Here is a 72,089-nt window from a genome sequence, read left to right on the forward strand (position 1 = left end):
AGGGATGGCGGTCCTCAGAAATTTTTTTCAGAATTTTTTGAAACATCTAAATATTGTATATATGGAACCCTAGGTGTGGGGGTCCTTTTATAGCCAAAAGACCCCCCCACGCCTCACACTTAATTTAACCAATTAATTTGGCGGATAAAATCTCTAAAAAATTATGGTAATTCAACAGCTAAGAGGAGATAAATATATATTAATTTCGTACATTTTGGATTTCTAAAAGATAGGAATTTATGTGTCCAAAATTCAGCTGTAGACCACCCTATTTCATGTGCTATGCAATCCCTACAAATTAGGAATTTCATCTTAATCTTTTTAGGAAGATTTGAGGTGCCATTTTTATAGAAAGTATAGCCCCAAGCCTCCTCTCTTCTCACGCCAATTTTTGGCCAAAAATAAAGAGGATAGGCATAAAAAAATTTTGGGGATAAATCAAGGTGTCATTCTTCTCCAAGAAAGATAGGGATGGGTTCCTAAAATTTAGGGATTCTTCTTCTTATCCAATTCTGATTATTTGGACTCATAATTCTCATCAAATAAGGTCTTCAAATTGATTGGGTCAAGCTCAAAATAATTGGGTCAAGTTCCGTCAATTGGGTCAAGCTCAATCCACTTGGGTTGAACCTAATCCGATTAGGTCAAAACCAGATGTAGCTCAAATCGACTCCAATTCAATTTTGCTCAACCTAAGCCCAATTACTCAATCAAATTGAGTTCATTAGCAATCTAATTGCTAATTAATCCTCCAATAATTCAATAATTATTTTACTACAACTTTTGCTTAGGATAACTTGTCAATTGAATTGACCAAATTACTCCTAAATGATTCTTAATCATTAATCAGCCATTTGATCAACCTAGAAATTTCTATGCATGTGACCCCATAGGTTCGAACCTAAGCCGGTAGCACAAGAACAACTTCTTTTACTCATCGAAATGACCATCTAGTAATGGTACCCGACGTCCGAATAGGCCGAATGATTACAAAGCAACATTCAAGAACCCTTAGACTATGGCTACCGTTTAATTCATCCCTATGACTCCAAATGCTCAGGACGACTTCAGAGTTCACTGTCAACTCTTTAATCTGTTCATCCATAATGTGTTTCAACTTTACAAATCCTGTGACTCCTCACAAGGATTATCTTGGCCAAGATTTTGCTAAATTGAACACAAAAACATTATCTCCTGTCACCAGGAGGGGTCAATTCCATCTTGACTCACACACCGACTTCGCAAGTACTTGACTGCACCCAGTAACCTTCCGTCACTGAATTAGAAACTCAGATAGTTCGGTACCAAAGTACAGTGAGTTGTTTGTTAGTCACCATGGTGATCTCAGGTCGAAGGGGCACATATACCCATATCCACTCGGAACATCTCTTGACAGTAGAGCGTTCCAAAACAGGTCACGTTCAGTGAAATGTACTCCTACACTTCATCTGTGTGGCATATCAGTGTCTCTACACTCCTTGGTTAAGAGGACAACCGACAATATGGCAAACAACGATCTATTCTTGATAATGCTATTGTCCTAGTAATAGCATGTCGTTTGGTCGCGAACTAGTTTAAAGACTCATAGCTAAATCCTCCTTTATCTCTTAAAAGAATCCTAAGGACCTAATCACATCATAAGAGTTCAAAAAGATATACAGAATATATGCGATGAATAATGCCAAATAATCTTTTATTAATTCATTAATTCATATGCAATTCAATCATCAACAGGCCGACGATAGACTTTTAGGATATAATTCCCAACAACTCCCACTTGAACTAAAGCCAATCGTATCGTATACCCATCTTCGACTTATGATCATTGAACTCCTTGATACCGAGAACTTTAGTAAATGGGTTGGCCAAATTTTTCTTTCCGTCGATCTTCTGAAGATCTTTAGCATGGTATCTATGTACGTCGATTGGGATAACCCAAGCAACCTTTTAGATCTATCTCTATAGATCTTCATCCCTAGGATGTAGGATGCTTCTCCCAAATCTTTCATAGAGAATTGTAATGAAAGCCAAACTTTTATTCGTTGTAATGCAGGGATGTCATTCACGATTAAGAGAATGTCATCTACATACAAAACAAGAAATACAATTACTGAACCGTTAACCCATTTATATATGCAAGCTTACTCTTTATTCTTAATGAAGCCATACGTTCTAATCACATTATCAAAACATATGTTCCAACTCCGTGAAGCTTGCTTTAATCCATATATGGATCTCTGAAGCTTACATACTTTAGATTCATCCGCAGATGTAAAACCTTCAAGTTGTATTATATACACCTTTTCTTCTAAATCTCTATTTAGGAAGGTAATTTTCACATCCATTTGCTAGATTTCATAATCTAAATATATTGCTATAGCAAGCATAATCCGAATGGATTTGAGTATTGCCACGGAAGAAAACATTTCATCATAGTCAATACCATAATGTTGATGGTATCCCTTGGCAACCAAACAGGTTTTGTAGGTCTCCACCTTTCTGTCTGCGCCCCTTTTTCTTTTGAAAATCCATTTACACCCTATGGGTTTTATTCCTTCGGGTGGGTCAACCAATGTCCACACATCGTTGACTTTCATGGACTCCATTTTGGAATTCATGGCTTCCAGCCATTTATCGGAGTCGTACCTCTGCATTGCATCCATATAGGTGATCGGATCCTCATCACTTTCATCAAGCTCAACAGGATCTCCGTGTTGGACCAAAAAATTGTAGTATTTGTCCGACTGACGTGGTACTCTACCAGATCGCCTCAAGGACGGCTCTATAACGGGTTTTGGATTTGATCTAATCACTTCAGACTCTAAAGGTTCAGTGGGTGGTGTCGGTTCTTCTATATGTTGAATTTCTTCAAGTTCAACATTAGAGCCATTAGTTCCTTCTCCAAGAAGATAGCTCTATTGCTGACGAACAACTTTTGTTCTTTAATAAGGTGGAAGTAATACCCCTTAGTCTCTTTAGGATAACTGACAAAGAAACATTTGTCAGACCTAGGTTCGAGTTTGTCCGCTTTCAAACATTTGACGTAGGCCGAATACCCCCAAACCCTAAGATGAGAGAGCATTGGTTTACGCTCTGTTCACATCTCATGTGATGTTTTCTTCATAGACTTTCTCAAAACCTTATTAAGAATATAACATGCTGTTTCGAGTGCATATCCCTAGAAGGATATCGGCAGACTAGCATTGCCCATCATGGATCGAACCATGTCTAACAAAGTTTGATTCCTCCTGACACACCATTATACTGTGGTGTTCCATAAGGAGTCCACTAAGAGAGAATCTCATTCTCTCCCAGATATATCATGAACTCATTGGTGAGGTATTCACCTCCTCGGTCTGACCGAAGAGTTTTAATACTCTTTTCAGTTTGTTTCTCTACTTCATTACGAAATAGTTTTAACATTTCAAATGATTCAGACTTATATCTCATAAGATAGACATACCCATACCTAGATAGGTCGTCTGTAAACGTAATGAAATACGAATATCCATCTCTGGTTTTTGTGCTCATTGGTCCACATATATCAGAATGTACAGGTCTCAATATATCATTAGTTTGTTCACCTTTTCTAGTAAAAGGTGACTTGGTCATATTTCCAAGAAGACAGGATGTGCAGATAATCAATGATTCACAATCATCAACTTTGAGGATACCCTCTTGAGCTAACCTATATCCTTTTTTTGTTAATGTGACCTAGCCTACAGTGTCAAAGGTAAACATCGGAGACTCTATCTATTCTAGGGTGCTTACTTGACGTGTACATTACATTAACAGGTTGTGATAACAAGTAGATGTCATTGCTCAATCGTCCATTCATTACATTAACATCATTCATAATGATATCACAAGAACATTTTTTTATTGAAATTTCATAACCGTTCATGGCCAAAAGGCCTACGGAAATTACATTCAATAAGAACGTAGGACAATAGTGACAATCACTCAAGACAACTACATGAGAATTGAAAACAAGTTTGAGATTTTCTAAATCTAGAACTAGAACAGATCTTCTATCTCCAACATTCAGAAATCTCTCGCTGTTTCCAAATCTCTCATTGACCTTAAGTCCTTGCAACGAATTACATATATTAAACGGATTTTCAGTATCTAATACCCAGGTCGAATTATCACATATAGAGAAATTACAAGGTGTTATCATATAAATATCTTGATCAGCAACTGATTTTCTTTTTCTCTTTCTTGGCTTGTTCGGGTCAAGTGAGGCAAGGTACTGAGGACAATTCCTCCTCTAGTGCCCCTGCTTCTTGCAATAGAAGCATTCTGCCTGACTCTGGTCAGCCTTAATCTTTTTTGGTCTGACTATGCTGAGTTTTCAACTTTCTAAGCTAGCTATTAAAGTTGGGTCCTCTCAGCTTATCACTATCCAATAGCGATTGGAGCGACAAGTTTGTGGCCATTTCTGCATAAAGAAAAATTATGAACCTAATTAGTATATGAATTAATTAGACCCAAAGACTTAGACTTTGGTCTAAAGATTCTTCCACTATTTTTATACAAATTGGTAGCATTTATCTCCAATTCGAAGAAATACTATTAATCCTTTAGTGGGCACTAGAATTCATTTGATCACATATAGGCTCGAGTGTGGCTCGGCTAACCCATATGCATCAATTGTTTCATCCAAATAATTTCTAGTGTTAATTTTGCTCTAGGCACCTCTTCGGTTGCCGTGTGGCGCCTCCACCGAAAGCTTGGTTAGGTCCAACCATTAACATGATAGGATTCAGTGTAATCTACTAATAGATGACAAGATTTGAGTGTGGCTCGGCTAACCTGATTACCTATCAAGAGTACTATTGAATCATCATATTATGGATGATAATTTCAATGGCCGATAAGCATCAGGCATGCGGCGCCTCCAATGATTATCAAACCATTGGACCCATTATCATTCAACTTAATGGGAGGCTTTGAGCTAGTTATCTTTATAACTATTTCATTTTAGAGACCTAATAATTTTAGAGGATTTGATTTAATTGAGAAAAGATGAGAAGAACCGGTTAATCTAGATCCTTCCACTGACTTCATCAAGTCAGATTAATAAGAACTAGATTCAATTCAGTTAAGGAGGCACCTAAATCAGTCAGATTGATTTTTCTTAAAGTGATGGGTCAACTCAAATCATTAAGTGATCTAATAAAAAATGATTGACCAAGTCGGCCAGATAAGTGAGATCAATGGAAGGGATATGTTATTAACTCGACAAAAACAAATCAGTGCAATTAGCTTCCAATTAAAAACCACCGGTTAAGACTGCCAAACTTACCTTAGACACGGACTGGTTAATCAATTTTGATTTGATTACTCAAATGACTCGAGCTCAACCTCTGAGCCTCAATCAAGTTCCATCTTGGTCTAATCAAAGATATGGAATTTGATCAGCTACAACTATTGTATTTAATCTAGAGTTTTCTTGGCCTAATCTAATTACTACTTAATTAGATTTGATCAATTAACTCTAATTAGACCATATTTGATTCTAAACTTAAGTCTAACCCAATTATAGAACTTGACTTGAGCTAACCCAAAATCCCAAGAATTATGCAATGTGAATTATGCAATGTCATTGAATTTAGTTCACAATTCTAGATCTAGGTTTTCATATTACTTAATTCTTAATTAAGTGTAAGCTTATGAAAATTTCAGATCATTGCATATTCTTATAATTACATATTAATTACAAAGTTTCAGTTCTTAAAACTTATTTTCATATCTGAGATTTGCAATTAATTATGTTTAATTCAAATTTAATTCATGTTTAAATCTTAGATGATTTATGTTCATATATCACATATACAAACTAATATGAATTAACTTAAACAACATACATCATATGCATTTGTTTTCAGATTTGATTTGTTATACAAAATCAAAAAACAATGAAACATAAATTTTATTTAGATCTAATCTAAATAAATTTATGATTTCAGATTTGTTCGTGTTCTTTATATTATATATACATCAACATGAATTTATCTAGATCTCATGCATCATATGCAATTGATTTTCAGATCTGATTAATCATGCAAAATTAGTAACTAAATTATTCATAAATACTCTTTAGATCTGATCTAAACACATTTATAAATCTCAGATTTAATTACAAAGATTAAAATCTACCTTTCGTTGTTCATCTTCAAGGATCAATCACAGTGGCACCCCTATACGCCATAGAAGATCCCATTGAATGAAAAAAGAGGGTAACGAATCCTTCTTTCTTCTATGACCGGACGGCCTGGTAATTAATCCAATTAGATTACTAAACTATTCATATTAACACAATTGTTTTAAGCATAAACAGTTTAAACATTCAATGAACCTTGGCTCTGATACTATTGAAAGGAACCCATGCGGGCTGCATGCATTTATTTTCAAAAATTACAGCAGAAGCATTTAAAAATTAAACTATTTAATTTTCATGAATGCTAGAGATCAAATCTCTACAATAAAAATAAAAACCATGATTTAAATGTTTATGTAAAGCATGAAACAATGATTGTATGTCTAACATATAATTCTAAAATTTCAATAACAATGTTTAAAATCTAATCTTAACTTTAATGAGATCAAATCTCATACATGATTTTTTTGGAGGTTTTGGATGACTCCTTCATCATGCTTTGCAGCCGCACACGCATCCGGCCTCTATAAATTATCCACGCGAAGCCCTAGGTAGATCGTCTTCCGCGAAAGTGCTAGCTCGCGTAGGATCGCTACAATGGCTGAAGCTTTCTCCTTCTAAACACTCAACCTTTGATTGTTCTTCAAGGAGATGGAGTTTGGACATGAGAAAGAAGGAGAAGAAGGGATAGCGGTTCTTAAAAAAAGAATTCAGAATTTTTTGAAACCTCTAAATATTGTATATATGGAGCCCTAGGTGTGGGGGTCCTTTTATAGCCAAAAGACCCCCCCACGCCTCACACCTAATTTAGCCAATTAATTTGCTGATAAAATTTTCAAAAAAAATTGGTAATTCGGCAGCTAAGAGGAGATAAACATATCTTAATTTTGTGCATTTTGAATCCCTAAAAGATAGGAATTCATGCGTCCAAAATTCAGTTGCAAACCACCCTATTTCATGTGCCATGCAATCCCTACAAATTAGGAATTTCATCTTAATCTTTTTAGGAAGATTTGAGATGCCATTTTTATAGAAAATATAGCCCCACGCCTCCTCTATTCTCGGACCAATTTTTGGCCAAAAATAAAGAGGATAGGCTTAGAGAATTTTGGGGATAAATCAAGGTATCATTCTTCTCCAAGAAAGATAAGGATGGGCTCCTAAAATTTAGGGATTCTTCTCCTTATCCAATTCTGATTATTTGGACTCGTAATCCTTATCACATAAGGTCTTCTAATTGATTTGGGTCAAACCCAATCTAATTGGATCAAGTCCGATCAATTGGGTCAAGCTCAATCCACTTGGGTTGAACCTAATCCGATTAGGTCAAACCTTGATGTAGCTCAAATCGAATCTAATTCAATTTTGCTCAACTTAAGCCCAATTACTCAATCAAATTGAGTTCATTAGCAATCTAATTTCTAATTAATCCTTCAATAATTCAATAATTATTTTACTGTAACTTTTGCTTAGGATAATTTGTCAATCGAATTGACCAAATTATCCCTGAATGATTCTTAATCATCAATCAACCATTTGATCAACCTAGAAACTTCTATGCGTGTGACCCCATAGGTTCGAACCTAAATCGGTAGCACAAGAACAACTTTTTGTACTAATCGAAATGACCATCTAGCAATGGTACCCGATGTCCGGATAGGTTGAATGATTGCAAAGCAACATTCAAGAACCCTTGGACTATGGTTACCGTATAATTCATCCCTATGACTTCAAATGCTCAGGACGACTTCAGAGTTCACTGTCAACTCTTTAATCAGTTCATCCATAATGTGTTTCAACTTTACAAATTCTGTGACTCCTCACAAGAATTACCCTAGCCAAGGTTTTGCTAAATTGAACACAAGGGCATTATCTCCTATCACCAGAAGAGGTCAATTCCATCTTGACTCACATACCAACTTCGCAAGTAGTTGACTGCACCCAGTAACCTTTCATCACTGAATTAGAAATTTAGATAGTCCGGTACCAAAGTATAGTGAGTTGCTTGCTAGTCACCATGATGATCTCAGGTCGGAGGAGCACATATACCCATATCCACTCGGAACATCTCTTGACAACAGAGCGTTCTGAAACTGGTCACGTTCAATGAAATGTACTCCTACACTTCACCGGTGTGGCATATCAGTATCTCTACACTTCTTGGTTAAGAGGACAACCAACGATATGGCACACAACGATCTATTCTTGATAATGCTAATGTCCTAGTAATAGCATATCGTTTGGTCACGAACTGGTTTAAGGACTCATTGACAAATCCTCCTTTATCTCTTAAAAGAGTCCTAAAGACTTCATCATATCACAAGAGTTCAAAAAGATGTACAGAATATATGCGATGAATAATGCCAAATAACCTTTTATTAATTCATTAATTCATATACAATTCAATCATCAACAGACCGATGATTGACTTTTATGATACAATTCCCAACAATTTTTTGCCAAAAAAAAAGTAGGATGAATATGGGATGGTGACCACAAATAACTTTGGTTTTCACTTTTGTCACCCTAATGTCGAATTAATCAACTTTCAACCAATGGTACAGGCCCTGCTCAAAGTGGTTGGATGCACATTTAATCTAACTCGAACCATTTTACGCAAACTAAAAGAGAAAAGCCCCTTATCTCCTTTCAATTAGTAAAAGATGAACTTACTATCGTTGCTCAATGTTAATAACTTGACTCGGATAAAACTTTACCTCCAATCCAAGATGAGTCAAAGGATTGATCCATATCCAATTTGTTTAAAATCTAGATTAAAAGAAATGTGCCCAATCCAAGTTGAAACCTACAATGATCTAAACCAAGTTATTCAAGATCAAGATCTCCTTTGGCATTGCTATTGGAGAGCCAAAGAGGACTTCTTGGAGGATCAAAAACTCTTTTAGATAATTTTAAAGTATTAATTAAAAAATTTAGAAACAACGTCTTCTTTAAAAGCTAAAAAAAGTCTACTAAGCCAGTTTGGTTTTTCAAGGCCTGGTTAGTTCTATGTGACCGTACGACAAAGGGTGCTCAAACATCTAGCTATGACTATTTAAATCCCTATTTGGATGCTTGGATTATATATCCTGTAGCATTCAGATTTTTGTCCCATCGAATGACTCTTACAGGCAAGAGTATCTATCCTATATCTAGATGCAAAAAGGATAAATACACCAAATCTTACAAAGAAAATGTGACTAATTAAGACTATTTATATATTAAAAACTAACTTTCTCAATCAATCACAAAAACTCATGGTTATATTCAAACTATTTAGAAATACACCATCATAATTCTCTTGTATGAGTCAAAAACAAGCCTTTCTTAATTTTTTGAAAGAAAAGTTAACAATTGTATAGACAATCCAGTATAGAGTAGCCCTTGGATAGGCAATAGTACAAGATATCCCTTGGATATATAATCAAGTCCAAACTAGCTAGTAGATAGCTGCCTAGTAGCTAGATAGTCTAAAACAAACAAGCCCTGGTACAGATAGATTAGTATAAAGTAGCTCTCATGGATCTATGAAGGTCTAATCCACTTTCAGTCAATCAAAAGGTCAAATTTAGCTTAATAAGGTAAGGTAACTTAAAGCTTAAGTGAGCCACTTTGAGTGCTCCCAAAATCAGTAAAGAAATTGACCTAATATTAAGACTTCCAACAACCTCTCTTTATGCTATAAAAAAGGTCGTTAGGATGTTCAGATTAAGCTGAGATTTTGTAATTTGGAGGCGTGTAGGAAAGTGAGATATCAAAATTTAAATAAATCAAAGTCAGTTTAACTATTGTTTAACTAGGATCAAATGGGCTGGTCAATAAAGCTAAACTTGGGCTATTTCATAATTCCATAAATGAATTAGTCATTTTGTCATCCAATTTGGAAGTTGCCTGGCTTAGAATAACTAATCAAGGTTAAGAATGTCTATACTCAAGTTAGAAAAAAAAATAATACATATAACTACATGCACCATTTTTTTTCATCTCAATTAAGATATCAAGATATTGAATTTTCTAGATTATCTTGGTGGAGATATCAGTAAAAAGAATTTTGGAACTATTTATAAAAATTACTTTATCAGTTGATTTAACAAAATCCAATGACAATATCACTATTTCGATTTAATTAGTTGGACAATTTAATTTTCTTGTAAGAAAATGTTAAAATTTTTAAATGGAACTTTTAATTATTTTCTTTTTGAAAAGATTCAAAATATTAAAATCACATTCTTAATACTCCCATATTAGATAATTAAATGCAAGTATATTTGTATTTAGTGATGTCTAGTTCTTCCAAGCCCAGCTAAGCTTTAGAGATATTGGGCTAGTGATCACACATATGCGCTTGCTTGGCTTTGCTTGGCTGACCATACCATGCATGTGTATGTGTACATGGTATGGCATGGTGTGCTTGCACAACGCACATGCATGCGTCTAGCACATTTTTCCCTATGCTCAACCAAATTTAAATTTGAATTGATTTCTCATATGTAATATAAGCATTTACAAATCAAGTTTGAATTCATTTTTTGGCTTGATAACCGTAATGTAAGCATTATGCATAGATGTAATTTGAAGGTATATATGAATTTTGAAAACACTATCTGTTGTGGTTGATATTTGGCCCGAGGGTGACCACGCCGGAGGAGTCGAAGGAGCCGATGGTTGTTGAAAGAAGAAGATGGGGCCCAACTCCTGCACGACGACGGCGAACCTGCACAAAGCCTCACCGGTGTTTCCGATGAGGGCCCTCCGACGATCAAGTTAAAGTGGGATAAATTTGGTCCAGCCAAAAAGTCCCTTAGAAGTTACCTGATCGGGCTATTTATAGTCCCGGTGAAGAGGCCTAGATGGCAGAGGCACTGTCAGCCCTCATCATGAGGGGGCGTGGCTCTGAGCCGAATGGCGCACAGCTTAGGCTGGTTGGTAGCGTGTGATGCTGTCCGTTTTCGAGAACTGTAAGATATTGATAGACACAACAGGGTATGGCCTGAGTAGTCTTGGTGTCGTCCTTTGACTGTTGAGGGCCATCTATCGAAGCGTGGCATGGTGGTGTTGTAATGTACGGCCATGTAGGAGGGTGTAAGCGCGCACATAGGTGCGGTTATTGGCGAGGCCGAGCTGGTTGAGTGGTCGCGTCATGCGTTCGGCAAGGTCAGCTAGACGGGTGCTGAGGATAGCTCGACTCTTCGGGTTCCGAGGTGTGCTCAATGAAGCACCTCGAGCTTGAGGGTTGGGGCGTACTACTGTAGTGGGCGCTCCGAACTTGGTCGGGGCGGATTGGCAAATATCCGAAACTGATGAAGCTTTTGCCGAAGTCTGAGGTCGAGCTGATTCTGGGTTGGACCGAGGGTTCAATCGGTCGGTGTTGGCGTTTATTGGGCCAACGCTAGGCGGCCTTTTAGCTGTGGGCTGGACGATTCATTTCGCCCCCCATCACTATCTCTCAACTAATCTATATACTGTAGCATTTACATTACATCAAGTGCTATTGGCCTATTATAAAACGCGAGCCATTGAGGCCTTTATAAGCCACTTTGGTGGTTATTAGATTGAGCCCAAGTCATGAGTCTTGAGTGCAAAAACACAAATATGAGATAGGCCTTGCTGAGAGTAAAATAGCCCCACTTATTTTCCACCTAATTCTTTTTTCCTCTTCCAATTTTATTAAGGCACTATTGTTTTCTCTTCCTTCTTGAATAATTGAAGGAGTCTATCAGGTCAAACTTCCACGTGATTATGCTTCTGATAGGAGGCTTAGGTGGAGCCAAATTTATTGTACCTTAGAAACTACACAAGAGGGCAAAATTCATTTTAGAGTAGTGTAATCACACATCTCATTCTAGGCACACCTTTAGATTAATTTTTTTAATATTTATCTTATTAATATTTGAAATCATTAGTTTATACATCTATTAGCAATTTCTATAAACCACACCTCCAACAATCTATGAACAAATTCCATTTTACTCAGAAATTACTAATATTTGTATACTTGAATATTATAGTAAGTATTATCTTTTTTTATAAATATGTTTAAATATTTTACAAAATCTGTTTCAAAGAAAAACATGTTGCTTCAAAATTTATATAGAGAACTAGTTTAAATTCTTAAGCAAAATTCTATTACTTTCTACTTTGAAGTTTGTGTATAAAATTAGACTAGTTTTTCAAGATAAAATACAAATAATTACTGCTCTAAAATCTATACAGAAAAAATTAGATTAGATTTTCAAAACAAAATCTAAATAGTGCTCTGAAATATATGTAGAATATCTTAATAAAAATCCTCAAAACCTGCTTGTCTGAATTTGTACGAAAATTATTAAATCAATTCGAGACAAAAGTCAATCTTTCCACTACTTTGAAAATAGTGCAGAAATTTCTAAATATCTATTTAAATCTAAAACAAATCATTTCAATTGCTTTGATAGCCATGCCAAAGTTTTTAAAAGTTTGTTTACTTCAATATTTGGGGAAAAAATCGGAAATCTCTTTAATTTTCAGCTTTAAATCCAAATTTTGAAAAATAATTTCAAATCTAAATTCAAAATTTGGAAAAAACCTACAAACACACTTTATGGTGTTTTAATTAAATCTCAAGTTTTTCAAAACTATGCATTAGAGTCATTGTCTCATTATTTAGTGCAAAATGATTTAATATTGCTGCTATTATTTGCTTTTTAGGTAGTACATTTATCACATTTAAATTTTGAATTTCAAAATCCGGTAAAATATTATTGAAAGCTATTAGTTAAATAGTTAAATATATAGGACTAAACCTTAAAAACCTCTTTGTGTATAGAACTAATTAATCAACCAAAACTCTATAAATGACTTCTTTGACAATCATACTACCATCAAATTTAAAAAAGTTTGATGATTCTTTCTTTAAAAGATGACAGAGCAAAGTGAGATACTGGCTCACCACTCTAGGTTTAATCTTAATCATAGAGTTATCTAATCCTACACCATCTTTTGAATCAACCTCCTAACTAGCCTCAGCTTCCAATTTCCAAGCCACAGATCCTCTAATTCCCAAATTAAGAGCCTAAGACCTCTAAAGAAATAGACTTCCACTATCGCCATACGATCCTCAATGCCCTATCCATTCTCTTTATGATTTGTACTTTACCACCATAACAGATAAGGAATTGTGGGATGCTCTAGAGGCTAAAGTATAATATGAATGCTGCCAGTCTCAATTTATTCACCATATTCAAGTTCCACAAGTATGCCATGGTGGAATCTAAATCTATTAGCATCCAGATCCATGAATTCCAAGATCTTCTTATAAAACTGAGTTGATTGGATGCAAATTTTCTAAGGGTTATAGGGTTCAAGCCCTAACCGACTTTGTCCCTCTATCCCGATCAAATTTCTCACAAGAACTAAATCACAATCAAAGTGACTTAACCCTAATGGAGGTCTTTAACACAGTTAGAATTGAAGAAAAGCACCAACTTGAGCTCAAGAACAAATTAGACTATGTATTCCAGATCAACATGACTGAATCAAATCAGAATAAATTTAAAGATCGGAGAAAGAACTTCAAAAAGAAGAACCCTCTAATGGATCAAACCAACCCGCTTCCTCCAAACCTTCTAAGGAGTCAAAACCAACCTAACCAAACCTAAGAACCTATGGTGGGAAGCCTTATTAGCAGCCTATTATATCCTAAATATAGTACTTTTGAGGATGGCAATAATAACCCTATTTGAACATTTGAAAGGTAGAACTTCAAGGTTAGATTAAATCAAAGTATAGGGATGCCTAGTTAAGATATGTATACCTGAATCTAAAAAAAGAAAAATTATCCTAAAATAGTATATACAATCTTTATATAGAACTCTTAGATAGTAACACCAATAGATTTTTAGTATAAAATTCAGATATGAGTGATATCTCTAACAATTATCTTATAGAGGCTAGACATCCTAATTAATCTGACAATATTTTTTTTCCTTTACAAACCAAATTCTTAATCCAATTTCATCCAAACTATTCTATCCTTTGGTTTCATTATAAATGATCGTGATAAATAAGTCTATTCCGAAGTCATTGATGGTGATTGTGTAATTCTTTGGTTGTACATCAATAATATTTTAATCTTTAGAATGCCCTTTAAGATCATATCCGATATCAAGTCATTTTTATGAAAAAAATTTAATATAAAAGATCTAAGTAAAGCTAATGCAATCCTAAGGATGAAGCTAAGTAAATATCCCGAAGAGACAGCTCTTTTTCTTGCTCATTTTATTAAAAAAATATTAAAAAATTTGGTTACTCTGATCGAAAACCTGTATCCATTCCCTATGATTCTAGTGTCCATCTTAAAAAAAGAAGAAGATGAACATGTTAATCAAAGAGTATTTCAATATTATAAAAGAACATTTGATTTTTCTCTATTATGTATCAGATATCTTGAGGCAGTGATGGTTACAATGATACAAACTAGATTACCGATTCTCTAAATCTCAATCACCACTTATCTGTTTCTTCTTGACAGTGTTGCTATAGCTTAAGAATCTTTCAAGCAAACTATTATATCTCGAGGCACCATGGAGGTCTAGTTGATTACTCTAGATACCATCTTACAGAGGCGAAGTGGATTAAAACTTTTATATTAGAACAATAATTGGTACCAAAGCCAAATTTGACCATATCATTCTACTGTGATAATAAGATCACAATTGAATAGATAGATCAGAAAAGTGCCAATAGAAAGATGAGCTGTTACATTTGGTTTCATTATAAATATATAAAACAGCACAAAAGGAATAAATAGGTTTTTTTGGAGCAATATGAGAGGAAACAAAGACCTTTACCTACCGATATGTGTAAATACTCTCTCCACCAACCTTTTGGTACCTTAACCATAACTCATCTAACAAATGGCAAACCAGCCACCAATATGGGTCCCACATAAATATATTAAGTTTCTAAACATCCACCCACATAATTACTATGCCAAACAGCACTACGAAGGATTTTCCAAATATCATATATATATATATATATATATATATATGTCATCTACCCAAAAAATATCAAGTGTATATCTAAACTGATTCATTGGTTAAGTCATTACATCATCAATCCACCACATTCTAAGACAATCATGATTAGAATCGATGATTTCAATTTAACAATAAGATATGTCGTCTGTATTTATGTATTCAATATAATCATATCATTAAATTTATCTAATCATTGCTTAATTAGCAGAAACACCTAAATCTATCGTTTCCGCCCCCGCCTCTCATCAGTTGGTAATCAGCGTTCCAACTACCAAAATTAATTTACGCTCGATCAGATCTATCCCCTCTCCAAAGCCGAATTGCTGTCCCCATCTCTCGCCCGCAACCCTCCAAATCGTTCCGATACCCCGCCAGCCAGCCACGGCGCCGTTTAAACTTTATCTTACCACGTCCGCAAACACAGCACACGGTTGACTTTAATGTCCGTGCACGCAGACACGAATTCTGAATTCATACGTGTATCAGATGAGAGTGGAAGGAGAAGCTAAATTTCCGCGGGATACTGGAGACGACCCGCGTCCTCCGCGAGCACTAAACCCGTCTCGAGATCCACTCGATTTCCACCTCGGTCCTCTCCACTTCCCACGCCGCCTCCACCATTTCTTCCCCTTCTTTTAACCTCGTCCCTCGATACCTTTTCCGTCCGATCCCCAGCCGACGGCCATCCTTCTGCCCCAAGCCCCGCTCACCCGGAGAGACGACGGCTCATCTCAGCCGGCGCCTATAAATAACGGAGAAGAGGATGGATCGGAGGAGGGCGGGGAGCCCGGTGTACGGGCGGCAGAGGAGCGGGGGGTCGAGCAGCACGGGCTCGTCGTCGCCGGGGATGTCGCCGGCGCACCACCGGTCGGCGTCGGTGTCCGGGCTGTCCAGCGTCAGGAGGACGCAGAACGTGGCGGCCAAGGCCGCCGCTGCGCGCCTCGCGCAGGTGATGGCGTCGCAGAGCGCCGCCGGCGATGATGACGAGGACGAGGATGACATCCCCTCAGCGGCCAGTGGCGTCGGGTTCCGGTACGGCGCGTCGCGGCCGGCGGCTAGCAGTAATGGCAGCAGCGGCGGTAGTGGCGCTTCTTTGCTCGGGAGGTCGACTAGATCTCCCTCGCCTGCGGTAAGTTCGGAACTTTTGAGTGTTTCTTTTGAGTAAAATTTAGTGAAATATTTTTTTGTAAATTTTTATTTATAGTTTTGTCTTAAACTTAGCGAGCAAACTTATTTGGAGTAGGTACCATGCGACTGTATTTTTCTTAGAATTAAGTTTGCCTGTTAACAAGATTTGTTTTTTAATTTTAAAATTTGCAGTTATTACAGCTCTTCTGGAAATGGGAATTGCAAGATTTCTGGCAGTGGTTGTGATATTATGATGTATTTTTTGATGATTTGATATTTTGCCTCTATGGACGTGAAAATGGCCGATTTTTAAGGGCAAATATTGTCTTTGAAATTGTTGATTGTTTAAGTTCTGCTGCTTAAACGTTACATATTGGACTTCAATTTAAGATGAAGGGAATCCGATCTAATTAAATAACTAGTTGCATTGAAATCGTCTGCAAATTATTGCAATAGTCTAAATATTGGATGTAGTGAAGATAATATTAGAACCAGGTAATAGTTTTATTGCTAATATCTATTAACTGCTAGCCTTGACAAAAAGTTCCTCCTTTCCAATAAGAGAATAACTGCTCTTGGATTTACTGTAATGCTTGTTAAAGTTTGTTATTTAGAATGGTTGTAGGAGAATTTTATTTAACCTTAATAATTATGTTTTAAAGTTGTTCTTTCTTGCCAATGGATCAAACAATTGCTGTAGATGGTAGAAGTCAGTCTGTTGCAAGTATATTTTGTAAATTGGTTGCTTGCTAATTTGATTTTGTGACCTTTTGATTAGTTAGGTCGGAACTTTGTGGAGCATACTCCAGCAGTCCGCTCTACATCAGCTGGAAGGCCATCAGTTTCTGTTCGTCCAGCACCATTAGCGCCCCCAAGTAAAACAACTCTTAGGACCCCTTCACCTCTTCCAGCAATTGAACCTTCACATGACAGGCGCAGAGAGAAGAGGTGACATCTTGTTCTTCTCACACATTGCAAACAGTAATAGTTGCTGGATATCTTAGTTGCAACCTGCGTATGTTGGACTGGTAGTAGGATGATGATTGTTAAGTTACATATCTTCTTTCATGTTTAGATGCATCTTGTGTTTGTATGCACTCTTTTGTCTCAGTTGAAAGTTTAGTTTCATTGTCCTTTTTTATAGTATGCTGTGCAATATACCAACCTTCCACAAGGAAATGGAGCTGCAGATCTGTCCTAAATCATTCTTTCCCGTAGCTGTGATATTTTTCAAGGATTATATCGCCTTTTCAGTTCATTTATGAACCGATATGCATGTAGAATGAAAATCATTTTTTAATATATCTATACCTGGGGAAAAAGAAAGCCCAACTGAGTTCTCATGGTTCTTTAAACTGTAACTAGGAATCATCTTTTATTTCTTTGACCTCATTGGTATCTATTTGCATGTAGAACATGTTATTCTGCATCTCTTCACTTGTGATGTTGCACTTATCTGTACCTGTCAATGCCAGTCTTTATAGTTTGTTCTTACATCTAGTTCTCTGGACACCGTGCATGAATGCTTTGACATTCATATATTTATAGTTTTCCCATGATAATACAGATTGATAAGTCTTCCATTCATCATTATTCATGGCTCCAAATTATATTTAAGCTGATTAAATATGCTACAGGTTTCCAGCAGATGTGGGACATCGGAAATCAAGGGAAACAGGACTTCAGCGTGAGGCTTCTGTGCTTCAAGATGAGGTATGCACAAGAAGTCTATGAAGCCATCTTTCCTTTTGGTCATGATCTATGGAACCAGTTGCTGACAAATAATGGCTGATGATTCCATTTGGCTTTTTGTTCTTCCTGCAGTTTGATATGCTACAAGAAGAGAATGAGAATATTCATGAAAAGGTATGCTGTCCTGTTATATCATAAAAGTAAACTCCTTTCTTTGTACGAGGCAATAAAGCATACCATTAATATTTGTCAACCAGTTGCGGCTTGCAGAGAAGAGATGCGAGGAAGCAGAGGCCCGGGCCAAGGAGCTTGAGAAACAGGTCACTTTTTAATTTTGTTCTGGACCTTATTTATTTCTGATAAGCTAATGAGAGATTGTGGATGTTATTTATGACCTCTTGGTGATTAAGTAATTAGATGTTTATATTGGAAGACCTCATTTTTCTCATGCATTCTACCCCACGGTCTTCTTTTACTGGATCACATTGGCATGTTATCAGGCAAGCAGATATACAATCATAGATAGTTGAAGTTTTAGCATGAAAGAGAATTATTTTTGTATTCTTTAATACCGTGCATAGCATGTGCAAGATTACGGTGCATGAAACTTAACAGCTCTGGAAGCTTCTTGGGCAAAGAACCGTAGTCCCTCAATCCGTTGGAACCCATACCTCTCTTTGAGTTGCGGTAAGGCTCGCCCTGCTCTCAAGGCTTGGGGCGCAGTATTCGTCTCCAATCGAGCACAAACAACACCATCCCCCACTTGGAGTCCGTTAATTGGTCTTAAGATTATGAGAGGGCAATCATAGTCTACGTAACGCTGGGAGCTTATCTTGCCTTCTCTCTAGGATCAGCAGTTAGATTTTGTAGAACTAGTATCCTATGCAAAATGGTGTCATATGACCATCTTGATTTGCAATTGTGTTGGTTCCTTTGGAACTATTCAAATATGCATCAATTCAGGACTCCTACTTATTTGTCCATTTGTAAAAAGCAAGGCCTTGTTTAACTGATTTTGGGCATATTGATACTGTGAGATGGTGTCATGATATAGAGAATGTTTGCATAATTTAGAATTTGAAAAAAAACTATGCTAGAGTTGTTGTTCTAATGTTTTCTTCTCCAAATATGTACCAGAACAGGTTCAAACAGAAAGTATGTGAAGTGAGGGTTGAAAGGGGGTGAATCTGTTTTCTTATAGATTAATAAGTAGAATGCTGAGCATGGTATGCCGTACCGTATCGGACGGTACCGGACGTATCGGACAGTACCGGACGTATCGTACCATACCATTCGGTACCGATACCGGTACCGATACAGATGGCGTACCGAGGTCGGTATGCCAAAAAATTTCATACCATACTGTACGGATACTATGCTAGTGTGCACCGGTACGGGGTCTGGTATCAGTACGGCGAACCTTGATGCTGAGTGATTAAGAGATGGGCAAGTTAAAATGGTAGAAAGAGTGACATATGCTTCATTATCTTTCATCAAAAAGCCATGTTTCATAATCAGATTTCTGATTTGATCAGTCACAGTTTTGGTGTTGAAGAGTCAAGTATTAGATGGAGAAATGAGAAACACAGAGTAGAGGAAAGAAAAGCAAAAAAAAAAGAGGAAGGAAATGATTAGTATGATTTTCAGATTTGGTCCATTTTAAATTTTGATCAGATCTAAATGCGAAAATGTGCTATAATGAGAATAATATGTGGGTGAGAAGGAGGACATTTCTATGCATTGACATGTTTCATACATAGTTCACAAATTTTTAACTGAATTTCATTTCTCTCTTTCACCAGCTTTTATAAGAATGTAGAATGCCATGGTGACCTTCCAAAGAGATAGGGGCAGTTTGTATAAATTATAATTGATGCAAACAATGACTAAATAGGCTCATTTAGAAGCCTTTCATAACCATCAAGCTCAAACTCGAGTCCAAAAATGAAAGGAAATAAACAGAGTTCTAGATTGCCATTGTACATCACAGCTTTTGTTTGTGTTACAGCTTTTGAACTTCTTTTTTGCTTATAGCAATCATAATCCCATACCTTTTTTTACTTTTCATTTACCGGTTGAATCATGTCTGTTTTGTTTCACTTGAAACTTTTGTTGGCCTGTGCACGTGTGCTTCACTATCATGCCATCCTATCATTTTGTTGAAAATGAATGCATGTTCTTCTTGATGCTCATTCACATGGGAGAAGTGAATAAAAGCGCCTGCATACATACATCATATTGAATAGCAACTTTCGTCATCTCAAATCACTGCTGTGGTGAATATCACAATTTTTTTATCTTTAATCTTTTATTTTGTCAAATATCTAAGATATGCCTGCTTACTATAATTTATGGATGATTAGCTTCAATGCGTAAGATGCTCTCATTACTGAATATTTAAATTCTGAAGGTTGCTGCTCTTGGAGAAGGGGTATCTTTGGAAGCTCGATTGTTGAGCAGGTTGGTCTTAGGCTTTGTGCTTACCTATGTGCTACCTATTACTCTAATCTTCGCACCATGACATTCTAGGTAATTAATTTGCAGGAAGGAAGCAGCTCTCCGCCAAAGAGAGGTAACGTAGCAGTGATAGTTGTATATAATTAGCATAGCAAGCATAATATTTAGTTCCCAGATAAGTTATAAGTAAAACTCTTTTAGAAGATTAAAGGTATCAGCTTGAGTTTGTCACTTGTTCTTGCTTTTGATACAATTTACGTGAATTTTTGGATCATGTCATTGACTTCTGATATGGCTCATTCTCAACCTTGTTAATTGATATGTATGCCATGCAATATCTTTACATAAAGCTTAGTGGAGCTCTAAAAGCTTGTTGGAGGCCTTTATTTGATGAGACCTGTGGTTTATGTTCTTCTTGACCGAGGCATGAACAAGTGGCTTGTGATGGATGTTGTCTTTGAAGTGGAAGTTTCTTCTGTTTCTGGTGCATCCATCCATAAAAAAGGAAAAAAAGAACTTGCCTCCCTTATTGGATTAGCTTGGCTACATGGCTCTAGCAAGACTTATTTTTGTGGGAACTAGCATACTCAAATTTGGTATCAAGATTTGTAGAACATGTCATTATGTTCTCAACAAGGCAGTAAAATGATCATTTTGTCTATTCTATCTAATTTTCTATTGCTTGGATTTTCTTTTCTTTCTTTTTTTTTTCTCCTTTTGTTGGGGTGGTGGGGACAGGTGCTAGCTTCCATAAGGGGCGGGGATAAGTAGTTTCTCCAGGTGGAGAAGTCCTCCATGGAAAAGGTCATGATGTGCCATCCCTTTCCAATTAAGAAACCATACATGTGAAAATCTTTCTTCAACAAATTCTTCTTCAAACGCTCTACGGGTTGTATTTTATCCAATGCTCATTAGGACTAGGACAAACATCGAGTGAATATCCAATCAAGTTAAATAAATTTACTGAAAAGCATTGATGTTGAATCAATAATGCCTAAAGATACCTTGGCATAAGGTTCTAGTGCTTTATGCGGTAACTATCGTGGTCGAGGTATGCTGCCTTGGTAACAGGCTCCGTACCGGTGCCACCTTGTTACTGTCGGTATGTTCGGTACAGGGGCCGGTTCGACGTACCAAGTATCTATCGCCCCTCATACAGCATATCCGTACTGAACTAGTATGGAATGGTACACTCTGTACCGTCCGGTTTGGTACGGTATAGCATATCTTGATAGTGGTCCTATAGTTTTATCTACAAATTAAAGGTGAAAAATGCTTTGTGAACAAGGGAAAGAATGAACCCTCTTTTGATAATATTATTACCATGTCTTGATGACATTTTCAGCTTGGCAACATTTTTTTTGATATTTCAGTTTCAAGTGTACTTGCCAATTTAATTATTGTAATTGCAGTTGCTGTTCTGATTGATTTTTGTTAGTGCGAAGATGATGTTTAGCAAATTTGGTTGTATGATTTGAGCAGAAAATGAAGTTTAACCTCATACAACAGTGGCCAAATGTGGTTACTTTTATGGGCCTGCTGATCTTTCCTTGAGTTAACAAAAGTTGATTCCCTTTCACCTCAGGCTGCTCTTAAGGCTACCAAGCAAATGAAGGATGGGAGAGATGAGGAAATAACATCACTTAAACAAGAAGTTGAGGTATTTTTCACAAATTTCATTGGGCATTTAGGTCTATTTACTGTGGTTTTTCATGTCTTCTGTGTGCTGTACTCTGCTAAACAACTTATTGCAATTAGGCAATTTATTCAATTGTCTTTGGTTTTTGCATCTTCTACATATGTGTAAGTCTGCTAAAGAGGAGGTTGCAACAGCCATTGGACAACTCAGAGAAGCTGAATTGGAAGCCAGGGCTCTACGCTCAATGACACACAGAATGATTCTAACACAAGAAGAGATGGTTTGAACTTTGATCATAAGCTAGTCGTCTGGTTATCTTTCCTATATGCTTGCTCATCTGTTTAGAATCACGCTATTTGTGTGCTCTAAATTATAGGAAGAGGTTGTTCTTAAGAGATGCTGGCTTGCACGGTATTGGGGTTTAGCTGTAAAGCATGGTAATCTACTTCATCATGACACTTTCATTGTATAAAGACTTATTGATTATATACTGGTAGTTTTCTAAACTCAGAGCTTTTCTTGTTCTTTGTCCTTGAGATGATTATATAAATACCTTCTCATCTTCATCGAATAAATATAATGAGTGCTGCTAGTTTTGCATTCTCATAGAATCCCCTGCATGTGCAAGGTGGTTAATTAATTTGATTGAACAACTATTTTGAGGGATTATACCTTTCGGCTTTGTTTGGCATTAGTGTAAGAAGGGCCCTTGTGCAAGTTGGTAGCCCATGTCAACTTTGGGGCTTCTGTTTCGTCCGAAATAGAGGAACCAAGGGCGGAGCCTTCCTCCAGTTCTCCTCCAGCCTCCTCAAGCCCTCCCTCTCTCTCTCTCTCTCTCTCTCTCTCTCTCTCTCTCTCTCTCTCTCTCTTCCTCTCTCTCCGTCTCCCTCTCCCCCTCCCTCACTGGTTTCTTGAACTGGGGGGTGGAATTATGTCAGTCTACTCCCAATACGGTTTGGTATGCCCCGAATCAGGCGATTCGGGTGGTATGGCAAATCACGGCAGTAGCGAATCTAATTTGTAATCAAGCTGAGGCTATGGAGGGTAGTAGTCACTTGAATACAATGCCTCAAATGAAGGATATGCATATGGGTCTTATGTTGGCTATGTAGAATAGCATTCGGTGTATGATAAGGATCTTTGGACATTCAAGGATCCTACTCCATGTGCTGCATCAGTAGTTGAAGCAGTGTCAGATCCTGAACCACCTTGAGAGGCCCGTCTTCTGTATGTTATTGTACCCTCGCAGGCTTTATGTTGTATACTGTAGTTTGCATCCTATGTGGCATAAGTGAAACCAAACTCGTTGGTGGATAGACTCAAATCATTTACACTACCACCTCCCTATCAGCAGATGCATCATCTCTTGGATTGTCATTGACATTGTCACTCATATTGCAAGATGATCTAGGCAACTGGTTGTCCGATGGTCCAGTGGTCTTAGGATCTAAACAAACAGCCTCCTCATTGACCCTCTTCAATGAATTTGCATCTTTCTTTTATTTTCACTTTGACGATCTACTTTCTTTCTCTGGCTTCCCCTACTTGATTAACTTTGCTGGGTGGCTTGACTAGGCCCACCATCCTGACGGGCCCTTCCTCCCCATCTAGATCAAGTGTTATGGTGACCTTTCCTTAGCATCTCCCTCTCATATCTCTAGGTGACCTAGAATATGAAGTCTTGCGATCTTGCCTGGCTCCCCTAACCTCTGTGGTTGCTGCTGCTGCGGGGCATTGGTTCGTTGTGGGCGTGACATGCGTGCTCTACCAACTACTCTACATTCACCCCAACTTTCTTTGCTAAGATACTAGCTAGTTGAGAGGTGATACTGGCTCATTAAGCTTCGGTTGCTAGTGATGGTCCTCAAACCAACTAATTATGGGATCCTTATCATGAAGTCATTATGAAATGGGTCGTCGTATTTTAGTTCCGCCTCATGGATGCATTTCAATATAAATTGTAGATTGTAGTGCACATATACTAAGTCATCAGTCTCTTCTGCATCAAGTGATTCCTTTGTTTGTAGTCTATTAATGGGAAAGTTGACCAGTTTTGCTTGCAACCATTGAAGGGGTTCGTTTATGAGAGGATCCGGATTGCTAACTTCCTGAGTTTTTTGGATGACAATTGAAATAGAACAACCATTCATCTACAAATGCATTTAAATAAATTGTATATTAGACATCATTTATGATAAAGCATCCGAAAAACTTGCACCCATATTTTCTTTGCTTGCCATATAGCTGCTTTCTTATTAAAGCTGTGTGAATCTTCCCTAAAAGGTTTAGTTTTGTGAAACACACTCCACATATGGCATCATATCTCTACTTGAATTGACAAAATATTATTTTCATTAAATTTAACTTACCTTCTCCAAGCATCTGGCTTTAGTGATGGTATTGGGCTCTTGTAGATAACATGACGTAGGGCAGTCAATAGTTCTATATTATATCTTGGATCAAGGTAATAGGTTGTCAAGACATGCAATTGATTTAATTAGCAAATAAAGGATTGCACAATTGTATTTTATAAGAATAAACATGCATTGAGGATTGTACGTGGATTACCTACTATATGCAACTCCTTGCCTGTTTGGCAATTCCATTTCTTTTTAATGATATTAATTATTTGCCAGCATGCTTTGGATCTGCCTGCCCAATCTTAGCTTTGGCAGTCAACATTATATGATATAAGAAGCCCATATTGGGGTACTTCTCACTATTCACAGCCTTAAGAGTTAGATACATAAGTGTGAGTACCCTCTCTCTCTCAACCAACTTCCAGAACTGCTAGCTTGTCGCTAACCCCTCCATATAGCTCTGTTCTGTGCTAGTACTGACATATCTGCTATCCTGCCACTTTGCCCTCATAAACATTTGGCACAGGCATGCCTTTTTCTTAATGAGACTATCGAATGCAATGTAGTGCATGGCAAAGAAGGTGATCAATGGCCTTAGTATGTCACTCCTAGTGTACTTAGAGCCAACGTGTATGTATGATTGTACGTAACTTAGTAATGGTCTAGGCTATCTTCATTACCTATTTTATCAAGCAGATCTTGTTTATGTCTATTGGGTCTATATAGGGACGATACATGGGTCCAGAAAATGTCTCTTGATCATCAGAATATTCTGATTGCCTTATACTATGGTCCAATATCAATAACCATCTACAAGACATGTTCTTCTATCTGATAAATGACCAATTTCATCAAGCTCGGGATGTACTGAGTGTTCTGCACCTTGTTAGAATCAACTGATTTATGGAAGAATGTCTTGTCACAATATGTCAAAAAATGGACGATGCTTCGCTTGTTTGGTGTAGTTCAACAGTCGTACATCTATGGCTATCCATAAGTGCCCTGCTTGCTCTAATAGGAGGCTATCCATCTCTGCAGCTCTTCCTTATTACCATCAAGCAACTCACCATTGATATCATTTGTTCAAGAGGATCAGCATCTTGACCCGCTTTCTAGGCGTAGATGATAGTAAAATGGTAGTGGATATTGTCCATGGCATTTGCATGGCTGGAGTAGAACCAAGAAGCAATAGCTCTCCACATGTCCCTTTTCTTATCCTTGATGAACATAGAATCAATCCTTAGTTAAGTCTTTGCTTGGGAAGGCATTTGGTGAAATCGTGAATGGTAGTCTATGCTGGTATATCTTTAGGTTTCTTTCTCTTCCTGCTATTAAAAGCCCCAAGTGTAGATGCTATCCAATTGTCACCCTTACTAACAACTCTCATTGATTGGCTGCTCCTATAGCTTGCATATGACCTGGTGGACTGTGAATCAGAATCCCTCTTATACTGTGAGGGCCCAAATTGTACCCTATGCCTGGCAACCTCCTTCCTTTGCCACTGACCATTCAAAAGGCAACCTCTCCATGTCATCTGGATTTGATGCCTCATAGTCCTCTAGATGCCTAGAGTGATATGACGGTAGTTTGACTGCCTAATGATCAATCTCTGCCTATTTCTCTGCATTTTTTTCTACCCTTTGTAAAGTCATAAAAGTGCTTCATCAACTGTCGAACTTTTTTTAACATTTTGCAAGCAATCACATCGGGGTAACCACAAGCGAAATGTTGCTTCAATCTTGTCATCTCACCTGCCCTCCATATTGCATTGCGCAATGTTCACTGCCAATAGTTGGCCCGAGAGTATTACATCATGCTCTCAACCAATGCAGCATCCTTATCCTTTTTCCTTTTTGAATCCACTTTTGCAAGTTGACCATGCATTATAAATCACCTCACTTATTACATAAAATGGATCTACCTTTTAAAAATAAAAAAAATATCCCATATTTCAGACATATTATTGGCTTTTATAATTTAATTTCACTTAATATATGCAGTAATTCATAAAATAATCTAAATTATGTATGTTGTCTTGGAAAATATGTCCCATTTACCAATGCTCGTTGCGATATTTTTCTTTATGTTTTAGTTGAATTAATAATTTTGAAGTATTAAACACTTAAAATTTTAATAATTTCCATGGTAATGCAAAAAATAGCTGAATTTCTTCTAAAAATACTTCTACATAGCATAGCAACTTTATTTTTTTTTTCTTCTAACTTTGAAATATTTTTAATATTTTTTAATTAGAAAATTAACATTTAATTATAAATTACCTGAAAGCTTAATTTTAGTTTGGATTAATGTACCAGGGATACCACATTATTTGATAGCCCATGGGTATGCCTTAAATACCACTTATGTTTAAAATTTATTTGAATTTGGACTTAAATTCTGGTACATACCCAAATTTAAACAAATTTTTGCTTAAAAAAGACAACATGTAACATGCACCACCAGATATGCTGCCTTTTTTTACTTCTCGAACATTATTTTTATTTTTAAATCAAAAATATATTTTTAATCTAAAAATGATAAGATCAATAAAAAATCATGATATCTTCTTCAATGTGTAGATCATTCTTAAATCTATAACATATCATGAAATCATGCGAAAATATATAAGAAAAATTCATGACCTCCCCTTGTTTTAGCAATTTTCAGCCTGTTTTAGGCTTAAAAAAAAGGAGAGAAGAGAGGGAAAATGATTCTTTGATCTGAGATGCTGGCATGCAAAATCCCTCCTTCACCTTCTGCTTACTCTACATTTTCAAGCCGTCTGAAGGTCAAAAGGAGAGGAGAAAGTGGTTGGGAAGGCCCTTTCACCTCTCCCTCTTCAATTATTAGCTTGGAACCGACAAGTGCTGGTGTGATCCGAACATCCTTACCATTTGGTTCTGCATTGGTTCATTGGTTTGGTACAGTGTGCTCCGGTCGGATCAATTTTGAGAACCTTGGCTTGTAAACATAATATTCAAATCTAAGGGTGTTAAGATTGCAAGGAAAAGATAAAATGTTACACCATCTGTCAAACCAATTCTGTTTATGTCCCAGGACTACTGTTCATTTATCTTCATATTGTTGTTTATTACGTACCTCATGTGTTCTGGTATTGTATACATTGTTTAGGCCTCTACCCAGAGATTGCTATATCAAAATATGAGCACTGGTCATCATTAGCACCTCTTCCTCTTGAAGTCGTCATTTCTGCTGGTCAAAAGGCTAAGGAAGAATCATCGAACCAAGGTAAGCCAATTTATCACCAGTAATATGATTACTAGTACTATCACAACTAATCATAAGTTATTATTATTTTTTGAGGACAAAGTATTTCAAAAGTTCTTTTTTTTGTATTGTTAAATATTGAACAGATGAAGATGATTCTGAGAGAAGAAATAAACTTCTACGGGACTTGAGTGACATAACAGGAGAAGGCAACATAGAGAGCATGCTTTCGGTTGAGAAGGGTCTAAGAGAACTTGCATCTTTGAAGGTCCTCTTTTATCTTGCATATTCAAGAGTACTACACACGCACACACAAAGTCTTGCATATTCAAGAGTACCACACACGCGCATACAAACACACACACATGCACACATATTTCTTAAATGTGTATCCCTTTATGCTTACGTAAAAACTAGCTTTCTTAAAACCTTCACAGATCTGGCTCATTCTTCCACCTTTTGAGTCCCATCTACCGAGTTTTCCCAACTGTTTATTGCAAGCTATTTTTTAATGCTTTTGAACATTGACCTGAAGGTGGAGGATACTGTTGTGCTTGCGCTGGCTCAACATCGGAGACCAAATTTGCTTCGACAACTGTCTTCAGGTTTGTGTATATTTTAGAATATGGCACCAAGCCTCTGCACAGTTTCTTGTTTTGGACAGTTGATCTTGCCAAGCTAGCACCATCATGGGCTGACAGTTATTTGATTGCTGCCTGACTCTTTCTTTCTGCTTTTTTTCTTTTAGTATCTACACAAAATTTGGTAATCTTTGAGTTTATTTTCTAAGATTGAAAGAGATCAAATTTTCTTTGTATTATCCTTCATGTTTCCTCATTTTCTAGTTCAGGATTTATTAAAGCCTTAAAGGTAATACAAAATAGTTAATATCTTGACTTCTTGCAAGTTTTTGTTGAATTTGGTTCAAGTTCTGCAATGCTGAGCCTTGAAAAATGGCTAGTATGCAAGATTGCTCTTGGTCTATCAAATTAGTCAGGGCTCACTATGGTTGATGCCATTGTGTTGATATGATTCTTGTTCTCTTACTCAGTAGCTGCTTTTACTGTAAGAAGCAAGACTTGGGACTGTTTATTTTTCGCCAGCATATGTTCTGGTGTAGGATTATGCCGCAATAACAAGTGACCCTATAACTCTAGATATTAAAATACCGGACAACTCTGCAACTGCTATGAATATGAGTAGATTACTATCAATTTCCCATGATTTCAACCGTCTCGGTCACCACAGAAACAGAGAACATTGTATATTGTTAATCATTGGCTGATAACCATCAATTACCTGTACATTATAAACCCCTTATATTCTGAGGCCATCAAATATGTGATAATTGATAAACAATACTGACATGTATCAGTGTAGTTGGCAATATTGCTATGACTTTGATTTGACCAGTACGGTGTCAATACAAAGACAGCTTTCCAGTTTTTCCCCCTCCTTTGCTGAGAGATTTCACAAGCCACATGGTAGCTAATTGGATATTATGCTCGCAAATGCTATTCAAGATTAGAAATGCTGCGAGTGAATGTTTGTATCTCCAAGTAACAAATGCAATACATTCTGATGTATTATTTTGGGTTCACAAATTGATTTTTGGGAGCAGCTTGATTTTTAACTCAAAATTTTCGTAACTACCTTCATGTGAGCATAACTCACATGTCGTTCAACACAACTATATGCCTTTCATGATGTTTTTAATACAATATGCCAATTTCGAAGGCTGACAGGCTGTTACTACACAGTTTTTCTTTCATTGTGTAACAACAGATATTGGAAGACTTCTGTTCTAATAAATCTAAATATTCTGGCTTCTTATCTTCTATCACAACTAATACATTCTATTTCCCTATTTTTTGTGTATGCAGATTTTAAATCACCTGGTGATCCAAAGTTCTTGGAGTCATTTGGTAAAGACCATGTTTTATCTGGCCCAAATACTACTACGTGCTACTGTTTTTTGTGCTTACCTACAGGATTGCCGTATCACTTCTAATGGATTGAATATACATGCACACCCCTATTTGTGTGCTTGTGTCTTTGTGCGTGCGTGCATGTCTTATGTGGGTTGGTCGTTGGTGGGCAGGCCAGTTCTTGTCTATGGGCTTGCGCACGAACAATTGCATATTCAAAATATGATGTTTTGTTTGACTTCCATAATTGCTTATCTTTCATCAGCATCCACGTGGCTGATTTTTTAAGTTTCTACTTCGCTATGCATGTTGCTTGGTATTAACTGAAATTGATATTTCTTGCAGAACTAAACCAAGAGGAGTCGGAAGATGTTACTTTTAAGCAGGTCCTTTTTTTTAGAACTTTCTGAGAGGCTTCAATTGAGTGCATCACTTCTATTTTGGTCTATTGTAGCTAAGCATTATTCATTATTTATCAGAATAGTTGTGCTTTGTGCAGTTCACTCTCACCATGTTCTGAATTTTCTTATATTTTCTGCTGCCCTGAGATCTGATGCTTTTCTCCTTTTTTATAACAAATTTATACTGGATATCTCCATGTTAAATGAGAAGCACATACTTTTGCTTGTAAAATTCATTATGTCATCTTATTTCCATGCCCTCTATTCTTAGCTTGCAGGTACTGTTCATGGTGGTTTAGCCAAACAATAACTTGATGTGAAGTGTTTTGCTTATAGTCCAAAAAAGTTGTAAACTAATTAAAAAAGTGCTAAGAAACATGTATAGATATAAAGGAATGTACATTTTGAATTGCCTTAATTTTTTGGATAAAAAACACCATATTTTCCAAAGTTCTCATGGACATTAAATGAAACGTGGATGCTCCAGTTATACATCTATTTCATATTAGATGCAGGATCTTGTGGGAATTTCAACTGCTAATGACTGTTTAATTGCAATATTCTAGTTTGCAGATGAAAAGTTTAAAAACTCTAGTCCTTTAATTTTACCTTTGATCTCGAGATCTAAACAAATGAGGTTAGAAGAAACAAAGGAAACAAATTTGTGGGTATGAAATTTATATGCAAGGTGAGAGGCTTCATTTAGGCATCAAACCTGAATCCTTCAAATTTAAATGAAACATTGCTATTCTTAATTTGAATGTTGTGAGTTCAGCCCAAGTTGTATTATTCTTAAATATTCCAACTGTGGACCCGGTTTGGCTTGGACCACAAATTGGTATTTAGGCTTTGTGGTCATCAAATTCTGAATGAAACAATACGGCAAATTTATTTATAATTACTAAAGTTTGATTTTTGGCAAGATGGAGGTAAATAAGCTTTGAACTTCAATAGGACATTGTTGCTTATATGGCAATTTTTACTTTTATTGGAAAGCCCATTCATGATGTGCTAGACCTTCTATTAAACTATATGCTTTTTAATCATATTGTTGAGTGCTCATGATTTGCTATAACTTACATCTTATTATTGCTTTCAGAAATATATATAGCAAGCTTGTAATTAATATTAACCCCTATAGTGATGCCCTCACGAATTTTATGATGTTTAGGAGCTTGCTACGTGAACTTTTTGCGGCAATGCCATTGTTGATAGTAGTTCTTCATAATCCAGTATGCATGCTAATTATCTTCAGTCGTTGATGTTGCACCTTCTGCAGGCATGGCTTGTGTATTTGTGGAGAAGAGCCAAAGTCCATGGCATAGAAGAAGATATCGCCGAAGAGAGGCTGCAGTTTTGGATCAGTCGCAGTGGCCAGCCACCAACTTCTCATGATGCTGTTGACGGTAAATCTTCACATTCATCGCCATCGAACAATCAGTGTTATTTATTTATTGGGCCAATGTGGCCTTTCACCCTGATAATCTTTTTGGACAATTCTCATTCAATTTTTAATATTTCATCAGAAAGTTATGGGATGGTTTCCAGTTATCCGCTGAGTTAGCATGGTTGCATTGCTAAGTTCTCGTAGTTTTTGGAACCATAGTCTTGATTCATCTTGGGAATTTATTGCTTGTGAAGATGATACCTATGACTTATCTTTTGCCTTTATCATTGCAGTGGAGAGAGGTCTGATAGAGCTGAGAAAGCTGGGTATTGAGCAGCAATTGTGGGAAGCATCCCGAAGAGATATAGAGCAAGCCTCTTCAGGCACAGAGAACTCTTAAGTGATGACTGTCAACTCCTGTTCTTTCCGTTTGTTAATTTTACATTTTGTGGCATCCGTCATCAGCTTGCCAGGTTAGGGATCCACATATCTCCGCGGCTGCAGGCTTCCTGGTTAATAACCAATGGCTATAATTATCAGGGGTCGGCGGCCAATATCTCCCATATCCATGGGTCGATTTCTTGTGAATGTGTGTAATTTAGACAGGCTTCAGTCTTTTTGGTTTATGTATCATTGTTAAACATACACATGGTTATTCATGTTATTCGGCATGCAGCTTGGCTAAATCTTCGTCAAAAAGACATGGCTGTATTGCCTCGCTTACTACCTTGTTTACCTTGTCGTATAAGCAGTCAAGGGACCATTTGTTTCCTCTTAAACTTGTTTTCGTCTCTAATTTGCAAAGGAATTTACTAGTGGTTTGCATTATTTCTAAAATTTTTTATTTTCTTAAAAGGCCATGTTATGGTTGTAACTATGAAGACTTGTCCGGAGTATTTGATGTGAGTTTTAAAAGGTGACATTTGCCGATCGTTCCTGTTTATTGCAACAGTTTACACCTTTTTTCCCCCTTCAGATCATTTAAAGGTCCAAGGGGAGGAAGGAGAAAAGAGCAAGGGATTTGTTAGGCAAATGAATTATTGAAACCTTGATTTGAGCTCTGTATGGTGGCTTTTGTTGCCCTCTGTAGTTTGGAGGGTTCTTGCTATGTTTAATAGAAAAAATATAAAAAGCTTACATCTTGCCACCAAGGTGGTAATATGGTTGGAATGGAACTAAGATTTCATCAGAGTGATCCAAGTTTGAAATGCATGAATGTCGATTAAATGTGAGGATTGGATGCCTTTCATTTCGTTTTTTTGATGGAGTTGTCATGCGGTCTGCAGGTATCGAGGTGATGTACTCACACGTGGGTAATGAATTAGTGGAGAAATTCACGGGTCGGGAAGGGTTTGCGGAAACTTGTGGCCTGCATTGGAGGCTCCAATGGAGGTTGTTATGCGGGTGATGTTTTTTTTTTTTTTTTATCCAAAAAAAAACCTACATCTTGCACCGAACAAATATTCAATTGCGACATAAACTTTGCAAGCTGATTCTTACATAAGTCACTTGATTGAAGACTAAAACCAAGTGTTTAGCGGATTGAGATAGCTTGACCCTATCGTTGATTGACTTAATTTACTCTAAAAAAATGAGAAATGATGGGAATTTACAAGTGAATCATCGCAGGTTTATTCTTCATAATTGTTATATTAATTTGGTTGGATGGAAAACTGGCCAAGACAAATGAGATCTTGTTTGGTTTGATTTTGACCTTTCTTTCTTCATGCTGATTCTTACAAAAAATATAAAAAATAATTAGCTATATAAAATGGTTGAATATATAAGAATTAATATTCAAATTATATGTGTTAACATGTTTTAAATAAATTATTTTTAAACTTTTATTTTTTGGAAAATTGGAATAAAATCTAATAAAATATTATTTCTTACCCCTTTCTTCTTGGGTGCGAGCGTGACCCAGTGACCCTGATTTTAGCTTCCCCATGAATCATAAAGAGAATAGCATCATAAAATTTTTTAAATTACTTCTCGCACACGTGGCGCACTAGTGCCGGAACTGACATGACGTGACACGTGACTCGGTTTGCTCATCACCATCCCCAAAGTCCCAAACCCTTGTTGCAGGCCATTCCTCCATCCCCCTTCTTCTCTTCCAGTCGCCCCCCACGCCTTCCTTCCTCCTCCCTGTACGCTTCCTCTCAGACCCGGAGCCGGAAGCTGCCAGATCTCGGCATCCCGTCGGCCGGACATCTGCGCCGCGGTAACTGACTTCCGGTGGCCGCCGGAGCCTTTTCTCACCGTACTTCATCACCGGCGCCTGCTGCTTTGGTTAGTGAGGTAACATCCACCCATTTCCCCGTCCCCTTCCTTCTATCACGTGAACGGCACGTGTCTGTGAGGCGATTCAGTCCCTTCCTTCCTGATATCCATAGCATTGCTCTTTTCCTCCCGTTCGGCGGTGGCCTCCATGCCCGCGTCGCTCGAGAAAATTATTTAGTAACAGATCTGGTCCCGGTAGCCATTACCTTTCCCTTTTCCGTTACCCAGCGTCGGATCGGGTTTTTTGCGCCATTGACGTGGGAAATGTGGTTTATTCGGGGTTTTAATTCCTAGTTCGCGCGCTGGGTACCCGCCAGGCACCGAAAGCATGATTCCGGAGAGAGAAGAATTAGAAGGTTTGGCACTGTTGCTGCTGCTGCTGCTGCTGCTTTAGTAAACAAATGTATGGTGGATGAATGACGGAGCTCGGAGCGTTCTGAGATCTGTGCGGTGGGTGATCCAACGGTGGATTCGTGCGAATGAAGGTGAATCTTTCTTGAATTAGGAGGTTTCGAGGAGAGAAGACAGATTGCCCAAAGTCCCCTTCTTTTGTTTGCCTTTCTCCGAAGTATCCAAACAGGGCAAGGTAGTGATGATGAACCTTCGTCTCTTTAGTATTCTCCTGTGATTCTTCTAACGGTGGCAGGGCAGCTCGGAAGGTCTGCTGCTCTGCAGACAACCGCTGCAGCCATTCGATGAGAGGAGTCCAGGGTTGATGAAGAAGAGATGATGGATCAAAGGAAGCAAAGGCCCCAGGAACAGGAGCTGGCTATGAGTCTTCCCCCTTGATGGAAGGGAGGTGGAGAGTTTCCCGGCCTGCAGAGGGGCAATTTGGGAAGTTGGGGACAGTAGTTTTGTTTTTGGTGGAGAGAGAGAGAGAGAGAGAGGAGGGATTTGGTTGTCTTGATACACGCCTGAAGCCACTCTTATCTTTCATCCCTTCTCTTTTTTGGTTTTGGTTTTGGTTTTCCTTCCCTCACATTACTCCTGATCCAGCTGGGCCATCGGGAAGAAAGATAGGGGGATTGGAGATGGACTTCTTGGAGGGTGGAGATTCTTTTAGTTTTCTCCTCTCGGTTTCTTCTCCCCTCTTGGGTGGTAGAGAGAGAAAAGGAGGGAGGGGGTTGAATGGCTGCTGTGCTGTGATGTTGCAGTTGCTGCTTGGGTACTCACTTGAAGGGGAGATGGTGGGATGGGACTTTTATTAATTAGATGGAGTGAATTTCCCATAATGCCCGTACTTTCTCTTATAGAGAGGTCCCTTTCTGGACAAATTCTTTCCTTCACCTTGACCATGAAGTGCCATGGGATAACCTTTTCCTATTCTGCTCTTGCTTGACACGGTAAACGGTATTGCCACGCACTATCTCAGTTATTTAATCAGTTTCATGGGCCCTTCTTTTAGAGTAATTACTTTTCCGTGCTTCCATTCAAGAATTATTTTAAACTGAAGAGGCTTCTTGTCTATCTTTGTTAGATTCATGCATCTTTGTTGAAATAGTGTACTTGACAGCTATCTATTTCCATATCATTTTTTAACTTTTAACTTTTGAAGGGAGAAAGTGAGGGAACACTGAACTAAATATGGGTAATGTGCCAGTTTTCTGCAATGGAATTGGATTTTGGAAGAAGGTCTGGGATTTTTTTTGTCCTCCAGAGAAGGGAGCAGGGAGACTCCAAGTTCCGTCCAATCAGTCATATAGATAAAAAATAGTGTGATATGAAATTTGGCTTGTAGACCGACTTAGTTTGAAGTCATGGGTCATCTGTTCTGACTGGAGGTCAATTGCAAGTCTTTCAAGTCATGGGTCACCTAGCATCTCATAATTATGATATGACCAAATTAGATTTGCCCAAATTCCTTCCCAAAAGCACAAAGAAAGTGGTAACATCGGATCCGGACCCAACTTGGACCCGACCCGACCCGAATCGAACTAGACCCGACCCTACCCGAACTGAATGACCCATTGGGTCAAAAATTACAGGCAAGGATCCGACCCGACCCAACCCATTTGCACCCCTATTTAATGGGTGAGCCTAACATGTGAAATTTTTAATAATGGGGTTAAAGAGTACGGAAACATGGTTCGAACTCAGGATATCTGCTCTGATATCATGTTAAAATCGCCACTTGTCTCAAAAGCTTAAGCTTATAAGATGAGGTAGATTTATTTATATATTTTATATTTTCTTACAAACAAGTTTGTTACACTTTTGTACTATCTTCTAAAATTACTTAGTACACCTAAAATGCTACCTCATAACTATAAAACGCGAAATATGATAAAGATATAAAAATATTAAAAAATGTATCTAAGAGAGAGCAGCTACCTAAACATCCATATCAACAAACAACATGAAGAATGATATTATGAAAAAGATGCTACATAACCAAGCTCAGTATGAATATTAAATCATAGTAGATATATATTGCAAAAAGACTACCACAAAAGACAGATAGGAATTTGGTGGAACAAGAGGGCTTTTGTTTTTCACTGCACTCTATTTGATTTTTTTGGTATTGTTTTATGATCAAAAAGAAAAAAATGGCAGATATACAAAGACATGTATTTATATGTATCTATGTTTTATGTGTGGTATGTATATTCGCATGCTTGTGTGGATTCATATAGTCGGGTCAAGTTTCAGGTTAGCAGGTTATTGGCCTCCATCAACACCCCTAATGGTAAGGCTGTCCCCATCTTGAAGTCCACGGCACTGTCACCTTTAAGCTGATGCTGCATCTCCTTGTTATATTCATCAGATTGCTGCTACATTTTGATGACAGTGCCCCTGGAAAGATTGTAGAAGTTTTTGGTAGGAATTAGGCTTTGGGAAGAGAAATCAGAAGGGATTGTGGCTCGGTGCCTTGAAAAGCTGACCTCTTTTACCAAGTAACAACTCTTAGCCATCCATATAAGTAACAACAAAAAATGTTGCTTCACCTTTCACACCCAGAGTGAGTGCCAACCTGTGTTTTGTGTGCCATACACAGGGGTAGCGGATTTGCGTGGGGCTTTAATGCTCGTTTTACCCATAGAGGTCTGGCCAAACCCTGCCTAGGTATGTGCTGGGGTACGTGATAGGAAACAATGCATTTTCAATGATAAATATCAGGGGACTTGAAACTTCAAGGTTTATGGTTAATTGTCACCTTGCCTAACCTACTGAGATGCTGGGGAGAATCCAGAGGCAGTGATGATGAACCTACCAGCTATGTGATGGCAGTGCGGATAGGAAACCAGATTGGTAACTGTTCTGTAACTCAAAAAGTCACTTGGCTGGTTGTGTCCTTCGGCCAAATCCACCGTTGGATCACCCATCGCACAGATCTCAAAGCACTCTGAACTTTGTCATTCATCGGATGGGGGTTGTATCTTTTGCGCGAAAGAAGGATTCACCTCCCTCTATGTGAATCCACTGTTGGATCGCGCAATGGCCTCTTCGAGATCTGTGTAGGCAGATGGATGGTGGAGTTCGAATTGCTTTGAGATCTATGTGGGGTGGAATCCAATGATCAATGTCGTGAACGAAGATCAATCATTTTTTTGTGCCAAAGATACAACCCCAATCCTCATTCATCCACTTGAACAAATCTCAAAGCAAGCAGTGAATGATCCAATGGTGGATTTGTGCGAAGGAGGGTGAATCCTTCTTCCCCCCGAAGGATACAACTATGATCCTAGTGATGCATGCCATATAATGAATCAAAGTGAATGGTGCAAGACAGCTGAGTGGCTCTTTTTGAGAGATTTTTCTGAGTTACCATCGCATAGCCCTGCATTCTCCTATCATTCTGAACAATGGTGGCGGGTCAGCTTGGATGGCCTGTTGCTCTGCAGGCAACTGCGGCTAGCCATTCATTGAGAAAAGTGATGTGGCTGCAATATCTGACAGACCAAAAGTGAATCTGAGCCTCTGCTTCTCCCCTTCTTTTTTAAGAGCTGAGCCCTTGCTCACTTGTCCACCTGAAGAGAATGAGCAAAACAGAATGAGCTCTCAAGCTTTAATGAATGGTAGCTATCTCAGATATGTTCTTGTGCCAAGAAGAAGAAGAAGAAGAAGACAAGAGCTCCACACAGCTGTGCTCTGCTTCAAAATCTCTTGGGCCCAGAAGAGAGAGAGAGAGAGAGACTGCTGGTTTGAGTTGGAAAGAAGGTGGCTTGTCTAAGGACCAGAAATGATGCTAAGTAGGTGGCTTTAACAGCACTGAGTTGGTGGTAATGGAAACAGATAAAGAGAAACAAAATCAAGATAAAGGCTGCACAAAGCCACCTAAAATCCAGCGAAAGCTCAGAGAAATGAGTTTGCTATGTGATAACAAGCAAGAGAGTCTCTTCTTTTTTTTTTATGTGTGGGTGGTGGTACTATTGGTCGTTTTTAAGTGAATTTATGGCGAGTTTTCAAGGCAGACAGGAAGGAGATATGGGTTTCTTAGGAGCTTGTTAGCTTGCTCCCATGGCCTTATTATTCTTTAAGGGATGGGAAATGCCAGCCAATGAGGAGGAAAAGCCCTAAGGGGAGTAGGGTTCAAGTGTGGAAGGATAGCAACAAGCATAGGTTCACAGAATCCAAAGGAACCTCGGCCCGTCAGGATTCTCTCTCGATCTATTACACTGTTAATACCTCTGGTGTCTCGGTAGCTGGCATTTTCTTTTTCCTTCTGCTTTTTGGTTTTTGTTTCTTTTAACTTTTGAAGGGAGAAAGTGAGGGAACACTGAACTAAATATGGGTCATGTGCCAGTTTTCTGCAATGGAATTGGATTTTGGAAGAAGGTCTGGGATTTTTTTTTTGTCCTCCTGAGAGGGGAGCAGGGAGACACCAAGTTCCGTCCAATCAGTCATATAGAATAAAAATAGTGTGATATGAAATTTGGCTTGTAGACCGACTTAGTTAGAAGTCATGGGTCATCTGTTCTGACTGGAGGTCAATTGCAAGTCTTTCAAGTCATGGGTCACCTAGCAGCTCATAATTATGATATGACCAAATTAGATTTGCCCAAATTCTTTCCCAAAAGCACAAAGAAAGTGGTAACATCAGATCCGGACCCGACTCGGACCGGACTCGAATGACCCCGTTGGGTTAAAAATTATAGGGATCCGACCCGACCCATTTGCACCCTTATAATAATGGGTGAGCCCAATATGTGAAATTTTTAATAATGAGGTTAAAGAGTGCGGAGACAGGGTTCAAACTCAGGATCTCTGCTTTGATACCATGTTAAAATCACCACTTGTCTCAAAAGCTTAAGCTTATAAGATGAGGTAGATTTATTTATATATTTTATATTTTCTTACAATCAAGTTTGTTACACTTTTGTACTATCTTCTAAAATTACTTAGTACACCTAAAATGCTACCTAATGAACTATAAAATGCGAAATATGATAATGATATAAAAATTTTAAAAAATGTATCTAAGAGAGGGCAGCTACCTAAACATCCATATCAACAAACAATATGAAGAATGATATTATGAAAAAGATGCTACATAACCAAGCTCGGTATGAATATTAAATCATAGTAAATATATATTGCAAAGAGACTACCACAAAGGACAGATAGGAATTTGGTGGAACAAGAGGGCTTTTGTTTTTCACTGCACTCTATTTGATTTTTTTGGTATTGTTTTATGATCAAAAAGAAAAAAAAATGGCAGATATACAAAGACATGTATTTATATGTATCTATGTTTTATGTGTGGTATGTATATTCGCATGCTTGTGTGGATTCATATGGTCGGGTCAAGTTTCAGGTTAGCAGGTTATTGGCCTCCATCAACACCCCTAATGGTAAGGCTGTCCCCATCTTGAAGTCCATGGCACTGTCACCTTTAAGCTGCTGCTGCATCTCCTTGTTATATTCATCAGATTGCTGCTACATTTTTCTGACAGTGCCCCTGGAAAGATTGTAGAAGTTTTTGGTAGGAATTAGGCTTTGGGGAGAGAAATCAGAAGGGATTGTGGCTTGGTGCCTTGAAAAGCTGACCTCTTCTACCAAGCAACAACTCTTAGCCATCCATATAAGTAACAACAAAAAATGTTGCTTCACCTTTGCATACCCAGAGTGAGTGCCAACCTGTGTTTTGTGTGCCATACACAGGGGTAGCGGATTTGCGTGGGGCTTTAATGCTCGTTTTACCCATAGAGGTCTGGCCAAACCCTGCCTAGGTATGTGCTGGGGTACGTGATAGGAAACAATGCATTTTCAATGATAAATATCAGGGGACTTGAAACTTCAAGGTTTATGGTTAATTGTCACCTTGCCTAACCTACTGAGATGCTGGGGAGAATCCAGAGGCAGTGATGATGAACCTACCAGCTATGTGATGGCAGTGCGGATAGGAAACCAGATTGGTAACTGTTCTGTAACTCAAAAAGTCACTTGGCTGGTTGTGTCCTTCGGCCAAATCCACTGTTGGATCACCCATCGCACAGATCTCAAAGCACTCTGAACTTTGTCATTCATCGGATGGGGGCTGTATCTTTTGCGCGAAAGAAGGATACACCTCCCTCCATGTGAATCCACTGTTGGATCGCGCAATGGCCTCTTCGAGATCTGTGTAGGCAGATGGATGGTGGAGTTCGAATTGCTTTGAGATCTATGTGGGGTGGAATCCAATGATCAATGTCGTGAACGAAGATCAATCATTTTTTTGTGCCAAAGATACAACCCCAACCCTCATTCATCCACTTGAACAAATCTCAAAGCAAGCAGTGAATGATCCAATGGTGGATTTGTGTGAAGGAGGGTCAATCCTTCTTTCCCCCGAAGGATACAACTACGGTCCTAATGAAGTATGCCACATAACGAATCAAAGTGAATGGTGCCAGACAGCTGAGTGGCTCTTTTTGAGAGATTTTTCTGAGTTACCATCGCATACCCCTGCATTCTCCTATCATTCTGAACAATGGTGGCAGGTCAGCTTGGATGGCCTGTTGCTCTGCAGGCAACCGCGGCAAGCCATTCATTGAGAAAAGTGATGTGGCTGCAATATCTGACAGACCAAAAGTGAATCTGAGCCTCTGCTTCTCCCTTTCTTTTTTAAGAGCTGAGCCCTTGCTCACTTGTCCACCTGAAGAGAATGAGCTCTCAAGCTTTAATGAATGGGAGCTATCTCAGATATGTTCTTGTGCCAGAAGAAGAAGAAGAAGAAGACAGGAGCTCCACACAGCTGTGCTCTGCTTCAAAATCTCTTGGGCCCAGGAGAGAGAGAGAGAGAGAGAGAGAGAGACTGCTGGTTTGAGTTGGAAAGAAGGTGGCTTGTCTAAGGACCAGAAATGATGCTAAGTAGGTGGCTTTAACAGCACTGAGTTGGTGGTAATGGAAACAGATAAAGAGAAACAAAATCAAGATAAAGGCTGCACAAAGCCACCTAAAATCCAGCGAAAGCTCAGAGAAATGAGCTTGCTTTGTGATAACAAGCAAGAGAGTCTCGTCTTTTTTTTTATGTGTGGGTGGTGGTACTATTGGTCGTTTTTAAGTGAATTTATGGCGGGTTTTCAAGGCAGACAGGAAGGAGATATGGGTTTCTTAGGAGCTTGTTAGCTTGCTCCCATGGCCTTATTATTCTTTAAGGGATGGGAAATGCCAGCCAATGAGGAGGAAAAGCCCTAAGGGGAGTAGGGTTCAAGTGTGGAAGGATAGCAACAAGCATAGGTTCACAGAATCCAAAGGAACCTCGGCCCGTCAGGATTCTCTCTCGATCTATTACACTGTTAATACCTCTGGTGTCTCGGTAGCTGGCATTTTCTTTTTCCTTCTGCTTTTTGGTTTTTGTTTCTTTTAACTTTTGAAGGGAGAAAGTGAGGGAACACTGAACTAAATATGGGTCATGTGCCAGTTTTCTGCAATGGAATTGGATTTTGGAAGAAGGTCTGGGATTTTTTTTTGTCCTCCTGAGAGGGGAGCAGGGAGACACCAAGTTCCGTCCAATCAGTCATATAGATAAAAAATAGTGTGATATGAAATTTGGCTTGTAGACCGACTTAGTTAGAAGTCATGGGTCACCTGTTCTGACTGGAGGTTAATTGCAAGTCTTTCAAGTCATGGGTCACCTAGCAGCTTATAATTATGATATGACCAAATTAGATTTGCCCAAATTCTTTCCCAAAAGCACAAAGAAAGTGCTAACATCGGATCCGGACCCGACTCGGACCAGACTCGAATGATCCCGTTGAGTTAAAAATTATAGGGATCCGACCCGACCCATTTGCACCCCTATTAATGAGTGAGCCCAATATGTGAAATTTTTAATAATGGGGTTAAAGAGTGCGGAGACAGGGTTCAAACTCAGGACCTCTGCTCTGATACCATGTTAAAATCACCACTTGTCTCAAAAGCTTAAGCTTATAAGATGAGATAGATTTATTTATATATTTTATATTTTCTTACGATCAAGTTTGTTACACTTTTGTACTATCTTCTAAAATTACTTAGTACACCTAAAATGCTACCTAATGAACTATAAAACGCGAAATATGATAATGATATAAAAATTTTAAAAAATGTATCTAAGAGAGGGCAGCTACCTAAACATCCATATCAACAAACAACATGAAGAATGATATTATGACAAAGATGCTACATAACCAAGCTCGGTATGAATATTAAATTATAGTAAATATATATTGCAAAAAGACTACCACAAAGGACATATAGGAATTTGGTGGAACAAGAGGGCTTTTGTTTTTCACTGCACTCTATTTGATTTTTTTGGGATTGTTTTATGATCAAAAAGAAAAAAAAATGGCAGATATACAAAGACATGTATTTATATGTATCTATGTTTTATGTGTGCGAGTATGTATATTCGCATGCTTGTGTGGATTCATATGGTCGGGTCAAGTTTCAGGTTAGCAGGTTATTGGCCTCCATCAACACCCCTACTGGTAAGGCTGTCCCCATCTTGAAGTCCATGGCACTGTCACCTTTAAGCTGCTGCTGCATCTCCTTGTTATATTCATCAGATTGCTGCTACATTTTTTTGACAGTGCCCCTGGAAAGATTGTAGAAGTTTTTGGTAAGAATTAGGCTTTGGGGAGAGAAATCAGAAGGGATTGTGGCTTGGTGCCTTGAAAAGCTGACCTCTTCTACCAACCTGTGTTTTGTGTGCCATACACAGGGGTAGCGGATTTGCGTGGGGCTTTAATGCTCGTTTTACCCATAGAGGTCTGGCCAAACCCTGCCTAGGTATGTGCTGGGGTATGTGATAGGAAACAATGCATTTTCAATGATAAATATCAGGGGACTTGAAACTTCAAGCTTTATGGTTAATTGTCACCTTGCCTAACCTACTGAGATGCTGGGGAGAATCCAGAGGCAGTGATGATGAACCTACCAGCTATGTGATGGCAGTGCGGATAGGAAACCAGATTGGTAACTGTTCTGTAACTCAAAAAGTCACTTGGCTGGTTGTGTCCTTCGGCCAAATCCACTGTTGGATCACCCATCGCACAGATCTCAAAGCACTCTGAACTTTGTCATTCATCGGATGGGGGCTGTATCTTTTGCGCGAAAGAAGGATACACCTCCCTCCATGTGAATCCACTGTTGGATCGCGCAATGGCCTCTTCGAGATCTGTGTAGGCAGATGGATGGTGGAGTTCGAATTGCTTTGAGATCTATGTGGGGTGGAATCCAATGATCAATGTCGTGAACGAAGATCAATCATTTTTTTGTGCCAAAGATACAACCCCAACTCTCATTCATCCACTTGAGCAAATCTTAAAGCAAGCAGTGAATGATCCAATGGTGGATTTGTGCGAAGGAGGGTGAATCCTTCTTTCCCCCGAAGTATACAACTACGATCCTAATGAAGTATGCCACATAATGAATCAAAGTGAATGGTGCCAGACAGCTGAGTGGCTCTTTTTGAGAGATTTTTCTGAGTTACCATCGCATAGCCCTGCATTCTCCTATCATTCTGAACAATGGTGGCAGGTCAGCTTGGATGGCCTGGTGCTCTGCAGGCAACCGCGGCAAGCCATTCATTGAGAAAAGTGATGTGGCTGCAATATCTGGCAGACCAAAAGTGAATCTGAGCCTCTGCTTCTCCCCTTCTTTTTTAAGAGCTGAGCCCTTGCTCACTTGTCCACTCCTTTTTCAGAATTTTCTTTTTCTTTTTCAAAATTTTCAATGTTGAAATTACTTATCTGAATGATTTGTAGTTAACTGGTTTCTTTTTCTTCTTTTCTTAATGTCAAAGCTGGATCCTAACCTGACCCAACTTGATCCAACCCATTTGCAGCCCTTTATGTCATTTGTTGAGGTATGAGAGCTCCTGGGAAAGTAAATATGGGTTAGGGAAAAATAAATAAGGGTTGGTGCTGTGGTGCTCCCCCGAGTAGCCCCATTCTTTGCTATATAAGATGAACACTTCTTAGAGTGCCCTCTGTATTGCTGGTCGTCTCCCAGGTCATGAACTGGAGATCATCTGAACTAGGCTCCTAAGCCCCAGACCTCTCCCTATATGTATTTATCTTGTTCTATCCTTTCTCTGGAGGCAGTGATAATGAAACTTCTTTTGGCTTCATTGCTATTTTTCGGGTGATGATTGTGAGGTAGCTTGGACAGTCTGCTGCTCCATAGACAACCTCTGCAGCTACTTATTGCAAAGAATGCAGATGGAGGGATGGTGGATCAAAGGAAACTCTGAGCCTTTCCCCGCTTGTCCCTATTCTTTTTATATTCTGAGATAAGTACCCTGTTTATTCTCTTTTTTTCCCCCTGAAATACTAGTTTTTCTTTATGATGTTTTTATGATGAAATCATGCAAATCTGAAGTGATCTGTAGAAGATTTGTTTCCTCGATGGATTTTAAATGTTTTTATAGGATTTTGTCACAATGATGTTTATCTTCTTTATTTTTCTTGGAATTTTAACTACCATCCAAATAGCATCCCATTGTCCTTTTGAGTTCAAATATACGAGTAAATGGTTGAAAGAAAAATATTGGCATGTCAAAGGAGGAGCCTAGATTTCTATTCACAGGCTATAGGATTTACTGAGATTATAAGATTAGTGCATGATATACTAGCATTTTTGTTCCTTTTTGTTCTCTGAATTTAATACTCTTATTCTCTACTCCTTTTTATACCTTTCCTAGATTGTGATTATGAAAATATCATATATAAGGCCCTTAAATTAGGAAAATAAAAGATTTCTATGTTGGGAAGAAATTTATAAATGGCGCAAAGATCTTGTGCTATTAAAGCATTTTGAATAGTTTTTAGATTAATATTTATCATCATACCCTTCCTCTCAAAGTTTAAAATAATGCATGTTGTAATGTTATAATGGGCGAGCATCTTAGGCCCCTTCCATTAAATTATATATAAAATGAATAGGGGCTCGCACAATTGGTTATTTAGTGGTACAATGGCTCATCACAACACGGTTGTTATTCTCGTGTTCATTTTCCTGCTAAATAAAATACTGTTTTCAAAATTCAAAATGTTGTACTGATTTTCTCTCTAAAAGAGCTTGTACCATTTGAAAAAAAAGTGCTTTTAGTAAATGAACAATGATTGGAAAGTAAAATGTTGTTCTTTGATTCGTTTCTGTTATTTTCTGTTAATATGGTTATACAATTGTTTTTAGGGCTGAAATCGGATCAGATATGGATCAGATAGCGGTATATCTATGTCTATATTTGTTTTATTAGATGAGCACAACTACAAATATGAATGTTAGTTGGATGCAAAAATTCATATCTATGTTTGTTTTAAACACATACAAAACAAAATAGATACTGAAAATATGGATATTATACAGATATAAGCCAGATAATTAAACTTTATGACCATAGAATTAAAGATATTACTAAATAGAAGCTAAATCAATTTAATAGCATGTTAATGTGGTCATTCATTTTTCTTAACGGTTTATGAATTCTATGCAAAATTAAATAAGATTATCAATAGAATAGGATATTTGGATATGAATCGGATAGTTATCTATCCATATCTATATCAGTTTTTCTTTGGTAGATATGGATATGGATATTAGTCGGGTGCTTAACTTTTTTATCCGTATTTGGAGAGATTTTGATAAGAAAACGGATCTGGATGGATATTAACCGGTCCACTTTCACCCTAATTGTATTCTAATGTTAAAAATTCGAGATCACATATTATGGGGCGTATAGTGGCCATTATATCTGTCATAACAGTTGATAACGGTTTTGATGCGGGTCTGCTAGAATTGGAAAAATTTCATTGCTGAAACCTTGCTTCCTCCAAACAGCTCGCTTGCTTGACAGCCTTATGCCCTTCCAATTCTTGAATGGGAGAAAAAATTCATAAAGTTGTCATGGTTTAAGTTCCTCATCTGAATATGGTGCTGTTTGTTAAGTTGGCAAGAAATGACTTGGATGGTCTGCTATTTGGTGGGAAACCAGGTGGAGCCATTTCCTCACGTACCGCATAGGAATTTGATCGAGCTTGGTCTGAGCGTGATCCTTGAATGGGAGAAAAACCTGTTGCAGCTAGGTTGTAATCAAACTGAGCTTCATTGAGCCTGATTCTGATCAATCTTGGGTTGAAATTAAATTCAAGCTTGAATTTAGATATCAAATTTACTTAATTTGTTTACCATTATTTGAAGCTCAATTTGAGCTTAATTTCAAACCAAGCTAAACAAGAACCTAAAGCTTGATAATCCTAAATTGCACTGAAATAAATTCAAGCTTGAGGGAAGCTCGGTTCAAGTTTGAATTAAAGTTTGGTTCAAGCTTGGTTTGACCATGGTTCAAACCTGAATTATTAATTGATCCAAAGAATAAAAATAAAACACCAAGTAAAGTGATGTGGAAATTTATTTCACACATTTCTTAGTCTTAATTGTTTTGTTTTAGAGTGTTTTGTATGTTCTTAGCTCATTTGTCTAGAATTTAGGTGCTTTTACATTTATTTAATTCTTGAAAATTCTTAGTATTTTGCAGGTGTTTAATTATTGAATCGGTTGAAATTGGGCTGGTCTAGTCAACCCAGAACACTGTTCTGTTTTTGGGTTCTAAGTGGAGCTACAGATCTCCGTTTCATGTGTTGTTTGGCTTGCTAGAAAGATAAGACGTAGACCTAAAACTTTTATGAAGATCGCAAAACCAAGTTCTGCCGTTTTGAAGTCCAAAACTTATCCGAAATGGATAAGTCCGAATCTGTCCAGAATTTTACTGCAGCCCAGACCCTGTTTCGGTTTTCAGCTTGTATCTAGAGTTCTATAAGTCAGAATAAAGCAAACCTAGGTGCGTTGGAAATCTGAGAACTAGATTTAAAACTTTCATGAAGGGTCCGACTCCAGATTTTATCGTTTTGGTTCTCGAAAGCTAGCTGGAAGTCGAGTCATAAAATCAGCCTAGAATTTCGGATTTCAGCCAACAGATATGGGGGAAATCTATTTCAAAATTCAAAAAAAAAAAAAGGAGAATCGGTTGGGAGGAGAAGAGGAGGCCAGCAGATACGACGGGAATGGAAGGAGATAAAGAAGAAAAAACTCAGAGAATCTGGAATTCCGAGAGGAAGAAGCCAGGAATTCTAGGAAGAAAAAGCTGAAATTTTGGGAGAAAGAACGGAACGAAGGATTTTTGCAAATACAAAGTTATTTTCCTTTCTCTGATATTTTTTTTTATTTGTTGAATTGTTATTAAGGATGTTGAATGCGAATTTATGTTTGAGAAATAATTGGATTGATTTATTAGTTATGATTTGCTAGTTTTCTTATCCTAGGGCTAGGACGTTGTCATTGAATTTTTGATATGAATTGAGTATGGTTGTATTGAATATCTTTTGTTAATTGCAATTTGATGATTTTGGTTTTCATTCTTGCAATTTACTGGCCATGAATTGCATGCTTAAGATGTTGAATGAAGTAACGAAAATTGAAGTTCAATATTAGTTGGTGAATTTATCAAACATTGGCGGTGTAGTTTAGAAATAAATGCACACCCTTGTGACCTATATTCAAGAATTTCACAGATCATAATGAATTTATATTAATTTCTATGATCACGAAAGTAGACATAGGATTAATATAGGTATAGGTATTATACCTTGAAAGAGGACATCACATTAAAAAAAAGGATTCGGTCATTGTAATTAGCACAATATGAACAATCAGATTTAAATTCATTGAAGGAATTCAATTGATGAAATCCAAGCCCTAGGAACCTTTCATATTTGATTTTTCAGGTTAAGAAATTGCAGTCAGTCACATCAATTTGGGGTCGTCTAAATAATATAGGAAATTTATAAATTAGTACTTGAATCACCTTTTCGTGGAAATGATACTCTTTTTACCCTGTTCTACTTGTCACGACCCATGCACTTGTGATAGAGTCTAGGGACTATCATAAAGCCTTATAGAGTAAAGCCTAATGAAGCCTGGCTGATTTTGGCCTGGCTTGAAATAATTTCGAGTTGTTTCGCTGGCTCAAGCTTGGTTTGTTTAGCTTTTAACCAAACTTGATTCGAGATTGTCTCAAGTTGAAGCTACAGCCGAGCTCAAGCTGCTGAATTCCTTTGACAGGTCTGTTTGCTAAGCTACGAGCCTTGATGGAGTGGAATTAGGTGTTCGTCAGTTGGTGCCTTGGTGCTACCAAGAGCTGCCCTCATCCACAATATAACATGGCTGTTATTTTAGTTCTCTCAGTTTTGAGTTCATTCTTCTCCTTAACTTGCTCTATCTTTTCTGATGAGGCAATGCTGATGGAACCTCTTTTCATCTCCTCCCTCTGTTTTTCTTTTGCAACATTGCATGGTAGCTTGGATGATCTATTTTTTCACAGACAACCTCTGCAGTCACTTGTTGAGAGGAGTGCAGCAGAAGGATGTGAGGATCTATGTGGGTGTTTGTTTAGTCCCACATTGGGTGTGTGTTTGGGAGGTCCTGGCGGGGCCAAGGATGCCAATTCATAACTTTATGGCTAGCCCTTTTCGGTTGAGGTCTTTGGTCGTTAACAAAGATGAACGATGGTCGTTAACAGTGCATGGTAGCTTGGATGATCTATTTCTTCACAGACAACCTCTTCTGCAGTCACTTGTTGAGAGGAGTGCAGCAAAAGGATGTGAGGATCTATGTGGGTGTTTGTTTAGTCCCACATCGGGTTTGTGTTTGGGAAGTCCTGGCAGGGCCAAGGATGCCAATTCATAACTTTATAGCTAGCCCTTTTCGGTTGAGGTCTTTGGTCGTTAACAAAGATGAATGATGGTCGTTAACGGTGCATGGTAGCTTGGATGATCTATTTCTTCACAGACAACCTCTGCAGTCACTTGTTGAGAGGAGTGCAGCAAAAGGATGTGAGGATCTATGTGGGTGTTTGTTTAGTCCCACATCGGGTTTGTGTTTGGGAAGTCCTGGCAGGGCCAAGGATGCCAATTCATAACTTTATAGCTAGCCCTTTTCGGTTGAGGTCTTTGGTCGTTAACCAAGATGAATGATGGATCAAAGGCAAATCTGAGCCTTTCTAAGCTTCTTCATTCCTTTTTATCTTTCAAACACAAGGTCCCTTGTTTTTAAGTTCATTCCTTTCCAACTTTTGTTGGTCTATGATTCTTCTATGATTCACAAAGATAAGTAGATGCTTGGGCTTGGCTGGGCAAAAAGTTCATTCATGTTTATAACGAGGAAAAAACACAAGCCTGAACACCCCTTTTATGTAACAAACCCAGTCCAACCAGCTTAAAGTTCATGCATTTTGTTTGCAGCACTAACAAAAACTTTTAAGCTGAGACAATATCACATTGGTCAATATCTTTGATATACCAATTTATATTAGCTGAGATAATAAGGTCTAAAATTTCACGCATATTATATTGGTATGTGCTGGTATAGGTAGAACCCAACATTTCCATCGAGATAAGCACCTCGAGCCCTAAGAAGCAGTAGAAGGGCCATAGAATAACAGATTTTCAGTAAAACAAATATCTATAAGGGCCCCTGAGATGATCACCAAGGTTGCCGTCGAATTTTACTAAAAACAAATATTAATAAAACGTGATTTTCAGTGAAATAGGTTATGAACAACATGGGGAGACCTATTCTTCATAAAACTCTTTTTTTTAAAGATAAACTTGTCATTTTGGCGAGACAGTTTTTATCAAAAAGAACCAAATAGGATTGGTTTTAAGGAAAAGAACCAAAAAAACCTTTTTTCTTTTTTGTCAAACACATTCATGTCGAGTCTTTTTATTTGCCAGTTTTAACAAAGCTTGTCAACCAAACAGCCCTAGAAAGCAGGAGAACATACTAACACTGGCCTCCTTACCTTCTTGTAATTAGTCTTTCCTTTATCAATTCTTAAAATCTTTAATCAGTGTTGAAGCTTGGCTTGTTTATTAGCCGATCTTAAATGAGGCTTTAGGTTGCATTCATGCATTAGTGCCATGTCGAATGGATAAGAGACTGGTGCTTCATTGTTCATTACCATGCTTCATGTCATTTTTTAATTATTATTTTGAATTTTCCAATAAGTTAACTGGAACTAGGATAAGATTTTTGCTTTGTTTGCTACATGGATGAATTGATTTTTAGATTTTTGGGAATTTACTGGAATGACTTATCTTTCTTCTTATTATTCTTTTGGGCAGCATTGGGTTCAGGAATAAATCAGGCAGGAGGCTTGGAACAAGCCTTGTGTCTGACAAACAGTTTTTTTTTCCTAAAAAAAAAAGGGAAGAAAAAGGAAGACATAAGCTAGGATACTTATGCTGGCTGAACTTGCTTATGCTGGGCAACTAATTCAAGGGAAAGCTGTCGTAAGCTATTTTTGGCATAATTATTTTTCAGCTTTGTTTTCTTTTTATGAACAAAAATACCCTCAGCCAAAACTTTTAGCCAAAAAATAAAGGAAAAACTTGTGCAGCAGCTATTCACATAGGCATGGCCACATGGTTATCCCTATTCTACATTTTCTTATAAAATAATTGTATGCAAAATTCCAAACTAATTGTATAGATGGCTAAATATTAATTCAAATGACATTGCTGACATTTTTTTTTAACAAAACAGCCACGATGGAAGCATTTGGCATCACTTTTATTTTTCTATTTTAAAAATAAAATTTAAATTTTATTTCTAGTTATTTTTGAAAAATATAAATATGTTTGGTGTAGTCAATTATTTTTTTAAAAATATAAAATATGATGATGGCAGTGAAGCCAGTGGTAGTAATGATGGTGGCTTGGTGAGGGAAGAGGGAAGAGGGACTGGCAGTGTGGTAGAGATGGTGACAATGGTAGTGATGGTGTGGCATAGATGATAGTGATGGTGACGGAGATGGTGGTGATAGAAGCATTGGTGATGCAGCAAAGATAGTGGAAATGGTAGTAATGGTGTGATGGAGGTGGTGGGGTTGGTGGCGGAGGTGGTAGTGGTGACAGGGTGTTGGTGGAGACTATGACAATGCAAATGATGGTGAAGATGATGTGTGGGGCGGCAGCGGGGATGGTAGTGACAACGTTTGTTGTGGCGTAAAAAAGCTGAATCTCTTATTTTTGAAAATAGTGGAAGCAAAGATTTCTTGAATTAATGAAAATAATTTTTAAAAAATAAAAATAGCTGGCCCTAAATTTTTCATTGTCTTTTTGACAAACTAAAATAAAATACCACTACCGAGGTGGTAGCACGGTGGGAACGGGGCTTTGATTTCACCGGAGTGGCCCAGGTTCGAAACACCCGGGCATCGATAAATGCGGAGACCGGATGCCCTCCATCTAGTTTGCTCGGTAAAGTTGCTATTTGGTCTGTCGTTACTTAGTTGGTGCTGGTGTGACGTACTCACACGGGGATAGAGCTACTATGCTGGTGGAGCTCTGCCACGGGTGGGGAGAGTTTGAGTAAAAAATGTTCTACCCGCATCGAACACTCTCCAGCAGGGAGGGGGCCCAGTGGGGGTTGCTACGTAGGTGAGGTTCTCTTCACCCCCCTCTTCCTTTTTCCCTAAGCAAAAAAAATAAAAAAAAATAAAATACATTAAAAAGCGAATATGATTCTGGCTTTTTTTATTAAGAACTAAAAATCACTATTACCACCAGCAAATTTTAAATTACTAGTGACGTGGCGCGCTAGTGTTGCAAACTGACACATGCTGCCACGACTCCACCCAACAAGTCCCCAAAGGTTCCGAGTTGTATCTTTCATGCAAAATGAAGAATCTTCTTTCGCAATGTCGATCATTGGATTGCATTTGCATAGATCTCAAAGCACTCCTAACCAAGGTTCGCCAGTATCGGACTCTGTACCGGTGCCACACTAGTATAGTACACGGTTCTTTTGATGTACCGAGCGTCGATATGCCACCGGTACCGATTCCGAATCGGTATGGTATGCCTGGTACCATCCGGTTCGGTATGGTATGGTACGATATACCATGCTCCAAACTACTTCATTCATCTGTTTGAATAGATCTCTACGCGACTATGGCATGATCGAACGGTGGATTCCTGCGAAGGGAGATGAATTTCTTCTTTTCTTCTTTCACACGAAAGATACAACCCCTGTCCGTCTCGGAATCCCAACTGCTGACACAACCTACCCTTCTCCCTTTCTTAATACCCAGCAGCCTCAACTCCACCCAACACACACCCTTTACCTCCTTCCTATACTCTCCTTGCTCGTGGACCGAGATGCTCTAGATCTGGGCACTCTGGTGGCCTGATGTTCACTGCCAATCTCGCTCACCCGGGGTTCTATCTCCGGTTTCCTCGGCTGGCATTTCTCCTTGCTGGGCTTTAGTACCCGCACCCCCTGCTCTCATTAGTGACGTAACATCCGTCTATTCCAGCCACTCCTCTGCATATCATGTGGGTGGCTCATGCCAAACTCACTCTGACTGCATCTAGTCCCTCCCCTTCGGATATCCATAGCATTGCTCTTCTCTTCTCAGGTACGGGCGATGGCCTCCATGCCTGTGCCTCCGACAAGATTTTTGGTTACAGGTTTGCTCCCTGTAGCATTGCCCTTCTGTTTTTTGTTACCCAGCACATAACCAGGTTTATACGGGGTTTATTTTTTTCAATAAGGGTGTTACTTTATTATTTTAAAAATCTTTCCAAGAAAAGTTGATTTCTACCTCTGAAATGGCAACAAAATATATTGTCAGTAAAGAAATCTTTTATTTTATGAAAATTTAAGATCACATGATGTCTGAAAGAAAAGCATTTATTAATTCATAACAAGTAATAGTGTTACAATATATAAAAACAAGAAATTTCAACAGCAAAAATATTCATCCACATAATTTTCATTGTAAAAAGGAAAATGTGGCAATAAAGGGATCTATAGATTTTAGAAAAGAAAAGACTAAAAAAGGGAAAGAAAGTTAACTCTAATTAAACATGGAGTTTCATTAACCCTAAACATTAACAATAACTCAAAAATGAACCATATTTATATGGCTCGTTTGTTTGTAGTTTGTGATGATGGTCCGGTGATGGACGGTCAAGATTGGTGAGTATCTATTCCTTGGAAACAAGGCGTGCGGCCAAGGAGACATGAAATTGATGGATGGGACGTGGCAGGTCTAGTAAGTCAAATAATAGTGTATCTGAAAGGAGCTGCCTGCATCTCGAACTATCCATTCGACTATTTCACTCCCCGCCAAACCTATTTTGCCCTGTTCCACCTGTCATCTTCTAGTGGAATTATAAAATTCCTTTCGTTTCTCTAAAGATTTTGATTGATATTAGTCAATAATTATATTATTTTTGAAATTTTATTATTTTCTATTGATGATTATTTTATGTTTTAAGTTAAAAAGCATTTCATAAGGTTAAAAAATCTTGGCGAATCTAGATGATCAAGTGGAAGTGTTGAACAATACGATTTACAAAAGTGTTCGGCATCACTTCCTTATGAAAATGGGAGCTGGTTACGTGTTGTAACATTCTATAATCCAGGAGGTAATGCTATCATTTTCCAAGCTCTAAAACTCGTTTATGCAGGTTGTTACTGTCTCCAAGACTACTTCAATTAATATTTCCACCACTAGGTTTCCAGACAAGCCTGCTAGGTTCCAAACCAGAAAGGAGATGCTTGTGGGATTGCAGTAGCAGGATTGGTTGCTATCACTACCTTCCAAAGTTTCTGGTGATACAGTTTATTATTGAAGGATCCATGCATTTGTAAAGCTTTCTGATCTAGTGCTTTCAATATACTAGAGTGTTACACATCGCATGAATCCTACTTTGAAGGAGATGCTTTGTGATCTATTTACGAAAAATAGGCCTCCCCGTTGTTCATAACCTGTTTCTTTGAAAAATCATGTTTTATTGATATCTGTTTTAGTAAAATTTGATGGCAACCAAGGTGATCATCTTGATGGCCCTTATAGATATTTATTTTACTGAAAATCTTTCTTCCATGGCCCTTCTGCTTCTTCTTAGGGATCGAGGTGTTTAATTTGATGGAAATGTTGGGTTGTACCTGCATCAGCACATACTAATATAATATGCATGAAAATTTTGTCCTTATTATCTCAGCTAATATAACTTGATATATCAAAGATATTGACTTATACAACATAGCCTAATCATGCTAGGCTGTTTTTTTGGTTTGGCTTGAAATAATTTCGAGCTTGTTTTGCTAGCTCAAGCTTGGTATGTTAGCTTCTAACAAACTTGATTTGAGCTTGTCTCAAGTTGAACCTAGAGCCAAGCTCTAGCTGCTCGATTTGGTTGACAACTCTATTTGCATTCCAATATTTTGCTCAGCTATGAGGCTTGATGGAGTGGAACTAGGAAGAGTTGGTCAGTTGGTGCCTTGGTACTACCAAAAGCTGCCCTCTTCCGCAATATAACATGGCTGTTGTTTTAGACCACTCAGTTTTGAATGCATTCTTTTCTTTATCTAGTTGTATATTTTCTATTGAGGCGATGATGATGAACCCGCTTCTTGGCTCCTTCCTCTATTTTCCTTTGGCAACAGTGCGTGGTAGCTTGGATGGTCTATTTCTTCATAGACAACCACTGCAGTCACTTGTTGAGAGGAGTGCAGCAGAAGGATGTGAGGACCCGTGCGGGTGTTTGTTTAGTCTCACATAGGGGTGCAAATGGGTTGAGTCAGGTTCGGTCCACGGCTACAATTTTTGATCCAACGGGTCCTTTGGATCGGCTCGGGTCCATGTATAACCCAGACCCGACCCAAAAAATTTGGGTCCGGGTCGGATCCGAATCCGTGTTCGGGTCAAGTGCGGACTTGTTGCTTTATTTTATGAATGAAGGCAAGGCATGGAGTTAGCAAAGAAGGGTTTTTCTGCCACTGCTACTACCACTAGAAAGGGAGTGGAAGAAGAAAGGGAAAAAAGCCTGAGCGAATCCTCCGCCCTCCTAGAATCGAAACAGCAACAGTAGCAGCAGCCACTGCGGCTCATTCCATTTCCACTGCCCTGCAACCCAGAGAAAAAGCTAAGCCATTATCTCCTCTCTTTTTTTACTTTGTTTTCTCTTAAAAAAATAATCTCACTATTTATAAAAAAAGTTAATTAATTAATTTGAGTGGGAAGGGGGGAGAGGGGCCGCCTGTATCTATAGTCGTCCCATCATCATTAAGGGTGACATGACATTCCGCCACGTGTACGTACTGTTGTGCCACTCCCCTCACCTTTTGCTGCTTTCCTTTCTTTTGCCTATTTTCTTCTTTTTTTTGAATAAAAAACATTTTTAGCTTGGTTTTTACCGGCTACGGGTACTAATCCCTGTAAACAACGGCGACACCAGGGGTGAACCGGTTATGGTGCCTCCCAGGTTTGGCCAGAAACTCCGTAGACTGTGGGCCTGCGGCCTGTGGTCCTGCGGGCCTAAATAGGTAATTTGGGTTTGGGTCGGATCGAGTCGTTGGGTAAACGATCCAAAATTGACCCAAAAAAATGGGTCGGGTCCGGGTCGGGTCGAGATTCAGTAAACCCAAACCCAACCTGCAAAATAGAACAGGTCTAATTATAGGACCCGACCCGGCCCCGTGGATCCTCCAATTTAAGTTGGATCGGTTCTAAGCGGGTCGGGTCGGGTCAACCCGACCCATTTGCAACCTTAGTCCCACATTGGCTGTGTTTGGGAGGTCCTGGCAGGGCAAGGACAGCAATTCATAACCTTCTAGCTAGCCCTTTTTGGGTGAGGTCTGTGGTTGTTACAAAAGATGAATGATGGATCAAAGGCGAATCTGAGCCTCTCTATGCTTCTTCATTCCTTTATCTTTCAAAGACAAGGTCCTTTGTTTTTTAGTTGATTCTTCTATGTTTAAATCTTTCAAATTTGTAGTGACCTCTAGAAAATTTGGTTAAAGATATTAAGAATTGATAAAGGAAAGACTAATTACAAGATTAGGAGGCCAGTGTTTGTATTCTCTGCTAGTCTGCTACTTTCTAGGGTTGTTTGGTTGACAAGTTTTAGTAAAACTAGTAAATAAAAAACTCAAAATGAGTGCATTTTACAAAAACAATTGTTTGGTTCTTTTCCTTAAAACCTATCATGTTTGGTTCTTTACGATAGAACCTTCCTTGCCAAAATGACCAGTTATAAAATCTTTGAAAAAAGAATTTTATGAAAAAAATAGGACTCCCTTTGTTCATATCTTGTGTTACTGAAAATCATGTTTTATGGATATTTGTTTTAGTAAAATTCGATGGCAACCAAGGTGTTCATCTCAATGGCCCTTATGGTTATCTATTTTACTGAAAATATGTTGTTCCATGGCCCTTCTGCTTCTTCTTAGGGATCAAGGCAAGGTTGGAAGAATCGGTATCGATAGGCATGCTGGCCGGTGACCGGTACTATATGGTATTGGTCCGTACTGTCTCAACTGCAGTGCACCGAAACCATGGGGAGGGAGAGGAAGAAGGAGGGGAAGAGGGGAGAGAGAGGGGGAGAGGGGACTCACCATTGAAAAGAGGTCGGAGGGGGATGCCGTGGTGATTGAAGGTGTGTGGAGCTTAGGATCGGCCTTGTCTAGGGAGTGGAGCTTGGGCTTGCGCTTGGGCTTTGAGTAGTAGTGGATGGATTGGAAGTGGATGACGGGTAGCAGTTATTGGACCTGTAGGGCTCGAGGAGAGGAAGCAGCGGAGGGTGTTGTCGGTTGTTGGTTTGGACAGTGCAAAGCCGAAGGGTGGGTTTCTTGGCTGGAATTTCATTTTAGTTGGGGAGGAACCCTGACCCTAGCCCTATATCGAGAAGCATTTCTTATAGGGTTTCGGATTGGGGAGGCCGGCGATCGCCGACGCGGGTGGGTGGGTGGGCGCGGGGGGCGGGGAGAGAGGGAGAATTGAAGTGGGAGGTGGAGGCTTGTGGAATCCTTTCAAGAGAGAGAGAGAGGGGGGGGGGGGGAGAGAGGGAGAGGATTTATAGGGGTTTCGAAGAGGGGAGAGAGGCACAGCTGGCATTGTTGAAGAGGGGAGAGGTGCTGGTTGACGAAGGGGGGAGAGAGAGCATGGGCGATCTCGAAACTTCTTTCGACCTGTTTGGCACTTGGATCAGGAGGCTTTTATAAAGGAACCCACCCAAACAAATGAACCATCCCAAACCACCATCGGTTCGGTTTGATTCAAGCCGAACTGCTCGATTCAGGTTGGTTCGGCATTCCCTGGCTCAAGGTGTTCATCTTGATGGAAATGTTGGGTTGTACCTATATCAGCACCTACTAATATAATATGCATGAAATTTTTGTCCTTAGTTTCTCAGCTAATATAAATTGATATATCAAATTGACCAATGTGATATTATCTCATCTTTAAAAATTCTTGTTAGTGTTGCAAGCAAAAGCATGAGCTTCAGGCTGCTTGGACTTGGTTTGTTACATAAAAGGGTGTTCAAGCTCTACTAGTGTTCAAGCTTGTGTTATTACCTCGTTGCCAAACTGGAATGACATTTTTGCCAAAGCCCAAGCATCTACTTATCTTTGCGAGCCCAAGGTGTTGAAGCTTTGCTTGTTTATTAGTCGGTCTTAAATGAGACTTTAGTTTGCATTCACACATTAGTGTCGTGTCAAATGGATAAGAGCTGGTGCTTCGTAGTTCATATCACATGCTTCATGCAATTTTAATATTAAATTATTATTGTTGTTGTTATTGTTATTCTTATTGTTATTCTTATTCTTATTCTTATGAATTCCCCAATGAGTTAACTACAGCGTTGGGTTCAGGAATTAATCAGGCAGGAGGCTTGGAACAAGCCTTGGGTCTGACTAACAACTTAAAAAAAAAAAAGAACAAGAAAGAAAAAAAAGAAGGCATAAGCTGTGACACTTATGCTGCTTGAACTTGCTTATGCTAGGCAAGTAGTTGAAGGGCGAGCTGTTATAAGCTATTTTTGGCATAATTATTTATGTCTGCATTGTTTTCTTTTTATGAACAAATATACCCTCAGCCAAAAGTTTTAGCGTAACAAATTTAAGGAAAAACGTGTGGTGTAACAATTATTCTTATAGGCATGGCCACAAGGTTATCCCTATTCTACTTTTTCTTATTCTTGAAACAAGCACAACTTCACATCTTTGTATTTCTGTTGGAATAGGGTTGGCAAGACTTGGATGGTCTGCTTTTCCATGGATAACCAGGTGCACCCATTTCTTCATTAGGTTATTGTCGTTCTTATAACATGTCTGATAAAATGGGTAAATCTGAGCTTCTTTCTCTGCTCTCAAGCATGCAAGGTTTGTCTTTTCTTCTCTCTTGGTGGCGGTTGTCTTTTGTTGTAGTTGGTATTAGTTCTACTCAAGGTTTGCAGTGCAGGTTTTGGTATCCATACTGGTACTAGGGCTGGTTCGTGGTACCAACATTCGTATGTGCCCCATACCGAGTATTATTTTGCTACCAGTACGGTACGGTAGGTGCAGTATGGTGAGCCATCTAGTAGTTCTTCCTAATTCTCTTACTTTTCTTTTGTTCCCTTGGAGCAGTTTATATTCAAACTGATACACCAAAGTTACAATGGATGCATTGTTTACCTATATATAAAGGTTTAAAGGCTGTTATATTTAGCATCTGGTTTTTCTGTTATAGCAGCAATATATAAGTTAAGATGGGTTCTTCTATTTGGCATGGTGGCCTTTCTGAAAGATTTCTATATATAAAGAGCTATGATTATTTGTCAACCATTTGAGTAATAGTTAGCATTTCTTTTTGAAAAACATTATACTCATGGCTTTCTTCAATTAGCCTTTATACTTTCATTGATGGACTCATTTTTTTGACTTTCATGGAAATGTATGACAAGTGCACATAATTTCCTTTATGATTGTTTTCACTTATCACCTGGAGCATTTGACTAAGTACCCACACCTTGACTTTAACGAAGACATTGGTTGGCACCTGAATAGAGCTATTTAAGAAAAATTTTCTTGGATATTAAGGATCCAAGACATGGTTACGTACCCATACCTGACACATGAACCAGTGTCCATGCAGTGAAGGTTTTCACAAAGTTATTTTTGTTTCTCCATTCATGCGGGAAGAAATGGTTGCCAAATATGTAGCTCCATTCTCTTTTTTTATGAGCAAAAACACCCTCAGCCAAAAAATATTGCCAGCCTTAGCCAAAAAAAGAAGAAAATATATTGTCGTATTCCTATTGCACTATTATCCGTATTTCTGTTGGAAATGTTGTGTCAAGACTTGGAGCTCTGCTGTTCCACAGGCATAAAGTTGCAGGCGTTTCTTTCCAGGATGGTTTTTCCTTTCTTGTCACATTGTGTCCGATAACATGTGATTCCTTTATGCGTACATTCATACGTACGTACGTACGTACAAACATGTGTCTCCTTTATACCTACATGCATACATACATAGATATGACCCCTTTTGTTTCAGGTGAGAGTTGTTATCAGCATATAAGTTATCGGCATATATTCAGCCTCCTTTATGTAGGTAAGGACATGGTTTCCCAAATATATTGGCAAATCTTCTCTTCCAACAATAAATTCCTTAGCACAGAGGGAGCTGGCCACTCAGACAGATGATTGTTCATTCAGGGTGTGGATTAAGTGGCCTCTAATTAATTTTATCTTTCGGCAGGCAAGAATTTGTCTGCAGAAGCTTTTATGCTTCAAGCACTGAAATTTTATAAATACGCCAGCTATGATTTTAGGGTGAGAAACACCTACCACCGGTGCTTGTATAACATGGTTTTCATCTAGGCATGTCAGTTAGTTTTCTGAACTCCACATGCTGAGCTCAAATGGACCCTATCTAATGGTAGTGGATTTGGATGGCCTGCTGTTCTGCAGGCAGTAATTGCATCGTATTGCATGTGTCATACAATGTACGGCAAATGGAGCAATCTGAACCGCTCCTGATTTCAATATCCTTTCTTACATATTCTTTCCTTCCTTATTAATCAATTGCAGCAGTTTTTGAACCCCCCCCCCCCCCCCCCCCCCCCCCCTAATTTTAATATTTAACTAGCACTGGTTAACAACAGTTTTGATGGTATTGTTATTTTCACCCTTAGTGTTCTGTTCTTTCACTTTTGAATGTGGTGGACTAGCTAGATCTTAAAACTACACTTAGTTGGGAATTTCCATTTAAATTTAGGGGTATGATGCTTTTGTTAGTACCACCCAGTCAAGGTACCAAAACACAAGTAAATTGAGAGACTTTCAATAATTCAGAGTGCATGTTTCCTCTTTTCTTTTATGTTTCACTTTTTACCTCCTTGTTTGTTTTTTTTTTTTTTTGGGGGGGGGGGGGGGGGGGGGGGGCTGTCCTTTTCTCTCTCCGTGATGACTTGCTCAAGAGTGAGAAGGTGTGTTCTTTGAGGTCGTGTAATATTTGCAAAAGTCATGTTACTGCTTTTAATACTATGTAATTTAGTTTTCAACCACTTGTTTCACTTCTATTTAATGATTATGGTACCTATTTTTCGTTTAACATTCAATCCCTTATTTGAATTTACACATGCTTGTGCCTTGTTTGTTGTTTCCGCTGGTGCCAAGGACTAAGGTTAAATTGTCATCAAACCATGGATTTAGGTGTCAAGTATTTTGTGTACAGGCCTCAAGTGCTAAATGTCCAGCAAACCAGGGATTGGAAGTTGGGTTGCCTAATGTTAAAATTTTGTTATTGGTTTCCCTTGTTATAGTTTCTTTTTGCAAATAGCATGAGCAAGTTCTCTCGTGTGTTTGGTGTTCTCCAGGCAACTTGTTGAAGCCATTTCCTCAGAGTAATGCTGGTTATCACTGCTCCATTCGCCACTCTGTTGGCTGGTTCAACGGCAGTCAAAAGATTTGTGCAGTACGCCATAAGTTGGGGGTGTCTGGTGGGTTGCAGTTTGGCCGATCTGCAAGTGTCAGTGTAAGCACCCAATTTGGGAGAAATCACTACATGATCAAACCGAGACGATGGCGATCCCCAACGAATGATGGATGGGGCCTACAGAAACTGATACATGATTGGTGCAGTGCTCCGTCATGTGGTGCACGAGGTGTAAGGTATAATTTCGGGCTCAATGAGTGGAGAGGCAATCTTTAGCATTTTTGTTTTCTTGGATATGTTATTTTGAAGAGCTTGGTCGCCCCAAAATGTCTGATAATTGGAGAGATTTGATTACCCTTATATTTTGTGCTTATGATGAGGGTTTTGGGAGAGTTTGTGTTGTTTGCTGGGTTGCCCCTTGTATTAACAATTGAAATGAAATGCTTGCTAGAAGTTGCTAAAAAATAATTTGAGATGCATGGGATATGAAGGATGTGTGGGAAATAGAACTTTGGTGAAGAACAACTAGATGAAAGGCAGATTATGAACAGGAAGAAGGTAAAAAGGACTAAAGGGAAGAGGAAGGATACCACCAGACTCACTCTTATCACCTTACAATCACATCTAGGGCTAGATCTCGAACCTGCACGCTGAAATCATCACCTACTTAAATTAATCAATCATCCAACTTTGTGACATGAAAGCATTAAGACCCTATTTAAGACAGAAGAAACCTTGATAGGACTGCTTCCCTAAGATACCCTTATATGTAGTGTCATAAACGGGGCTGTGAACAGTACTGCTAGGTAACATCTTTATCCAGTATCAAATTAAAATCTGAGATCATTTAATCTTGGTACTTGATTTTAAATGACCCACGGACAACTGAAAACCAAAAAGATACTGAAGTAAAGGCATGAGATGTAGAAATTTTCCATTTTTTCCCTGGTCGGACACCCCATCTGGTTATGGTTCTGTTGATGCAAATTTGATCTTATAGTTTAGAGGAGCGACCGGGGGATTCGAGCTGCGAGGACAAGCCCTCGACGCATCATGAAGTGAGGGGTTATCACGACCATTTGGTAGATGATGTGTTGGTTTTGATGGTCTCAGTCATGCTATGGTGCCTCTGTGTTGTCCCATGTTGGTCTGGGTCATATAATATTTTTTTAAAACAAACAGCCAGAGCCATTTGGTATTACCTTCACTTTTCTATTATCAAAAAAATCTAAAGTTTTGTTCCTATTTATTTTTTGAGATCTTTAATATAGCACTTGCATGTGGTGTAGTCAATTATTTTTTTAATACTACCATGGTGGTGAAGGTGGTGGTAGTGTTAATTGAGGCAATGACAATGGTGGAGGAATAGAGATATGATAAGACAAAGATGGTAATGATAGTAGTGGTGAAGTGACAAAGACAATAACAATAACAGAAAGATGGTGGTAGTGGTGATGAAGGCACTAGTGATGTGACGAAGATAATGATGAGGTGGTACTAGTATGGTAATATAGTGATGATAATAGTAGCGGAAAGTGATAGTGGTGATAAAGTATTAGTGAAAACAATGGTGATAGCAAGTTAAGGTGAAAATGATAATAGTGGTGGGAGCAACCATGATAGCGGTGGTGGTTATCATTATGAAAAAAAAATGAATTTCTTATTTTTCAAAATAAAAAATTAGATATTTTTTGAAATAAATAAAAATAACTTTTAAAAATAAAAAAGCAATATAATTTTTTATCTTAGTCTTTGTGATTTTATTTTTGAAATTAAAAATAAAAAGCCCTATTTTTTTTTTCCATTCTCTTCGTGACAAACAAAAATAAAATATATTAAAAAAATATAAAAAACGAATACGATTTTGGTTTTTGCTATTCAAGAACTAAAAATGCGACGTACGATGCGAAGTCCCAAATGCCAACTGCGGACACAGGCTACTCTTCTCTCTTTCCCTCCTCCTCCCTGTTCTCTCCTTCCCCTCGGACCGGGATGTTGCCAGATCTGGGCACTCCGGCGGCCTGATGTTCGCCGCCGACCTCGCTCATGCCGGGTTCTACGTCCGGTGTCTTCCGCCGGCGCCTCTCCTTGCCGGACTTCACCACCCGCGCCCCCTGTTCTCATTAGTGAGGTAAGATCCGTCCATTCCCCGCTCCCCTGCACTATATCACGTGGATGGCTCGTGCCAAACTCTCTTCTTCTCAAGTTCGGGCGATGGCCTCCATGCCTGGGTCGCCGACAACACTTTTGCTAACGGTTTGCTCCCCGCAGCATTCTTTTTTTTTTCTTACCCAGCGCATACTCAAAATAAGGGCCAACCGGGTTTATGGGGGATTTATTTTTATTTAATAAGGTTCTTGCTTTTTTTTCATATTTTTCAAGAAAAAATTGATTTCTACTACCACTCAAATGGCAATTAAAATGATTTTTTTGTTCTGCAAAGAAATCTTATATTTTGTGAAAATTTAAGATCACAAGTTGTCTTGAAGAAAAGCATTTATTAATTTATGGCAAGCAATAATGAGATCTATATATTTTACAAAATAAAAAACTAGAACAGGGGAAAGGAAGCTAATTCGAATTAAATATGAAGTTTCATTAACCCTTAACATCTAAAATAACTCAAATATGGACCTCATTTTGATTGTTGATGTGTCTCTCAACACACAAAAAAGAAGAGACTCTCTTGCTTGTTATCACAAAGCAAACTCATTTCTCTGAGCTTTTGCTGGATTTTTGGTGGCTTTGTGCAGCCTTTATCCTGATTTTGTTTCTCTTTTACTGTTTCCATTACCACCAACTCAGTGCTGTTAAAGCCACCTACTTAGCATCATTTCTGGTCCTTAGACAAGCCACCTTCTTTCCAACTCAAACCACCAGTCCTCTCTCTCTCTCTCTCTCTCTCTCTCTCTCTCTCTCTTCTGGGCCCAAGAGATTCTGAAGCAGAGCGCATCTGTGTGGAGCTCCTGTCTTCTTCTTCTTCTTCTTCTTCTTCTTCTGGCACAAGAACATATCTGAGATAGCTCCCATTCATTAAAGAAACCATCTTGGGTCTGCTTCTCTGGCTTTCTTGCTGCTACATCTGTCCCGAGTTAAACCAAAAGCTTGGGAGCTCGGCGTTTGGGTTTCCTTGTGCTTTGCTCATTCGGTTCGGGTCGGGATCGGTCCAATTTTAGAAGCCGACCCAGACCCGCGGGTGCTAAAATTAAGATCGGATCTATGCGGGTCGGGTCACGGGTGGATCCGATCCATTTGCAGCCTTATGTCTCTGCAGCGGGTGCAATTCATCAAAGATGCCCGTCCAGTGATGGACGGTCAAGATTGGCAAGTGCGCGTCCATTTGGAAAAGAAGGGGCGCGGCCAACGAGACCTGGCATCAATGATGGGACGTGTCGGCCAACGAGCCCAGGCATCGGTGTCGGGTATAATTTTTCGTCTGAAAAGAGCTGCGTTCGTCTCGGTATCCGAAGCTCCACCTCTCCAAAATTGAGAAAAGGAGGAAAAAAACAAACAAACGCCGGGTCTCGGTTTCCTAAACTCCACTTGGGGTTACCGAGGGTTATTTCTTTTTTCAAAAATAAAGCTACTCTACACTCGCAATAACGCCTTCCCTCTCTCTCAACCCAAACGCATCATCAGTCTTCTTTCATGAGCATGACATGCATTCGCATCGTTCGAAGAAATGCCTACCTCCAATAGTTTGTTGAGGTATGAAAGCTCCGGGGAGAAATAAGTATGGGGTCGGTGGCTCGGCTGGTGTTCCCTCGAGCCGCCCCCTTGTTTCGTTACGCATTCCTTCGCCCCCGGCGGCCGTCGGATCTTCCACCGGTCGCTTTTGAGATCTGTGCAGGCGGGAGTGATGGAGTTTGGAGCGCTTTGAAATCTGTGCGGTGGGTGGTGCGGAGGAAGGTGAATCCTTCTTTCATGCGAAAGTTACAACCCCGATCCCTCTATATGTTTGTGGAGGCAATGATCCCTCTCTGCACTCGTTTGGTAGGCGGGAATAATTTTTACTCCTCAGATTTGGTAGAAAAGATCTTGTCTATAGATTTTGATGGCTTAAAAGTATTTTTTATAAAACATTAATTTTTAATCGGTGGGAAATTAGCTCGCTCATATCCTCCATGAGCTTCTTTTTATATAAAAATGGATTTCCATGAAAATATTATTTTGTTCATTTTTTTTATTTTTAAGAGGTATTTTTTTATTTTTCTATTGACCACATTTTTTTCTCCTTTTTTCTTGCGCGAACCAAACGAGGGAGGCAATGATGATGAAAGCTCTTTAGACCCCTCCCGTGTTTTCTTTTTTTTTTTTTCTTTTTGATAACAATTGCTTGGCAGCTTGGATGGTCTGCTTGTCAGCAGACAACCGCTGCTAAAATGATTCGTTTGAGATGTTGTGCGGGAGGAGGAAAGATGGATCGAAGGCGAGTCTGAGCCTCTAGTTGCTTGTTCCTGTTGTGGTTGAAATTTGGCCTGAGGGTGACTATGCCGGAGGCGAGAAGACGTCGGCCGGGACGGAGAAAGGGGAGAAAGGGAGCCACCTTCTGCGCTCCGGGGTACCTACATAAAGCCTTGGCCGGGGATTCCGGCAAGAGCCCTCCGATGGTTAAATTAGCAGAGTTCTTGGAGAGATTTTTGAGTGTTTTGAATTGCTTTGTATTGCTTTTAATGGCTTACCGAAGGCCTTTTACTACCTTTTTTTATAGGGTGAGCTGTGATTACCTAGCCATTAGCTGGAGGCAGCGTGAATCACGGAGATCAATCTCGTGGGCGGAGGATTCGAGAGATATCTTTCCAGGTTTGTTCCGAGGGTCCACGGAATTTTTTACGGGATTAAGGTTGACAGGGCCGAGATCGGCTTGGCCTTCAACAGGGTCCGAGGTCGGCCTAGCCTCTGGCCGAAGTCGGCTTGGCCTTCGGCGGGGTCTGAGGTTGGCCTGACCACTGACCGAGGTCGGCACGACTCTTAGCGGGGCCGAGGCCCGGCTCGCTCGACAGGAATTGGGTGGTTCCATGCTGGAGTAGGACGATCCATTTTGCCTTCCATCAGTTACCTTATTTTAGACATTACCTTTGATTGCATTCGTATCTTTATGTTGCTCTATCTTTTCTCGAGGCGTTGATGAGGAAACCTCTTTTTGACTCCTCTGTTTTTCTTCTGCAAAGTCTGCATGGCAGCATTGATGGTATGTTGTTTCATAGACAACCATTTGAGAGGAGTACAATAAAAGAAATTATGTGAGGATCCATGCAGGTTTTTGTTTAGTCCCATTTCATGTGCTTGTTAGGAAGGTTTTTTATACTAAAGCAGGGCCAAGCAGATCAATTGATAACCTTCTAGCGTGCCCTCTCTAGTTGATCTCTTGGGTTGTTACAAGGGATGACTTATGGATCAAAGGTGAATTAGATCCTCTCACATCTTCTTCCATTCCTTTTTAGACAACATCCTTGTTTTTTTCTCTTCGCCCTTTTTGAATTTTTTTTGTCTATGTTTCTCTTTCTAAGTTCTTTTCCATTACCCCAACCATCTCGAGATTAAGGCTTAGCTGACTCTAACTAGCTAGCAATTAAAGCTTGGTCGAGTTTAGTTATACATACATGCATGCATACATACATACATACATATATATATATACACACATATATATATACATGCATACATAGACTTACATGCATATGTACATATGCATACATAGACTTACATACATATGTACTGTTGGGGGAAAAATGGATCACTCAAAGCACGTGGTCAAATCGCCGGCACTTGATGACGAATGTGACGATAGCGAGCATACTCTCAGAGCGTCCGACCTCAGAGCGCTCGGTCTCGGCATCGACAACCACAGATCTCATGACCTCGATCTCGGCATGACTCTGGCAGGCATGGTCTCGGCAGAGTTGAGCCCGATCGACCTCAAGGCCAAGAAAAACCTTGTCAAAGGGAGAAGTAGACCTCCCCACTACATCGAAAATCAAGCCCGCCATCTCTAGGATCAAATCCCGCAATCTCTGCCTCAACGGCTGTCAACATTTGAATGCACATGATCTCAACGGATCGCCAGCTAGTCCGAAATCTCGGGTCGTTTATGGTAACTCATTGATTCGCGCAATCACGCCCGATCACAGGTAATTGCTACACCCCCTCCTATAAAAAGGGGGGAGAGCTCTAGGCAGGGGACTTTTCTTCCTCCCTGGCCAGCAATATATCTCTACATCATCACTTTCCTCTCCATTACTTTTCTCTATTAAAAGCTCCTCTCTGACTTAAGCATCGGAGGGCCTACGCCGGAACCCCCGGCTACAGGCTTCTTGCAGGTCCGCTGGAGACAGCCATCCGCCGCCGCACCAACAGCCGGAGCTCCTCCTCCTCGGTCCACGATCACCCTCGGGTCCAATTTCCAGCAACATGTACATATGCATACATAGACTTACATACATATGAACATATGCATACATAGACTTACATACATATGAACATATGCATACATAGACTTACATACATATGTACATATGCATACATAGACTTACATATGTACATATACATACATATATTTACATATGTATATATAGGTATGTATGTATGTATGTATGTACAACTCAACTCAATTAAGCTTTAATTCTAAGCTAGTTGTGTGAGCTAAGCCTTAATCCTGAGCTGGTTGGCTTTTCATATTTTACACAAAGCATTTTCAATGATAAATATCAGGGGACTTGAAAACTCAACCTTTATGGTTAACAGTCACATAGTCTAAGAAACTGAGATGTTAGGGAGAATCTAGAGGCGGTGATGACGAACTTCTGGCTATGTGATGGTAGAGCATATATATATATATATATATATATATATATATATGTATGTATGTATGTGATGACGAACTTCTGGTATGTATGTATGTATGTATGTATGGAGAGAGACACAGAGAGAGAGAGAGAGAGAAAGCTTGAGTTGGCTACACTCACCAGATTGGCAATTGTTTTTGCCTATGCAGCAATGCTCGTTTATAATGGTGGTGGGCAGCTTGGATGGTCTGCTACTCTGCAGGCAACCACTGCAAGCCATTCATTGAGAAAAGTGATGAGACTGCAATATCTAACAAACCAAAAGTGATTCTGAGCCTCTGATTCTCTCCTTCTTCCTCATTCAGAACTAAGCCCTTGTTCACTTGTCCACTCCTTTCTCAAAATTTTCATTTTTTTCAAACTTTTCAATGTTCAAAATATTTATCTGAAATGATTTGGAGTTTATTGATTTCTGTTTCTTCTTTTTCTTGATGTCAGAGTTGGATCTCGACTCGACTGGACTCATTTACAGCCTTTATGTCAAAGTTGGATCTTTTTCTTGATGAAAGCTCTTTAGACCCCTCCCTTGTTTTCTTTTTTTTGTCATTTTGGTAACTATTGCTTGGCAGCTTGGATGGTCTGCTTGTCTGCAGACAACCGCTGCTAAAATGATTCGTTTGAGATGTTGTGCGGGAGGAGGAAAGATGGATCGAAGGCGAGTCTGATCCTCTAGTTGCTTGTTCCCATCCTTTTTATCTTCTAAGATAAGTATTCTATTTATTTCTCTATTCTGTTTTTCTGAAATTTTGTTATGTTTATGAATTTTCTATGATAGCTTCATGCAAATATAAAATAACTTCCTTTAGAGTCTGTTACATTTTTTTCCAAGATTTTGTTGCATTGGTATGTAGCTTTTCTTTTTTGTTCCAAAAAAATGGTTCAATTTCACTGCAATCCAAAATGACGCCAAAGTCCCTTTTTTCGGTATTCAAGTATTTTCTCTGTGAAAATTAAGATCAAAAGATGATTGAAGACAATGTTATTTTGCAAATAATGCCATAGCAAATCTCAATAGGGAGCTAGTCTCCCAGTTACCTTATTTTAGACATTACCTTTGATTGCATTCGTATCTTTATCTTGCTCTATCTTTTCTCGAGGCGTTGATGAGGAAACCTCTTTTTGACTCTTCTGTTTTTCTTCTGCAAAGTCTGCATGGCAGCGTTGATGGTCTGTTGTTTCATAGACAACCATTTGAGAGGAGTACAATAAAAGAAATTATGTGAGGATCCATGCAGATTTTTGTTTGGTCCCATTTCATGTGCTTGTTAGGAAGGTTTTTTATACTTAAGCAGGGCCAAGCACATCAATTGATAATCTTCTAGCTTGCCCTCTCTAGTTGATCTCTTGGGTTGTTACAAGGGATGACTTATGGATCAAAGGTGAATTAGAGCCTCTAACATCTTCTTCCATTCCTTTTTAGAGAAGGTCCTTTTTTTTTTCTTCACCCTTTTTGAATTTTTGTCTATGTTTTTTTTTCTAAGTTCTTTTCCATTAACCCAACCATCTTGACCATCTCAGGATTAAGGCTTAGCTGACTCTAGCTAGCTAGCAATTAAAGCTTAGTCGAGTTTAGTTATACATACATATATATACACATACATATATATCCACATACATAGACTTACGTACATATCTACATATACATACATATATTTACATATATATGGATCCTTCCATACAGTAGTTGACTCCGGAGGGATGGAAGACTTGAGATGGAATGAAACCTATCGCCTCCAGAGAGAGAGATGTTTACCTATCCTCCCCTGCAACCAAATGTTCGTTGGCTAGATTTGAAACCAACGAAGAGGAATCGGACCACCTTCTGACCCGACCTGATTACCCTCATCGAGCAATAAGTAGAACAGCCTTTGAAGCCTTCCCCAATTCCCTATCCTCCTTGGAAATAAATTTTCTCTTGAAACCGAGAAACCGACTCGCTTCAGACATTTGTTTCCTCCTGCCATCGATGTAATGTAGTTCAGCACCTCTACCACCTCCCTCTCCCCAATCAACTTACTCTTCTTTTGACTGATCAGGGAAGATCAAACACTTCAATCAATGTGAGATTCGTTAATGCCTCACTGAAGAAGAAACCAGAATGCTTTCCATGGCCGACCCGCTCCCACATAAAAAAAATACTAATTGCCTCAAACCGAAAAAAAATAGTTAATTGCATTTGATCGAGATCAGGACCCCCCAACAGGGGTAGGGGCGGAGGTGAATAAATGAATGAATAAAGGTAGTATCCTCTCGTGCCCTATTAATTAATCAAGTTCCATGCATTACATCAGGTTGGTCTATTCCACTCGAAGCCCTATTAGAATGGGCTAGAGCGAATCTTTTTTTCCCACTTTGACTTCGCACTCACCGGGCAATAATCACGATGAAGCGTCTAGAGAGAATCATGGGGTAGGTGAGAGGCCTCAAAGTGAAGTCGTTGTAACAGAAGCGCCCCAAAAAAAGCCTACCGATAAAATCCATTCCCTCGTGCTTCCATCAAACGAAGCACTATGCTCTATCCATCATGCTGACCAAGGACAAAACCCATGGATGCTCACATTACTGACAGATAAATCAGGAGAGGTCGACCAAGCAAGCATGATCAAGCCAGGTGAGCCTTTCTTGTTAACCAAAGGCAGAATTTCAGAGAAACTTAGACCCGAAAGGATTGGACCCATTTAAACAAAGTTTGAATTCCAGCTCCGACTAGGTAGACAACACTTGAGCTAGCACTACACAACCGAACTGATCATGGGCCAGAACACCGCTATTGGGGGACAAAGTGGACCTTTACACGAAGCGGAAAACTTTATGATGCTTCAAAGCCCACAAAGGCGAACGAAATTACCTATAATGAATGAAATAGCTACTGAGGCAACTGTACGAAAAGTTGTCTAGTGATTCGACCACCCCCCTAGGGCCCAGGAATGGGTATACTAGAAACAGAGCTAGTTGCCCTTTATGTAAGTATGTATGTATGTACAACTCAACTTGATTAAGCTTTAATTCAGAGCTAGTTGGAGTCAGCTAAGCCTTAATTTTGAGCTGGTTGGAGTCGGCAACATGAATCATTTTCCTCTATTCTACTCTGATAGGATACACAATGCATTTTCAATGATAAATATCAAGGGACTTGAAAATTCAACCTGTATGGTTAACAGTCACACAGTCTAACCAACTGAGATGCTAGGGAGAATCTAGAGGCGGTGATGATTAACCTTCTAGCTATGTGATGGTAGAGCAGATATATATATATATATATATATATATATATATATATATATATATATATATATATATATTGTGTGTGTGTTGAGAGAGAGAGAGAGAGCTTGACTTGGCTCCACTCGAGTGAATTTTCACCAGATTGGCAATTGTTTTTGCCTATGCAGCAATGCTCGTTTACAATGGTGGTGGGCAGCTTGGATGGTCTGCTACTCTGCAGGCAACCACTGCAAGCCATTCATTGAGAAAAGTGATGAGACTGCAATATCTAACAAACCAAAAGTGAATCTGAGCGTCTGCTTCTCCCCTTCTTCCTTCATTCAGAACTAGGCCCTTGTTCATTTGTCCACTCCTTTTTCAAAATTTTCATTTTTTTCAAACTTTTCAATGTTCAAAATATTTATCTGAAAGGATTTGGAGTTTATTGATTTCTGTTCTTCTTTTTCTTGATGTCAAAGTTGGATCTTGACATGACCCGACTCATTTACAGCCTTTATGTCATTTGTTGAGGTATGAAAACTCCATGGAGAAGTAAATAAAGGTTGGTGACCTGGTGCTCCCCGAGTTGGCACCCTCTTTGTTATAAGATGAACAAAGATTCTATAGAGTGCCCGCCAGGTCATGAACTGGAGATCTTCCGAACTCGGCTCTTAAACGCCATACGCCTCTCTATATATGTGCCTTGGTCTATCGTTTCTATGGAGGTAGTGATGATGAAGCTCTTTTAGATTCCTCCCTTATTTTTCTTTTGTGACGATTGTGAGGTAGCTTGTATGGTCTGCTACCTCTGCTGCCATTTGTTGACAAAGATTGCAGATGAAGTGGGATGATGGATCAAAGGTGAATCTGAGCCATTCCCCACTTGTCCCTATCCATTTTATGTTCTGAGATAAGTACCCTGTTTATTACTCTGTTCTTTATGATATTTGTATGTTGAAATCATGCAAATCGGAGGTGATCTGTAAAAATTCATTTTCTTCGAGGGATTTATAATGTTTTTGTTGGGTTTTGTCACAATGATATTTATCTTCTTTATTTTTCTCGAAATTGTCCCTACCATCCAAATGGCACCAAATCCTCTTTTTTGAGTATACAAGTCTTTTACTTTCTAACAATTTAAGACCACAGAATGGTTGAAAGAAAACATTAGAAATC

At 38.8% G+C, this 72,089-nt stretch overlaps 1 protein-coding gene and 2 long non-coding RNA genes across 8 annotated transcripts in view; all 3 read left to right on the top strand.

Annotated features, from left to right (window-relative positions):
• The first annotated feature begins 15,750 nt into the window (after nt 1-15,750).
• LOC103697393 (coiled-coil domain-containing protein SCD2-like) lies at nt 15,751-32,231 on the top strand. The gene is made up of 17 exons (XM_008779239.4): nt 15,751-16,312; nt 17,090-17,259; nt 17,949-18,024; nt 18,136-18,177; nt 18,261-18,323; nt 20,414-20,463; nt 20,548-20,575; nt 22,046-22,120; nt 22,269-22,379; nt 22,476-22,536; nt 27,592-27,708; nt 27,834-27,955; nt 28,223-28,292; nt 29,571-29,612; nt 29,961-30,001; nt 31,296-31,422; nt 31,697-32,231. The coding sequence occupies exons 1-17, from the start codon at nt 15,947-15,949 to the stop codon at nt 31,801-31,803; spliced, it is 1,668 nt and encodes a 555-aa protein (XP_008777461.2). The 5' UTR covers nt 15,751-15,946; the 3' UTR covers nt 31,804-32,231.
• Nucleotides 32,232-56,944: 24,713 nt separating this feature from the next.
• LOC103723879 lies at nt 56,945-61,353 on the top strand. 2 transcript variants are annotated; one of them, XR_005513264.1, is made up of 2 exons: nt 56,945-58,512; nt 60,806-61,353. It is a non-coding gene; the product is annotated as an uncharacterized LOC103723879 (long non-coding RNA). The 2 variants fall into 2 exon arrangements; XR_005513263.1 differs by having other exon boundaries at nt 56,967-59,538.
• A 2,368-nt stretch (nt 61,354-63,721) lies between these two features.
• The window catches only part of LOC103723878, an 11,806-nt gene continuing 3,438 nt past the window's right edge, over nt 63,722-72,089 (top strand). For 2 of the 5 annotated variants that reach the window (XR_005513261.1, XR_005513262.1), the window contains exon 1: nt 63,727-67,277. This is a non-coding gene — a long non-coding RNA (uncharacterized LOC103723878). Of the gene's footprint in view, nt 67,278-67,750 lie in introns of those variants that run through there. The other 3 variants (XR_003383036.2, XR_003383042.2, XR_003383035.2) reach the window with 3 other exon arrangements.

This window comes from Phoenix dactylifera, chromosome 9 (assembly GCF_009389715.1).
Source record: "Phoenix dactylifera cultivar Barhee BC4 chromosome 9, palm_55x_up_171113_PBpolish2nd_filt_p, whole genome shotgun sequence".
Lineage (NCBI taxonomy): Eukaryota > Viridiplantae > Streptophyta > Magnoliopsida > Arecales > Arecaceae > Phoenix > Phoenix dactylifera.

Bases quoted from the DNA above. Each gene is read 5' to 3' on its own strand.
- LOC103697393 (XM_008779239.4), top strand. From the start codon at position 15,947: ATGGATCGGAGGAGGGCGGGGAGCCCGGTGTACGGGCGGCAGAGGAGC. The intron at 16,313-17,089 runs GTAAGTTCGGAA...CCTTTTGATTAG, and splicing joins CTAGATCTCCCTCGCCTGCG to TTAGGTCGGAACTTTGTGGA. The intron at 20,464-20,547 runs GTTGGTCTTAGG...ATTAATTTGCAG, and splicing joins GAAGCTCGATTGTTGAGCAG to GAAGGAAGCAGCTCTCCGCC.